This window comes from Astyanax mexicanus, chromosome 10, assembly GCF_023375975.1.
Source record: "Astyanax mexicanus isolate ESR-SI-001 chromosome 10, AstMex3_surface, whole genome shotgun sequence".
NCBI classification, from domain to species: domain Eukaryota; kingdom Metazoa; phylum Chordata; class Actinopteri; order Characiformes; family Acestrorhamphidae; genus Astyanax; species Astyanax mexicanus.
In genome coordinates, this window is record NC_064417.1 from 42,385,170 (window position 1) to 42,457,258 (window position 72,089).

The following is a 72,089-nucleotide window of genomic DNA, read 5'->3' on the forward strand; positions in this document are numbered from 1 at the left end:
CTACCTGCAAAAAATGTCTTAACACTTTCAGACCTAAATTCTGTTCCAGTGATGTAAAAAAAAAAATGAAGAAAAGAATGCTCTTTTCTGTCTGTAATTCCCCTAAAAACTAGATTGAGTAAATAATTTAAAAATACATTTTTTAGCTTGTAGGTGTTTAGCTTAGCTTTGTCTCCTTTATACACTAATATACCTCCTATTTCCTTTGAAAAGTTGATATCATATTAAAGAGTAATATTATTAACTGTAGCACAGGAAATATGCTACACTGTTTTTCCTCATTTTTTATTTTCTTATGCATTTGTTTAAAATTGGAGATTATCTGCACATTTTTACTCCTCAAAGACTCTCCACTCCCTTTGTGTATATGCTTTCATGCTTTTCAATCATGATTTGAATCACCTTTTAACATCATGTGTCTGAAATCATTATTATTAGTTATTTTGTACTTGATTACTAGCCCTAAATTTTCCTTGGTCCCTAATTTTTTGGATATGGGACTGGAAGTGAACACTGTGCTTTTCATTTGTTGATACTTTTCACACTGTAAGTTTTTTTTTTCTTTTTAGTTTGAATTGTACGAAAGTCATTTAAATCAACTGTATCATGTCTGTCAATGTGTCATATTGGGTCCTTGATGTCACAAAGAAATGGCATGTTTTGTTAGAACTTATACAATTGTCACCGGGGAAAGGACGCACACCAAATGACACTCTCTTTTTCCGGGTATTTTATTCCGATAGATCCCACATGGGATTTTTATGAATATAAAAATGTATATTAATTATAAAACAAATATGAAATAAAAGCAAAATAAAGACAATCAGAACTTTCACTGGCTGAGCAGGAATATTATTATCAGTGCAGAACAACACTGCACCACCTATCTTTGACTTACTGCAACTGCAGTGTACAGATTTATAGACTTTTATCAGAGCTGATTAAATTGTTCTCAAAACAATAAAAATAAAAATGAATACACTGTAAAAACCCTAACTAAGAACACAGCACAGTATTTGGTAGTGGCACTAATTACAGAAAATAGATAAATAACATTAATACCACCTTAATACCATTAACAGAGCTCTTTTTATATTTGTTTTTAAGCTCACCTTGATTTACTCAGCTTTACTCAACAAGACTTGAGTAACTGAACCTTATATTGTTCAGTATTTCCTGATTTTTACCTCTTATTTCATTAGGATGGCTGTGGATGGATCCTAAAATGGAGCACCACCATTCACTGCAGCTTGAGCCTCCTTCTCTACCATGCTCTTAGCTCCTCCCTTTCCTCTCTCAGGGTGACAACACTTCTGATTGTGTTTCTTAAAGTTACAGACACACATTTTAAAGGTGTATTCTCAATTCACCACCTGGCTACACAATAATTGAATTCAATAGGGTTTTGGTGTTTATGCTATTTTTTATTAAACTCTTGGCCATCTAGTCCTCATCTAAATGATCTGTCAGAATAAAAACAAATAAATAAAAACATAATATTTAAAAGGAAAAGAGATAAGCTGGATCAACAGCACTTCAATGCCACTCGCCATTACGCATTCGCAACAGCTCGCCGGGCGCTGCCTCACAGTGCTTTGACTGACTCAATCAAAGCTGATCTTAACCACCTGGAGCGAGGCCACCAGAGCATCTAGTTTGCAATCAAAGCAAAAGGTGACGTCAAGAGGAGCGTCCCAGAGGCTGATGGGAGATAGCGACTCGGCTAACTACGCGCTCTTTGTTTATTCGCCCCCCAGTCATTATTCGGCCGGGCTGATGAGCAAATCAGGCCTAATTGTTGCAGGAAAAGCCGCAGTCATCTGCCGGGATGATCTGAGGAAAATGAGGTTCCGTTAAAGATGACCACACTGCGGTTGGGACTGCCCGTCCTCACCCTCGGGCATGTATGCTGCTTCTTCTTTGGCCAAGTCCCGCACATGTTTCCATATGAGACGGGGACACACAGGCACCTGGAGCCTGACATTTGAAAAACAGAGGTCTGTCTTTCATCCTGAGATATGAGAACCACTTTAGGTCTGTCTTTTAATTTTCCTCAATGAGTCAAGGTGAACTCCATCCATGACTGGAATCTATTTTTTGTCTTAAGCTCACAGACCCACGCCTTTCTTCCTATTAACCTCTTTTTTTTTCTGCCTAGAATCACACAACTAAATCTCCAGGTCTTCCACTCATAAACTAGATTCGTATTTCACATCACAATTTTCACAATCATTTTCTTACCACATCACAGTTACACAGGTGCACAGGTGCATGAAATCTTATAAGCCAGGTCTCTCATAGTAGTAAAAACACAAACAATACAAATAGAAATACTGAAAATATACAATTTTACACATAACTTACACTATATACATTATTGTACATTATTGATAACAGTCTTGGTTAGTGCAGTGGGCCTGTAAGTAAATGAGTTAAAGTAAAGTAAAGTGCAAGGTGCATAATGAGCTTGTAAGAGATTGAGATGAATATCTCTGCAGTGTGATGAATGAGAAGAGTGTAAGGATTGAACACTACTACAAGCTGTTTAAAAGCCTGATGGCCTGGGGGAAGAAGCTGTCTCTGAACTAGACGATTCTTCAGTATTGTACTGATTGAAGGTTATGCAAGATGGAGTACATAGTGAACAGGTAGCCTCTCCAAATGTGCTTCTGTGGTCTCCAAAGATCACCAATCTCTCCAAAATAACTCATTTTACTGCAGTAAAGGATCATGTATTATCTACACTGCTTTCACACTGAATGAGGATCATTTGCCGCTGCGCTTTCAAACACAGAGTTTTCAATAGAATGTATGGCACAGATGCCAAATTTCTCTGTGTAAAGCAGAGTAAACGGAGGTGGGTGCAGCAGATGCATAGGGTCATATAAATGCATAGAGAGTTTAATGAGATTTTTTTTTTTTTTGCAGCGTGATTTAGAGTCTTAAAAAAGCCAGATCAGCTACCATCTACAAATAGCCAATACAGACACACACAGACTCAATCGGCAAGTGGAAGTAAGTGGTGAACTCAGTACATACCAGATTCACTAGGAAAATAAAAAAAGGCATGTTAACAGGTTTAAGTCCAGAATTAGAGCATCATGCAAGCTTTGCGGTAATACAACTTTAATACATTAAAACATTCAGGACAAATTTAATGATATCATTACCATGACCACAAACATCTCTGCAACATCTAATATATTCATTCAGAGTGGTCTGGTATGTTTGATGGATACAATTCGTCTATATATTAAAAAAAAAAAAAATCATTAACCTGTGTTAAAGATACTCTTACACATTCTCCATGCAATTACATATTCTCACCAGAGAGGGCACTAATTCACCAAATACCAAGAAATAGTGACTGCCACAAAAAAAGAAAAAAAAAACTGATGTTACCAATTGGCGCACAAAACAAATATTATTACTCAATATCGAATGTCCCCTCGGGGATCAATAAAGTATCTATCTATCAATCATACAGTTGTTCAAGTGTTCTGCAATGTTGAAAAGCATTCATATCACAACTGGTAGTTCCTGCTGCACTGAAAATTTTAGTAAACCTGATTTCACCTCATTTTCCCAACCTCAGAGTGTGCTCATGTGGTGCATCCTGGTGGGAAATCCATTGTTCCAATAAACCGATGCCACTTAAACACAACATCTGACCCAAACAGAGCAGAATCTAAGGTCAGGGTGCACAGTTCTACAATTGTGTTTTACCCGTCTACTTATCAGGCCACAATGTTCTTGACCTAAATGATGGTAAGAGTAATTGCCTCTGCTCTGCTGATTGCTGGCTGAAGCTGCTGCAGGTTCATAAAAGCAGCCTGTATTGTACAGTGCTGCACTCTCTCAGGCTATAGTCCTTTAATCTCCATAGAACTTTGATCCACCCTCTGATCAGGACCTGCAGGAAAATTAAAGGCCTTCCACTCACACACAAATCTTCCGCTGGCGGGCGCATTCGCCAAGGTTTGCACTGTCCGGTCACCATGTTAGCATGCAGAGCAAGTCAGCATTACACAGGAAAAACTCCAGCTGAACCAGAGGAGCTGAATGACCTGAAGAAGCCTTCAAAGAAGAGCCACTTCAACAATCAAATTATCAGGGTCTCTAACCAAACAAAAAACTGTCAGGGACCAACCAGGTATTTTAGTGTTAATTCGGTTGAATCGCCAACAGATTATGTTTCCTTTTCATTCTACATTCTACACTGTTAAAGACTGTGGTTCTTCAAGAGATTAGAAATGACAGAAGTTCTACTTACAAAATTAGATTCAAAGATTCAAAGAGTTTATTGTCATGTGCACAGTAATAAACAAGTTTCCTCGTACAATGAAATTCTTTCTTTGCCCCTCGCCAAGTATGCCGCATAAGGATAAAACTAGAAAATATACAATAAAGAAAGAATAAACTAACAAAATATAAATATTAAATTGGTGTTAAATTTACATCCATGATGGAAATATATACATGAAAACAGTAATGGGGTATGGATATTATTTACAAGTAAGTACATGTTATCTACAGCAGTGGAATATGAAAAAAGTGCAAAAGGTTCAGTAGTGCAATTATAAAATTTTGCAAAGTAAAGTGAGCATGTGCCTCCGAGAAATGTCCTTGACATGTAAACGTGTAGAGAGTAATACTCAAAACTACAATTTTAACTTAAGTCAACCTATAACCAAGACAATATGAGACACATATAAAATGAGTTTGTGCAACACTAGTTGTGTGGAATACAACACAAGATGTGTGCCATACACTGACATCAACTGGCACCTTAACAGTACTCAACAGAATATGTGAGGGTCCCAAAAATGGTCTTGTGGATCAAGTTGCCCCACATTAGTGGTGAATTGATCTGGCTGACAGGGTAAGTTCCATTAATAAGTTTATATTAAGCAGATGTGAAAGGTGGGGTAAAATCATGATCTGGACCAAAGCACCAAATAAGGAGTTCTGACCAAAAACAGGGTGGTCTTGGTCAGGTTCAATTAGTTCTTCCGCAATCTTAAATCTTTCCAATTTTCTCCTAATTTAGCTAAGCCAATGGGTTCCAACCATTCAGCTGCTACTCAGCTGTATATTACTAGTGATGCCTCAACACAAGGAGGACAAAGACTAGCACATGTGAAGTCAGCCACCATCTCTTTTCGAACTGCTGCTGATGCAGTATTGCCAAGTCGGAGGAAAGCGCAGCGACTCGGTTCAGATACATCAGCTCACAGGGGCCTTGTGCTGATCGACATCACCCTAGAAGTGATGACGGGAAAGAGAAAGTACTCTAAAGAAAAAGGCCAATTGTGCTCTCACGGGGCTCCGGCAGCTGATGGCAAGCTGCATGACCGGGATTCTAACCAGTGATCTCTCGATCATAGTGGCAGCCACACATTTTTTTAATGATTTGGATTTTCTGACCAATTACAGGAAGTAGAGGCCATGATTAAACAATTAAAGAAGAAAAAGCACCGTGTTGTGATTTCTGTATTTACTGTAATGTAAATAAATGGAACCTGAGGGTATTCTGTTGCATTCATTCTGCTGTGTGATGGAAGTGCATGTAAAGGAAGCCAGATTTTAGCAGGAAGAAAACAAAAAGCTAGAACAACAATGTCAAACATTGTGGCTGATGACAGAATATAGCAAAGTTATCTTGTGCACTGAGTTGCTAAACTGCACTATGAAAACAAAAATAAACTGTACCATATATACTGTACACAATGTAACAAACATGTGAATCTTATTTCTAGGTACTTCTAGGTAAACCAAAACCAAAAACACACATACCAAAAACAACCAGTAGCAGATTTTACAGCAACTGACTCTTTTTGGCTTGAGATTCCACCTTCTCATTCTTGCCCACAAGAAAACACAAGGTGAAACCAAACACTTGACCACTGCTGGAGGTCTGGGAGTCAGTGCTGAGATGAAGCACATGTGTGTGGCTGGTTGTTAATGGTGGCGTTTGGGGTGAGAGAAGGATACACTCAGAGTTGCTCAACTTCCACTTTTTCTCCTGCCCGTTTCGACATAGAGTAAACAACCTGATCTCCTAGAGTCTGCTACTAATCTTACCCTTTACTCCCCTGTAGGGGAGACCCCCGCAGTCTAGGGGGGCAGACACACAAACAACACTTATGCCCACGGCTAATAAGATAAGTCCCATGAGTTCCATATCTCACAAATCAACCTCTGGAACTCGTACCTGGCTAAAGTAAACAATGGTGCAGGTCAGTGGTAATGGATGGTGCCCTTTTCTTTCATACAGTAGATGCCTGTCAAACAGAGTTGACCAGGCAGGGCAGATTACCGAAGATTTGCAACACAGAAGGATTACCCAAGAATGCTCGACTTTGATCTCTCTGCACTTAGCCTTTGATTCATAGTAATTATTCAAAGGAGTGAGTTTTTTCTTACCAACACAATGATGAATGACTCTAACGATTTCTTAATTTTGAGCTAGTGAGACAGTCTTATCTGTGTGTGTGTGAGCGTCTACAGCTTTGTGTGTTTCAGTGTGCGTTTCATCTGTAGCGAGGTGAAGATATATGCTTGTAACTGTCTTTTTTATATATATTTTTTCTCGGCACAGACATAATTTCTGAAACCAATTTGTTTCCTCCCTTATTGCAGCAATATCACCTGCACCCTCCTTCATGAACACTAGAAGAGAAGGTTCATTGGTTTCTCTATAAATAACACAGTTGTGCACTATGAGCTCACCTTAAGTGGTGTTTGTATGCAAAACCACATATGAATCCCCACCATTTAAAAACATTTGCTGATCAGGGACTAGTTTCCCAAAAGCATCTTAGCATTAAAACCCTTTAAGAACCTTTTGGAAAACCCAGCCCAGTTCAGCATCACAGTCTATCAATTTCAAACTTAGTGTAAAAAAAAAAAAAAAATATATATATATATATATATATATATATATATATATATATATATATATATATATATATATATATATATATATATATATATTCATATACACATGTTCCTTTTCAAAACTTGTTTGATGTGCATTGTTTTGTCAGTAAAAAACATTGACTTGGCATAAAAAGGCCTTAATTGTGGATTCAAGCACTTGCTAAGTTTATTTACAGTAATTACATTTGTGCAATTTTCAGGGACAACAAAACTGCCAGTAGAAATGTAGTTTACATCTAGTTCTTCTCACTGAATGTCTTTCTGACAAAATAACTGATACTAAAAAAAAAGTAACTCAGAGAAAAAAAATAAGAATAAGAATATGCCTACAGACCAATGGCCAAGATGAGTCAAAACAGGAAAACTAAACATATGAAGCAAAAATAAGACACAGCAAAATAATCATGATTAGACTTAAATAACAGCAGGAGAGGAGGAATATGACAGAATTAAAAGCTACAGTATGTTGAGTTTGGAAACATTCAAATGAAGCAAATAGTTTATGGCACAAATACAGTCACCTAATGAAAGGAGTGGCATGGCAGTAATGTAAAAAAAAAAAAGTGAAAAAAAAATGTGAAGTGAAAATGGTAAACATGAACAATAGCACTAGTCACATGCAAACATTTGAAGTACATTTTCCAGCACTAAGAATATAATAAAATATGAACACAGAAAAATAATTACAGTATGTGCATACAATCACACTAATAAATAGTGTTTAATAAATGTGTATTTTAATGTTTTCCGAACTTAAGAACTGAAACATTTATTTAAACACAGAATAGGATTTTTTTTCTTTTTTTTTACATTTTTCTGAAATGTTTAGAATGATCACGTAATATTGTTCTTCTACTTACCAAAGATTACTAGCTAGGTACCCAAGCAAAGTAAATATATTTGTAGATGGTTCACAATAGGCAAACTGCATTGTTTGTTGGATGTTTAAGCAATGAAAATGAGAAGGAAATAGAAAATCGTGTTTGGAATTGGGCTGTGGCCTTTTATTAAACCATTTACTTTTACTTTTGTGAGCCTACAAATAATATTGTAAATGTTTATTGTTTGTTAAAAATGTAGGCTCTATATCGCTGATACTTCATCTGATAATAAAGTCAAGAATGTCAATAAACTCAATTACAAATTAATTTAATGCATTTTCAGCTACATATCTGTTCTTTGAGAGCCTTTAATTGACAGGCTGATTGAGCCCTACATAGAAGATGGTCTGAGTGCGTGACACTAATGTCATATCTTGATTTGAGCTTAACGTGCCATCGAGGTTTCTGTTGCATCTGAGGAAGTGTAATCCACTGCGCTGATAAAGTAAAGAACCTGAAAAGGAAGGAAATAAATTGCAAAACATATAGGAAATCTCTCTCTGTCTCGTTCCCGCTCTCGTTGTCCAAGTCGACATAATCCTGAGGTTGCACGCTACCAACAGGGAGATAGAAGAAGAGATGAAAGCACGCCTGCATGTAGGTCGAGGGAGACCAGACAAGAGAATACAATCTCCAAAACAATCCCATCCTTAACACAGCACGGGCTATAAGGGTTCCCCTTCTCTTTTTTTAAGCCCCATCAAAGCTCCACACAAGAGGTGAAAGGAAACGACACAATGCTAACGTAGCTGCAGCATCAAAGACGACCACTATCTGCCACTTGCAACATTCTTGAGGAAGCGTCTCTTGGGCGGTTGAGGCTTTTTGATAACTGTTTATCGGGCGCTGTCGTCATCTACTCTGGAGCTGGGTCAGCTGCCCTGCTTGGGTGAATGGAACCTGCTGGGGATGGATTTACAGGTTGGACTACAGTGGGTTTGGGGTCATGTTGTAGTTAAGCCCATATGCTTCCAAATAGCCGTGACAAGATAATACAGGCATAGGGTACATCCGTAACAGAGCAGATCCAGCTGATGAGAAACTACAGAGGAAGCTGCACTTCTGTAACATTTTGGGTTTCATGCTAAAGGTCTGAAAGAAGCATGAGATGAATTTAGAACATAGTAGAGTTTAGCCTATGAATTTCAATCCCTTTAATGACAAAATCATTGGGTTTTTCAAAAGTTGGGTGCCTCACTCAAGATTAATTTAGCTTCAATGACTGCAGAAAAAGATGGAACCCGTGCTTTCATTCCATTTTGATCCCATTTTCTCCTGAAATTGCAAGGCCAAGTACCCAATTCACTCATTAGGACTCCCCCTATCACTAGTGATGCCCCAACACCAGGAAGGTGAGGGGGTAACACTTTATTTGAATGTAGACTCTATAAACATACTCATAACAAATTATAATGCATTCATTAAGCCATTATAAACATGGCTATACATATTTATAAAACTCTATATTTCATCATAGAAATGTTTATTATGCATCATGAACTGTGATTATAATTCATTAATAGCTGTGTTTATAACATGTTATACATCAATACCAAGAAACTCAGTCCCTGCTTGCAGACTGTATAATGACTGAAAAAGCTTCCAACTTATAAACACACCCTCAATAATCCTATAAATATATTTTTAACCACTCATAAAGTATTCTTGTCTTGAATGTAATATTAATTATAGTCAATTATAAGAGCTTATAATGTATTATAATCACAGGTCATAATGCTTAACAAATATGGCTATAATGGGTTATGCATTTTTATGAACATTTATAGCCATGCTTATTATGCCTTATGAATGCATTATAATATGTTATGAATGTGGTTATAGTGTCTATTAAAGATGACATTCATAGAAAAGTGTTACCAGTGAGGGCATGTACATGCTAGCACATGCCTCCTCTGATACATAAGAAGTAGCATCACAGCGAGCTCGGAGGAAAGCGCAGCGACTCGGTTCTGATACATCAGCTCACAGACGCCTTGTGCTGAACGACATCACCCTTTGGAGTGATGAGTGGACAGAGCGCCATCTACTAACCCAGCGAGAGCAAGGCCAGTTGTGCTCTCTCAGGGCTCTGGTAACTGATGGCATGCGGATTCAAGGAGACTTTTTTGTCATTCACATCACATTTGGTACATGAGGTGGAAAGAAATTGTAATCTAACCAACCAGTTTCACCCAAAAGAGCAACTGTTCCTTGTTGTTCTTTAAAAATGATACCACAACTGTCCACCATGTCCTCAGCTTTGCAACCAGTGTATGTGCACTAGAGGTCAAAGGTGGAGAAAGGATTGTCTTCTCATTTAGTGGGCCAGTGTACTCATTTAGTTCTTCCAGACCAAGCATCTCAGATCACCTTTATTGAATTTTTACAATTTACAATGCAGCCTAAAAGATGAGAACAAAGGGGATTTTTCAACTGATAACCCAGTTTGTCTAGAAAGTGTAATTTTTTTATCAGTAAAGCTTCAGTTTGAGATTACATTTTAATGCATTTTAATGCATTGATGATGAATAAAAGAAGAAAAAAATAATAAAATGGTGTTCAGTCTTGACCCATGCCTGAATATCATTTTTAAGTTCAAATACAGACTCCAGCACGTCTAACTACGCTAGCTTCTGACACACTGAACCAGCAACTTTCCAGTGTCAATAGGCTGCTTTCCAATTAATAAACCACTAGCTAATTACTGTGGTTTATTAGCTGGACCCATGTCTACAACATCTACCAGACAAGCAGGACCCATCATTATATTAAGTGCCTATTATTATTGCCTAAATCTTAGTTTGTTGATTGCTCTGGTTTGAATCTGTTAGCAAGTAAAAAAAAAAAAAAAAAAAAAAAACTTGAAGTTTTTTTTTCTCTTGCTTTTGTTTGCTTTTAAGCAGTCACACATTAAAGTGTACCAAAACTATGTGAGCATTCTCTCCTAAGGTAAATACTGGAGAACAGTCCTGTGTTCTGGACTGATGCATATTTCTATGTAACATGAAAATATTTCAGAGATGACTGGTCAGATCACATTCTCACCACAAACAAACCTGAGATCATTTTTGGACTTCACTAATGTCGTGGTCCACATCTGAGTTCAATTACTGTGTTCACACCTGCTAAACGAAGCGCAGACATCATGAAAAAATTAACCAATCCAATAAAAGAGTTCAATTTAACCAGACTAAAAAGCGCTAATGTGAAAGTCTTTTTTAACAGATCACACACTTTATGTGATAGACAGCATTCATCATCTAATTTAGTCAGAAAATGTCTTTATGTCTGTAAATAGCTTAGCTTTAGTTAGTCAAATAACTGTGCTCATAACAAGTCATATTTGCTCCTTCGAAACTCTTTTTTTTACGTGCTTTTCACCAGTCACAAAAACAATACACGCTGAACTGAATGACCTCCAGGTGTTTCACAAGTTCGCATCAGTGAAGTGTTTATGTTTCGGCGGTTCCTCTCGGGGCAGCTACGCTACCACCGCACTGGCCGCCGCGCCGCCCTTAATACCTGTTTAAGGTGCTTGCTGTTAAAGTATACTTTATATTGGGCCTGGTCCAACATGAGCCAGTGCTGCAGGAATGCAGAGGGGGATGCCAAGCGAGCACCTCCGCTGCTCCTCTAAGTAAATAGGAGTTTAGGGTCTGAATGCCGTGCCAGTTCAACTGAGACTGAAATCTCCATTCCTCAAAGACAAGGATGCAGATCTTGTCTTTTATTTAAGGCGGTGACTTGTGGAGAACTGTGCGTTTTAAATCATAACTTATAATAGTTTCTTTATCTTATGACAGTGCCTTAAAACTACATTTTGAGTATATGTGTTGCAATACTTTGTTTACGTTAATATTAGTACAAAAAAAAGGAAACACTAAAAAGAAGTTGTTGGAAAGGAACTTTTTGTGTGTAAATATTAAAATGATATTTGTAAGTAATTACATGTGGAGCCCCTAAGGTGGCATGGCCACCACTTATTAAGGCGTATGAAAACGGGAAAATTAAGGCATTTGAATGAGATAATTAAGTTAGTGGATTTATTAAGACTTGGAAATGAGATCATTAAGACATGTGAACGAGATCATTAAGACATGTGAACGAGATCATTAAGACATGTGAATGAGATAATTAAGGTGTGTGAATTAGACAGTTAAGTTGTGGCCACAAATTATTGAGGCGTGGGAACGAGATCCTAATGCATGTGAATGAGATAATTAAGGCATATGAATGAGATAATTAAGTTGTGGCCATGATTTTGTAAGGCATGGGAATGACAGCCTAAGGCGCATTCACCACTTAAGGCATAGGAATGAGAGCCTAATCCGTGGCCACGATTTATTAAGGCATGTGAACCAGAGCCTAATGCATGGGAACGAGATAATTAAGGTGTGTGAATGAGATAATTAAGTTGTGGCCACGAATAATTGAGGCTTGGGATTGAGATCCTAATGCATGTGAACGAGTAAATTAAGGCATGTGAAAGAGATAACTAAGCATATGTTTATTGGGGAAAACTGTAGCTACAATACACGGTTGGGCATGGAGGCATATAGGTTCCGTATGGCATCCTGTGGCACATTTGCCCACATATGTTGCAGCTGGGCCTATAGATGCTACACACTCCTAGGTTGCCAAAGTGTTGCAATCTGGTGGAGAACTTTCTGGAAAGCCTTGTTGTGTGTAGGCGAGTATTATCCTGCTGAAAAAGGCCAAGGCCTCCATACTCAAACTTAAATAGTCACTAAGGACAACAACTGTTTTAATCTGTAGCAGTCCAGGTATCTTACTCACAACAGCACTGCAAATAAAAGCAACAGTGATTGGCAGATGAAAGGCCTAGATGGCAGTAAATTTGTCGAACGGCCTTCCTGCTACACTTATTCCAATAATCTTATGAAGGGCTTGTCTAGCAGTCAATGATTTCTCACCATGAGGTACACTACCAAAGGTTTGAAATCTACTGTTTTAACATAGGACAATTGGAAATACAATACTAAGACCACCCACACCCCCTTCAGCAGTACTATCCTATGGAATCCCACACATATATGCACACACATACACACAGCACACACAGTTTTGAAACAATGCCTGAAAGATACCCACCTTCCTTTACAAAACTATATCCACCCCCACCCCACCCTGTTGAGCTGGGTCCAGCCTGTCTTGACAGATCCCTCCACTTTCCCACCTGATGGGACCACCTGAGTGTGTTTCCCTCAGGCTGAAATCAAAGAGGGCTATTGGGCCCTTTGGGATGATTGCACAGGGCTTTAAGATTTTGCTCAGGCAACACACACACACACATTTACACACGCATCTGTCAGTCCTGATGGGCTAAGAGAACTTCATTTCACTTCAAAAATGCCTATAGATATGCATATAAATTATAGCCACACTTATGCATTATGAGAAGTTGCACTTTATTATTTGGTATATATATTAATATTATAAGGTATTATAATATTCAAGATAAGTATAATTCATTTTGCGTAATAGCATTTTAGCACTGTGTGTTTAAAAGTAGGCAGCTTTGTTAGTCATAATGCAATCTGCGAGCTACGGCACTTGGAAGTTTCTTGACATTAATGTATAAAATATAAACAACAATGATCATAACTCATAATGCACGGTATTCTAGTATTATGGCTTTTATGCGGAAAATGTATTTATGAATATAAAAATGTACAACCATGTTCATAAAGCCTTTTAAATTGTAATTATATTGCATCATAAGCTGTGCTTGTATGCTACACATTAATGTGTTATAAGTGCATTGTGACTTACAAAGCTGCCTGCTTACACAGATATGTAATAAAACTTATTATAAACACAGTAATAATGCATCATAAACATTGATAGAAAGTGTTGAGTGTACTTAAAATATGTATAGCCACGGTAATGACTCATAAAGGCATTATAATGTGTTACAGATGGGTTTAAGCGGTCTTTAAGACATAACATACATAAAAGAATTGTTACATTGCAATCATTATTATTACATTATTACTCTAAATGCCAGTTTATTAATATTATACCTAATATATGATGTATACACCACTTAAAAATGATGAGTTTCTTTGATTTTACCAAATTAAAAAAATAATCTGAAATAAAACTAAGAGGAAGACGGATGAACACAAGCCGTCAAACCAAACTGAACTGCTTGAAGCTATCCAAAAGCAGTGTGTAAGACTGATGGAGGAGAACATGCCAAGATGCATGCAAACTGTGATAAAAAAAACAGGGTTATTCTACAAGGTTTTGATTTCTGAACTCTTAAAACTTTATAAATATTAACTTGTTTTCTTTGCATTGTTTGAGGTCTGAAAATCTGCATCTTTTTTTGTTATTTCAGCCATTTCTCATTTTCTGCAAATAAATGCTCTAAATGACAATATTTTAATTTGGAATTTGGGAGAAATGTTGTTCGAAGTTTATAGAATAAAACAACAGTGTTCATTTTAATCAAACATAAACCTATAAATAGCAAAATTGATAGCAAAACTGATTCAGAAAATAAAGTGGTCTCTTATTTTTTGTTTTCAGAGCTGTATATCACATACCTTACATTTATTATTATTATACCTCACATTTCTCTCTCACATTGTATCTCACTCACTGACTCAGGGTAAGTGGGCCTGAGACACACCCAAATTACTGTAAAGGGCTGACATAGAGCAGAGAGACAGAACAGCAAGACCAAAGACATCTGCCATTGGCAATTGGCAAAAAAAAAAAAAAAAAGCAGAGTAATATCCCTTGCTTTCTTATAGCACCACCTGCTGGACAGAACTGGGGCATTACACTTGTCACTGATTACAGCATACCTTATTACACAAGCTTAATCAGTTTTGGGCATTGCCAATTAATGGCTGATGTCAGTAACCAATAAAATAATTTAGATTTCATGAAGGTCAAAAGGATGTTCTGTATCACACAGAAACCAAACAGGGTTCTATCAGGATCATTCTGTTCCGAGGGCCTCGCTGCACATGTGCTCAGTTATCCAGGTCACAGCAGAGTAAACACTCATCCCAACACGTACCATTCACAACAGCCGGCCTGTGTGCCCATTACCATAGTGGGTTATTGGAGCTGATGGGCTCTGAAGGCCTCTGTTTACTGAACTTTGTGTTAATGGTAAGACAGTAACGGGTGATGTAATATCGGCACACTTGTTTTTTCAAGTGAAAACCGCCCCTGGGTATTTATCCTAAAGACTTTAGCTGGCCTCAATAATTCCACCGCTTATGAAAAAAAATCAAAAAGTCAATTCTAAAAAAGGTTGTGAAGCTGTGTTAAATATAAATACAACAGAATGCAACCATTAGCTAATCTTATAGACCCATAATTTCATTTAACATACAGTTTATAAGATGTTGAAAATTAGAAATTTTACCATTTTATATATATAAAAAAAAACATTAACTTATTTAGAACTTGATGGAAGCAACAACATTAACTCAGCAAAATAAAGTTGGGACAGAGGCAACAAAAGGCCGAAAAAATAAGTGGCACTAATAATTATATTGGATGTTGATGATCTTCAGGCCCTCGGGTGGCTCCTAATTGTTCTGTACTGAAAATTCACAATCTCTGAAATCTCTGAATCTGAATCTCTGTGCAATCCACAAATATAAGTTTGCAAATCACTACATTCTGTTTTATTCACATTTATTTACATTTTACATAGTGTCCCAACTGTTTTGGAATTGGAGTTGTAAAACATTATCTATAGCTACAAGGATTGGACAATGAAACTGAAACACCTGGTTTAAGACCACAATAATTTATTGTCCCGACGGACAGTTCTGGTGGAAACAGGAGAGTTGAGGTGCACATTGAATTCTGCCGTGATTTAAGCAGCCGTGGTTTTATGTTTTTGGATACAATGAATTTGCATCCACAGTTAATCCTGTTGGATGTGGGTTGTCCTTCTTGGTGGTATGCTGACATTGCCCTGGATACTGTGGCTCTTGATACATCACAAAAACGTGCTGTCTTGGTCACAGATGCACCAGCAAGACGTGCACCAACAATTTGTCCTCTTTTGAACTCTGGTATGTCACCCATAATGTTGTGTGCATTGCTGCAATATTTTGAGCAAAACTGTGCTCTTACACTGATAATTGAACCTTCACACTCTGCTCTTACTGGTGCAATGTGCAATTAATGAAAATTGGCCACCAGGCTGCTCCGATTTAGCCATGAAACCTCCCACACTAAAATGACAGGTGTTTCAATTTCATTGTCCAACCACTGTACATCTTAACCACTTATCTCTACACCTGCAGAATGCAACAATCAGTATTTAAATTGTAGAACAAATTAGTAAGACAATCTCTTCCATTCTTCTCTTTTTTTACATCTTCTTTTTTTAAAGCATCAAAAAACAATCCAAATCCTTTAACACAGACAATTCCTGTAACACAGAGGCTCCTTCCTGTAAGAGACTCACGGCCTGGCCCCGCTATCTCCGTCCTGCTCGGCAGGCAGGACCCTGAATGGGGCACAGGGCTCAGAGGAGGCTCTCTTCATTAGCTTGCCACTTGGCAGCTAATTGCTGGAGGGGCGAAAACAAAAAGTGCGGTGTCTGTCCCTGCATGCTCTGATTGCTCCGGGACAGGGGGAGGCAAAAGTCTGTGTGCCCAGAATGCAGGGCCTCCCCCTGGCATGGCTCTATGTAAGAGGCCCCCCAACCCCCCCCCCCCCCCCCCCCCCACCCACCCACATACACCCAGCCTGTTGGTTTGTTTGGTTGTTTTTTTGGAGCGCTGGAACAAATATGGCTTTCTTTTTTTATTGTCTATTTACCTTTTATTATTATTAGGATGTTCCTTAATAGATAATAGATATAAGCAAGAACTAAAACAGTACCACAGCACATTTGACCAAAGACGTTTGGGCTTCTGGGCCTGTAGATCCTGCACACTCATAGTTTGCCAAAGTTCACATCCCAGCTGGTCTAATAAATGCTTGATTGTACAAAAATCTGGCACCCTAGCAGACCAAGGATGGGTTGCAATGTGATGGAGACATTCTTGCAAACAATGGTGATAGTGGTTGGGTGACAGACAGCCTAGATAGCTAGAAAATTGTTGACAATCATCCAGCTTCTGTCAATCCAGTCTGTCAACTGGGTAGTGCAAAATGCATAGTAGAGGCATGTCTAGCAACCAATGGTCTCACACCATGAGGTACACTACCCAGAAGTAGCCTCTGAAAGACATTGTAAAGGGCAGTGTTACACCCTCTGGTGGCAAGACCCAGTATCTAATCATATCACACCATGAATTATTTAACATAGACAGCTCTGGAAAAAAAATAAGAGACCACATTAGTTTCTGAATCAGTTTCTCTGATTTTGCTATTTATAGGTATATGTTTAAGTAAAATTAACTTTGTTGTTTTATTCTATAAACTACAGACAATATTTCTCCCAAATTCCAAATAAAAATATTGTCATTTAGAGCATTTATTTGCCAAAAATAAGACATTTCTGAAATAACAAAAAAGATGCAGAGCTTTTAGACCTCAAATAATGCAAAGAAAACAAGAAAATCAATATTTGGTGGAATAACCCTGGTTTTTAATCTTTTAAGATTAAAGATCAAGATAAAAAAGTTTTTATCTTGGCATGTTCTTCTCCACCAGTCTTACACACTGCTTTTGGATAACTTTATGCCACTCCTGGTGCAAACATTCAAGCAGTTTAGCTTGGTTTGATCATCCATCTTCCTCTTAATTATATTTCAGAGGTTTTCAGTTTGGTGGCCTCTTATTTTTTTCCAGAGCTGTACATCTAAGATTTAGCTGTAAGTTGAGTTTCAATCCAGGGTGCATTATTTATTAAATACATGCACACACTCAGCTGTTTAATGGCTCAGTGACTAATGACAATATTACTAGTCAACTGCAGTCTACTTCAGTATCTGTATAGGTTTGTCACATCTTTGAAATGTTCTAATTCACATTCACATGAATGAATCTCAATAAAAACATACTGTATTCCCCAACTCAGCTCTTAATGACATATTTTCATCTCTAATCCCTTTGCTGAATTCTCTATTTATCAGATGTTCCTTTAACTTGTCTCTCCCATACTTTAAAACCCTTTAGCTGGAAGGCAGTGCGATCAGAAAGCTACATCACTTCAATTCAAGGAGAGAGACGTCAAAACATATTAAACGTCTGTCCAAAAAACTGGAAACAAGAAGGCCTCATTGTGTGTCTGATCTGTGAGATCATGAGAACTGTTTAAAGCTGTCGTAGGCTTGATCTCTCTCTCTCTCTCTGTCTCTCTCTCTCTCTCTGACATGTTTTGCGTACGTCAGTGCTGCAGTGCGTCCTGGCTGTAGGGCTTGTTTTGTATAGAGTGTGGATTCAAAGCCTCATCAGTCAGATGTGCACTGACCTTCTACAGGTCTCAGTGTTAGGATGTGATATTTGCTTATAGTACAGGATATATGCTGCCTTTGTAGAGGATATTGCAGCTGTTATAACAACTGCAATACACAACTTACATAACTTTTTTCCCGTTTTTTTTGTTTATGTTATTGCAGAACGTAGAATTCTTTTAAAATGATGTGCATTTCATAGTCTTGTACACGGGTCAGGAAAACAACAAGCTACGTTTGTCAATTATGACACCGGTAGAATGCAAAAGTTATCAAAGACACGTCCTTCAGCTACCCCATCTTCATCTTACCACATGCACTAGCTTTAAGAATGCAAACACACTAAGAGTGAGCAATATATCATAAATAATAGTATAATAAATATTGAATTGTCTTGGAATATATTGAGTAGGGGTGGGCAATATGCTCCTAAAATAATATCACGATATTTCATTACATTTTCGCGATAACGATACTATTGGCGATATGACAAAACACTGAATTAAAAAAACTATTTTAAGTATGCATTACTGCAACAAAATGAAAATTACATTTTATTTTTGCATAGGATATGATATAGCACACCCCTAACAAATACTAAAAAATAAAAAAAAAATGTATCAGATTTGTAACAGAAATCAGAGATCCAGAATGTCATGATACTAATAATGCACTCCAGATATCTCCATATATACAGCTTTAAAGTAAAATAAATGATTCTGGACATATATAATCTGTCTCTAGTAGATATATAATGAAAAAAAGATTTTCTTTTGCAAAAAAGTAGTAACCTGATGTGATAATTAGGGGTGGGTGATATGGCCGATATTTCAGGGTAAAATATTGTTCACGATATTTAAAAATGTTGGCAATATTATCACATACGATACGATATGGCACACCCCTAATATTGAGCATCGCAGAATTACAGTATCATGATATAATTATTATCATGAGAAACCCTGTTTCCCATCTCTACATCTGAGTGCAATATATTTCCAAAAAAGAATGTGTGGTATGGGTGGTATGTGTGGAAATGGTTTGTTTTTACACCATTTCACATTATATACAGATGAATAGTAATGCTTTAACATTATACTTGGTTTAGATTTTCAGCATGCCATGTAATATTGCATAACTTAAAATCTTAGTTGGTATCAACTACGCTGCCATCCCAAAAGTCATGGGATAATACTGTGTAAACAAATGAAATATAAAACAAGTGTTGCCTCAGGGGGCAGCTTGTGAATGCTCTAACCTGTATCAGTTACCATGGCAATAAGATTTGAATGTTCTATGTAGAAGCCAGGTCTGATAGTTGGAGCAGGGTGGATGGGACATCCCAAAGAGTACTATTTACAGCGCACGAGGCTTGCAGTGCCACAGTGCTGACGTTGGTAAGTACGCTATATGGAATGCACTTGAGGCCATCTAGTGGCCAAAGAGTAAAACTAGCTATAAGAATATAAATATTAAAGATCCCCAACCCCTCCTGTCCTGAGTGTAGCGGAGCACAGAAATGTAACTTGTAGGCAGTGATGTCAGTAGTAACGCGTTACTCTAATCTGACCCTTTTTTCAGTAACGAGTAATCTAACGCGTTACGATTTCCAATCCAGTAATCAGATTAAAGTTACTCATTTAAGTCACTGTGCGTTACTCTCTCTCTCTCTCTCTCCACCTCATCTCCTCCACACACACACACACACCGCTCCCTTACCCATTCCCCCTCCGCTCTTCCCCAATCACACGCGTCTCGCTTTCTCCCCTGTCTCTCTCTCTCGCACGCTCGGCGTGTCTTTAGTTTCCGCCCGTTTTCGTTTTTCGCCAGTTCTCTTTATAAAGGCGTTTTTTTTTGCGGCCGCGTCCCAATTCACTAGCCAGGGCAGCGGTCTGCCACAAATTTGATTGGCAGAGGAGAGCATTTAAAGATTTTACACCACACGTGATTGGAAGTTCACTGTGGCGCAGAGCGCACATACCGTAAAGACAAGAAAAGTTCCGGTGCTTTAAATGAACACTGTCAGAATTAAGTCCTTCTCAGTAGTTTACTGGTTTGGGTCCGCACTGGACAACGTCTGGGTCCGGACCCGGACCGCAGTCTGCAAATATGTGATCCCTGGTCTAGACCATATACACGGTTCTGTTTTATAAAACCACTCCTTGCTGCCCTGCAGAGAACAACAGGTTCAATGTTCAGTTTTACAGTGTTAAATATGTCGGGTCGAGAAAGACTTTCTTTATTTTATATATTTTTTATAAAAACAAGTTTTTATGTTTAGTAAAATCAAGAAAGACTATATTTTATTTTTTTATTAAAAAAATATTTATGTTAAGTTAATTTTTTTATTTTTATAAAAAAAAAACTTATTTTTTTAGGAAATAGTTCAACTTAATATAGATAAATTGTTGCTGTTAAAAATGCATTTTCCAATAAAGGGAGTATTGGCAAAACTTGTTATAATGTTTATGTTAAGGCGGCGGGAGGTGGTGTCTGCTGCTGCTGAAAGTAACTAATAAAGTAACTTGTAAAGTAACTTAGTTACTTTTAAAATCAAGTAATCCATAAAGTAACTAAGTTACTTTTTAAAGGAGTAATCAGTAATCAGTAATCGGATTACTTTTTCAAAGTAACTATACCATCACTGCTTGTAGGCATTTTTTTTGTCTCATTAGGAATATTTATAATCTTAAATTATAAAATAAACTATACCCAGAGAGCAAAAGTACATTGAGTCAATATTTATTTCAACATTAACAATACCTATTAGGGAACATTAAAAAAAATGTTGTTCAAGGTTGTTTTTTCTATTATCAACCTTAAAAGAGGTAATGCAGCCAAACCAACATTTATTCAATGTTTTTTGCTATAAGGATATTAAAATGATACACTAAAACCACCATGCACACATGTATTACACTACCATGCCATGGTTTGGGGGGATGACATAAATGAAGTAAATGCATCATACCTTAAATCCAGGGGCTTCCAATCCACAAGGCAAGCTGCATTATCCTCCTTTCAATGAAAAAGAAATAAGAAATAAGAAAAGAGCAAGATACTTGGTGAATGGAGCAGCTAACAAGAAAAATCAAGAGAACCTAGGATAGTGAATCCTCCATTGGCTGCAATAAATTATCAATAGCTTCTTAACACTATATATGCTCTTTATTTGAAAAAAAGGTTCTGTGGAATCAAATATGGCCTCTGTTTGTAAATGTCTAAAAATTACACTGCCATTAGAATTAACATACAAACGTACATCATTTTAACGTTGCAGAGACTCAGCTACATTGGAAAGTGTTTATGGCAGTATTGGTCAGTTTGTACTGCTTAATAAATTGATTACATTAAATTACATGACATTACACTACTGTATGTATGTTCAGTTCTGCTGGATGTGACATGATGAATGTTAACTAAGTTATGAAATTTAGATGCAAAGAAATGTGTTTTCTAAATTACTGTTGTACTGGTGCAGAATAAAGAGATTTATGTGTTTTCTGTGAACTTTTATTGTGTCTTTAGTGTAGACTTGGTGTTTTTTTTTCATTATTTAAAAAAAAATCTGCATTGAATATTAATGCTAAAGTCATCCAAACTATGAAGCATGGAACAAAATTTGGCATTGGCAAAGAGGATTTGGCACATCTTTCATGGGCACAATCCACATACTCAGCTGTGCTCGTCATCCCACAAAGACATGTTCATTACAACTGTGATACCATTAAAAAGAGCTTTCCAATGGTATAAGATTTATACTCAGAAAGCATTATTACATCAAAGAACAAATCTACCAAGCACAAATTTCCATTTTTATGCTATGTTTAGTTCTTAAAGCATAGGCTTTCTTAAGTATGCTAGCCCATGGGGTGGACTTACAAAAGAAAAAAAAAAATCTCAGAAGAGCTGGAAAGGGTTCTGGAAACCTCTCAGTTAAAGGCATAACGAGGCTACTCTGCACGTCCTCACTGACATACTCAAGGACAACTTGTTTCCTCTACATGGCTTCCAGCCCACAGCCCCAACATCCACTTATACTCACTTTGTTGGCAGCAGAATTATGTAGTAGTAGAACTACAGCTCTGAAAAAAATATGAGAGACTACTTAAAAATGATGAGTTTCTCTGATTTTACCTAATTGAAAACCACTGGAATACAATCAAGAGGAAGATGGATGATCACAAGCCATCAAACCAAGCTGAACTGATTGAATTTTTGCACCAGTAGTGGCATAAAGTTATACAAAAGCAGCGTGTAAGACTCGTGGAGGAGAACATGCCAAGATGCTTGAGAAACTGTGATCAGGGTTTTTAGACCAAATATTATTTTTTAAACTCTTAAAACTTTATAAATATGAACTTGTTTTCTTTGCATTATGAGGTCTGAAAGCTCTGAATTTTTTTTTGTTATTTGTGGATACTTTTCACACCTTTGCCTTTATTGGGGGAAAGCAGTGCGCTGGTGGGATATGTACTGAGCTGAGCAGAGTTGTGGAGCTGTTCTCCGGTCGCCGCGCGCAGCCCCGCGCCTCCCCTCTACCCGAACATGCCCACTACCGTTACCCGGAAGTATGCAGAATTCCCAAAGATGGCGGAGCAAGGTCCAATGGCGATAGCTATGCGGCTAAGAAATCAACTGCAGAACGTTTATAAACTCGACCCTTTAAGAAACGAGGTGGGTAACGGGCCGCCGCCGCGGATTACCCGCGGAATTCCGCCGAGCCCGCGCGCGCTGCGTTATAAAGGGGGGTCTGCGCGCGCGCTGCTGCCCGGACGGCGGGGAAGCGATGGAGTGCGCGAGCATGCAGCCGGTTTGCGCAGGCGTGAGTGAGGGGGAGCCGAGCGTGCTGTTGTTCGCCCTCGCCAGGATTTTACCATTGTGCTTTTTTCTTTCTTTTATTTTACTCTGCTGAGGGGCTGCGCTGCTGATCTGTTTAGCTGTAATATGTAGATTTATTTACTAGTTTATATGGAGTGAATGTTCCCTGTCGTTATTCTCAGTTTGACCTGAAAGGCTGAAAATGTGTCCGTTCCTCGCGACGGTAGCGCTGTTAGCCCGTGTTGTGACGAGTTGTGTGACCTTGCCAAATCGTGCTACCTTAGCGTATCTGATGCTGCATTAATTTGCTGTCTGTTTAATCGGGAAAAAAGTTCTTATCCCACTAGCAAGCTTTCCAACTTTACTGAACAACTGTAAAATATCAAACAATAATATGTATTTTTATATTTAATTTCTAATAGCAAAAGTAACACTTTTTTAGACATCTACACACATTTGTATGTTATTTAGCATGAGATAAAAAAATGGCATTTTTTTAAGCTACCATAAGTCGAGTGAACTTTTATGTCGGACCGCCAGGCAAGCACATAAATGCAGCATAAATATATTTAAAGAGACAAAAGGAACTGTGTATGAGAACAGGGAACCAGGGAAGTCTTTAAAAATTTAAAATCACTAAATATCTGTATCATGCTAAAGTTAATGTAAGCGGGGATTAAAAACAGTTTTTGGATAGCTTATAATTAAATTATATAATATTATTTTTTATTAATATATCATTTACATTTTTGTAACATTCAAGCAAATAATGACCGTAAGCTTATTTTGTATTCCCCGAAAAAAAATACAACAGAATTATCATTAAACAAGAAAACATTGAAACGTGGGTCTGCGCATGTGCAGTGCAAGTACAAGGCACATTGCGCCGCGTAGCACAATTCGGCAGAACACCAGTTAGCGTAACGAGTGAACAAGTGCATTTAGTGGCACTAGAGGCTCCGCTGCCTCCTCCTCCTCCTCATGCTGGGTCGGTGTAGATTAGGAACGCGCTCGGGCTGAGAGCGGAGAGCTGTGGAGTTTGAGAGAATAATGTCTGGTTTAACAGAAGCTCGTGTTGTTTAAAGTCATAGTGTCCTGGTTTTAATTCTCCCCCGCCGCTCGCTGCCCTCGCTCCCCGCTCTCGGCGGCGCTGAGGCGGACAGGCGCAGCTGAAAGTTTGGGTGGCTGTGAGCCTCTCGGCTGAAGCCGTGGCTATTGTTTGGGTCAACAATGAGCCGTCACTGAACCCAGCCAGCGTTTTATTCCAATGCACAGCACGGCGCCAGCTAACAGCGGGTTATATAGGCTGTATGAGTCGCTGTTCGGCTCACGGTCCTCTTGTCCGAGTGTTAGGAATACCTGTACCTGCAAACTGAGCCTTCAATTCAATCAACGGTAGTCTTCAGAGGGGGCGGGACCACTTGGATTTTTTTGTTTAATTTATCACGAAATATAGTCCGCGTTTTTTTTTGTTATTGCAGACTTTACTAATATCTAGCCCTATCCGGACGATATTAGTTTTTCAGGGGGTAGTTTTCTCTTTTTATAGGGGGTCCTCTGTGATTTGACTTCTGTCCAGAACGGATGCATGTGTTTTTCACACACATCTTCTGAGAAAATTACAGGCTGAATTACCTACTGTTTTTCACTGAACTCCGTGATCCTCTGGTCATTTTAGTCTCGTCTGGACTGACATCTCTGAGTTTCGTCACCTCGCGTTTAATAAAATAGCTATTTGTTCACTGCCACGCACCATAATTACACTTTTACAATTACACTGGTCGTGCATTTCCGCAGAGATCCACGTAAACACAACAGCCAGTGGAAATGAGGGAGCTAGGAACGCAATGTCACGTGACCTATAAAGCCTAAAAACTCACTGGTCCTCCTGTTTTTTCAATTGCAGTCCAGATGCAAGACTTTCATCACTGAGCAGAAATGTGAAATAGTTTTCACACACGTCCCCCTGACAAACTAGATTACTTTTTATTTATCCCAAAAAGAAATTCACATATTGCAGTAGCCTAAGGTAGGTTTACATAAATGGTAAGCACAGTAGCAGATACAACCTAATAATACACTGTGTGGCTGAAAAAAAAAAGGTGTAGCACACGCTAATATTTAGTTGAACTGCCTTAAGCTTTGGTTGGGACACGCATTCACTGTGGCATTGTTTCGATAAGCTTCTGCAATGTTGCAAGATATATTTCAATCCGTTGTTGCATTAATTTCGCACAATCCATGCGTGAAAATGATGTTGGCATTGTTATCTTGGAATATGCCTGTGTCATCAGAGAGGAAAAAAATCCATTGATGGAATAACCTATATTCAGGTAGTCAGCTGACCTCATTCTTTCAGCACATACTGTTACTGAACCTAGACCTGACCAGCTGCAGCATCAACCTCACATCATTTACTTAGTTAATTATTGTTTTTGGCCAGGCAATGTATTGTGCAGTGTGTAAATAAGTAAAGTTATATTGCAGTACCAGATAATAGGAGCTGCATAAAAAGCCATATCGTTATTGCAAAAGTACCCTAAAATATTGACATTATTTTTGGGTACACCTATTTTGCTGTTTGTAGCAAAAGGAAATATGTATTATATATTTCCATTAAATATCTATTATAGAAAGATAATATCTGTCCAGTATAATTAGTTTTACTTCAGTCCTGGATATATGTATTGCATTATTAGTGTTACGTTGGATCATTTACTTCTACTGTTACAATCTGATGACAATCTCAGTTAGGGCTGTGCCATATCATATCGTATGCAATAATTTTACCATGTACACTTCAATATTTATTTTGTTGCAGTAGTGTATTCTTGAAATTTGTCACATCACCATATCTCCAACCACAATTGGAAGTGGAAAATGCTGGGCATCTTATGATACAATATTACAATATGTTGCTTACAATAACGATGATGTCACAAAAATGTGAATCTGTGATACTCAATATATTGCAAGAAAATAAAGGCTCAGTCTTTCAGGACTGGGATTAAGTCTTGTCTTGGATTACAGAGCATTATGAATGGAAGTTCTCCATTAAAAACAGAAACTTAAATGGATAAGATTAGATCTAAAATGTGTTTGGGGAAACAGGTCAATACAGTGTCTGTGCATTGTAATCATTCAGTGAGAAAAATGTGTAATATGTATGAAAAAAATGAGTGCTGTAGACAATGATAAATTGAACAATTAAAACGGTTAAATTCAGCATTGTATAAGCACTGACCATATCCAGTACATATTTTTGAAAGACAACTGTGACATAAATTATATAAATAACAGTACAGTTGTATTAGTTATAATATATTCTTGTTTGTGCAACACGGTGACAGGAAAAAAAATCCCATTCAGCATTAGTGTTACTGATGTTACTGAGAGTGGTTATTTTTTTTTTATCCTCTTTGTCTTCACAGGAAGAAGTCAAGATAAAAATCAAGGACTTAAATGAACACATCGTATGCTACTTATGTGCGGGATACTTCATTGACGCAACAACAATAACAGAGTGTCTTCATACCTGTAAGTCATCTGTGCTCAAACTGCTCATATATTTGTGGTCATAGCGTCCGTTTTTCATGTATGTGACGTTTAATATGTTTAATATGAAGTTATGTCTGTTTTTAGTCTTATATTTATTCTGTATTAAACAGATTTAAGCAATTTAACAGATTTTTTAAAACTGTAGCTTTAAAATATATGTACAGTTGTTATTGGATGTTTACATACTTGGTACACACTTGACACTGTGGACCAAGGAATGTTAATACCTGCACAACTTCAGAAATGAATTTTCCCAGCCATCTGGCCCCCATTGTCAATCCTTGCTTGCATCCAGATGATTAATGTTTTTGTCCTGAGCGTGCTGTATAGTGTTCAAACTCAAGTACAAGATAATATCTCACAACTTATACAGGTCAGGGTGTTCCCAATCCCAAGCCATCGACTATTGTAACACTTGATGATCAATTTACATACTGATGTGCCGTGACCTTTTACATGTTCAGTATGGAATTGAAAGTAAATATTATGTCAATATCATATCAAAAGCTTTTATTTAAAAAAGGAGAATGTGTGCATCTTTCTTCGATTTGTTTATTTAGTACTAATGGTTTGTTGTTTTTTTTTTTGTTTTTTTTTTTCTAGTTTGCAAGAGTTGCATTGTGAAATACCTCCAGACCAGCAAATATTGTCCAATGTGTAACATCAAAATTCACGAAACACAACCCCTTCTGAATCTTAAACTCGACAGAGTAATGCAAGATATTGTTTACAAACTAGTCCCAGGACTACAGGAGAGTAAGTACCCTTACACTGCATGTTACCATTTCCTGACATGAAGGATGGTGTTGGTTATGTAATATTTCATATAAAATGTCAATTATTGTGTTTCAGGTGAAGACAAGAGAATCAGGGAATTTTACCAGTCAAGAGGCCTCGAGCGGATCATACAGCCGTCAGGGGATGGTAACCAAATTTATGTTCAAGCGTAGTATAAATTATATAAAGAAATATTGTATAATATAAAGGATTGTGTGTGGTTTTTTTTTAAATTATAGTCATTTACTGATCATTATGTTTTTGGTGTGCATACCTCACAGAATCATTACCAGACAACACAGGATTACCGTACACCAGCTTCGATCACTCTAAAGCCCACTTCTACAGATACGACGAGCAAGTCTCGCTCTGTTTGGAGCGACAAAGGTGAGATTACGTGCATTAATTTGTTTATATATTGTTGCTTTAAATCTGAACTGCATGTGTGGCTGAATCTGAAAATATTATTTTTACAACTAAGTGAAAAAAATAATTAGGACATCTGCTCTTTGATGGCTTCTTCTGAAATCAAGGCTATTAAAAAGAGATTATCTTGTGTTTGTTAGAGTAACCGTCTCTACTGTCCAAGATTTTAGATCATTTAGAGTGTAAGTGAGGCCATGAGGTAGAAGGAGTTCCACTCTGTCATCTCTAAATCCACTTTTATCCCAAAAGTATGGGAAGGATCTCTGTAACTCCAGTGAATACAGTTCCACTGCTTAAAAGCTCAATACTTGTGCACTTATACCCTTCTATGCTATGTTTGGCATTTAGCATAGTGCCATCAGGTTCATGTTTATCTGCTTTAAAGAGTTCTATTTTATTTGCAGTAATTCTCTACAGGGACTAGACAAGCTGTGTGTGCATTTGCACATCTGTGTCAGCAGTGGGTGTCACTTAAAGTAGTTACTGGCGCTTATAATAAGTTATTTCCTAATAAAAGTCTGGTCATGCGTATGAAATAACTGTGACTCAGGATCCAGGCTAATCCAGGTATTTTTTATTAAAGGATTGTGTATCAGCTAAACAACAACGGATACTAGTCCAGTGTGTGTACCACACACACAGACAACACACGCACACAGACACACACACACAGACACACATTCATAGCTAAAATTCCATTAATAGCAAAAATGTGTTCCTTTTGAAATATTAAAACATTCCAGTCAGTACAATATGCAGATCAGTTAAGCAGTAATACTGCCCCACTGCTGACATCCAGCCCTCTGCATCACACTGTTATCAGAGGCATGCTGCTGCTGCAGCTCAGCCAATCAGCTCTCCCTCCTGCTCCCCCTCTAAACCCATACCCAATCACCCAATGCCCAAACTACAGTATTTCCCTCATTTTTAAGCCTTTTTCAAATTTAAGCTGAGGGTAGAGTCAGCTAAAACCAGAGGGTTTAGTTCCCCTTTAAAGGAACCAAATGTTAAGGTAGAAGGGCCACACTGTCTTATAAGACATAAATAAATCAGCTCATAATGCCTTGTTATATAAACTGTTAGATTTAAGTGACTTTACTTCAGTATCAACCAGCAGCACATCTTCTCTAAACTGTGTGGCTGAATTATTAAAGATACCTGATTAGGACATCCTTACATTTGAAGTAAAAAACAAAACAACACCTCAATCTATCCTATTTAATGAAAAGGCAGACCATTAAAATATTAAAATCATTTTGGAGCATTCTAGCATTGCACAATGGCTAATATAAATTATTGTTAAATACCTTTTCCAAGTCTTTCGAGACCCAAAACTTAAAAACTGGACAAATAAAAACTGCAGATAACAGCTGGTGTACAGATTGTAGGTATCTTACTGCAGCATGAAGTTTCAGGACTTTGAGGAGACATGTACAGATGCGAAACTTTGCAAGATGCAAACCTCCTTCAAGTGCCAAGAGCTAAAATGTCAGACTGGAATTCTTTTTTAAAAGAAAAAGTGAAGGTAAACTTTTATCAAAGTAATAGAAAGGAACACATGAAATATATGGGTGCAAATGACAAACGAGTCAGCTTCATATTGTGCGCATGCACAGCTGCTTCTGGTTCTGGCTTGTCTCTATTTATTGATGTTTTTAATGGTACTGTAGCAGCGTGATAAATTCTGAAGTGTACTGAGACTTTTATGTTCAAATATGTCCCCAAACTTTAAGTTTATAACGGAGCAAGATGCAATCCAAAGCACATGGTACGCAGGACCAAGGTGTTCCTTAGACGGAAATGGAACTGAAACGCTTTGCACTGGCGAGTCAGTGTCCTGATCTAAACCCAGCTAATCAATTTTGTCACAATGAAGAGGAAACTTGTGTCAGACGCCCCTAAAACAAGTAACAACTAAAAAAGCTGGCCATTAAATTGTAGGGCACCCAAGAGTAAAGTTATTAAAGTTGCCTTAATGAAATTGAGATGCTAAACACAATGATGACATGTAGTTAAAATAAGATCTGACATTGATCTTTTAATTTGAATGTACAAATGTCATGAATATGAGATCAGTCAGTCTCATTTCACTGCCAAATCCTTAAGCCTATTATTCTGAGATTGATGGCAGCTTAAAATGAAATATAACTGTGTTCTCCCCTCAGGCTATATGTAAATGTTTATTGTTGGTGTGCTTAGCATAGTCACTATTGTTGGGGAGTGCACGACTATATAAATCAGTACCAGTTAAATTACATGCACCAAGGAAGTTCTGACAACACACATATTTTATTGAACGAAAGACACAAAGAACAAATAAATAATAAATACAAGGGCTGTCGACATTACTTTAACACAGTCTTTTCACGCATGTTATTCATGTGACAAAATTAGGAGAGCCTGGAGAAGCATTAGCTGTTTTATTTCGCAAAATGCCTCAGCAATATTGAGTGCAGAAGGTAGATTACCTTTTATTTATGCTAAAGATAATGCTCTCTCACTTTCTCTTTCTCACTATCTCTCTCTCCGTCTCCCTCACACTCTCTCACTTCTTGTCCTGTATAGACACACAGCTAATAGCAGCTTGAAAAGAGGAAACGTGTTAAGTGTGGAATATGGAGCGACACTAGCATTTCTTTCTCCATTAGAGCTCACAGTTAAACTCAGTAACTAAGCACATTACAAAATTCTAGTTAAAAAATCATCAAATCTACCCTGTGATATATAAGAAACAGGGACACATCAAAAGAGCACTTTCTTGAACACAGTGTTGAGGTTTTGAGACTGTATGAACTACCACATAGGCAACTATAGCTTTTCTATTAAATACAGCTTTCAATATATGTTTATTTTAGTGGTGTATACACAATTATGTGATTAATCACAATCAATCACCCTTTTTTTCCTTAAGACTAAAGCTTTTGATAACAGGTATTTAAATGCAAATAAAATCAGTGTTAGAAACACCTAGATTTGTATTATTGGTAAATAATCATTATTACTTATCACGTAAAAAAAAAATATTAATCAATAAACAATATTCTGTGACTAAATCATGGATGAAATCATAATTACATTTTTTGTATAAATAAATAATACAGTACAATAAAAAAGATCTAGTCTGCCAGGTGTAAATCACACTAAACCATTATTACTATCACCTTCCCAAAAAATGCTGTTAAGTACCAGCATTTACAAAAAAATTAACTATGATTTCATCCATGATTTTTATTGATTAATATTTTTTTTTTATTAATATTTTTTTTTAGCTATTAGGCTTCGTGGTTATGACACATGTGAAGGTCACATGAGCTGTGACGTGTGTTTTTTTTTTTTTTCTTTTTTGTCAGGAATCACTTATTAATTAAAGTTTTAAAACATTTTAAAACTCCGGAGCACCAGAGTCTTTGTTTCTTTTCATTTTCATACAGTTGTCATGGTGCTGTCCCCCCCCCCCCTTGCATTACACTTGGGGAAACTGAGGGCTGTCAAGGTCCTTCAAATTACTCAGCATTTCTGCTGTATACAACAAGTCCTTCACTCTGAAACAGCCTTCAAAATCCCAAGAAATGCAGCCCACCTTGGACCCAGGCTACACTTTACACTTACTTTGCTTTGCCGTCTCCCAACACATACGAATTAACAAACCAGATAATTAGCAAGTACTTTTAGGGTGCGTAAAAGCTGGTAAAAACACTAAAGTGTGCAGGGCAGGTTGTCTGAATTAAGAAATACTGCGTTATCTGAAATGCTGGTTGTCCTTCACACTGGATTTTCCAACATGGCACTTTGGGACCAGTCTCTAAACCATGTAAAACTCGTCGTAGTCTCTTTATTGTCAGTCAGTTATGTTTTCTTTCAGAACTTTTCATATCTTTTAACATGTCTTCAAACAATCTCTCTCTGTCTCTTTTTCTTTCTTGCTTTCTATTAATATAGATATTTTTCAAGTAGTTGAATGTCATTCCTTGTTTTTATGACTGATTGTTTTAGATTAAAGTCATTTTTGATGTGAGAATGATGTTTAATGTTGAATCTTATTGTTTTGTCTTTTTCAGCTCAACGTTGTCCGGAAAAGATAAAAATAAATTAACATTACAGGTAAGCCATAAGTGGGAGAAAAATTTTTTTAACGTTCTTACAACACAAAAGTTTTATTTTTATAGATTGGGATTAAAACGTTTATCATGGCTGCAAGTTTGTTTGTTTGTTTTTTTTAGTAGCAAACACACTCTGTATCTGATCAAACATAAAACACAATAAATATATATATAAATATTGTGTATTGTGTTTTATGTTTAATCAGATACAGTGTGCCATGTGCCACGGTGGAAAAAGAAATAATAATGATAAATCTTATTTGCACTCTGAAAGGGTATATCATCCACTTAACTTCCATGCAGGTATTGGCCAGTACTGTATGTAGACTGTTTGGTTCTTACCAGCATATGAGCTGTTCTCTCAGACAGTTTTCTTGGTCTTCCAGATTTCACCTTAATCGTTCACAGTTTCTTGGGACTGCAATTTTTGAACAGAGCATACTTTAAAATACCTCAGGTTGAAAAATGGAGTCTCTATCTTTACATTAGACTGTAATTGTTGGGATCATTTTGGGTAATCACTGTGGGAAGTGCCAAACTTGAAGTCTTCTCTCTGGTTTCTGCAGCAGAAATTTGTGCGTTGTTCAGTCAGAGCTGAGGTCAGGCACCTGAGGAAAGTGCTGTGCCACCGACTCAACGTAGACAGGAACCAGGTTTGCCCTCTTTAATACATTTATTTTCCTTATTTATATTTACAGTTGGAACAAGGATGTATTGGGATATTTGTATTTGTAGTAAAATATTCAGTTAATCTAATATTGCCTTTTTTCCATAAAAATAACATCACAATATTTGCACATGTTCACTGATTTATACTCACCTTTCATAAAATATTTTAGAATCTTGAAGAAATATTGTTTGTATAGTCATCTCCCCTATAATACAGTTTATTTTCTTTTAGTTAGTGTATATATTTCTGTGCCATAACAGCATTTTATATGTAAGTCTACACAGTAGATTCAAAGGCAAAATAATTGGAAATAATCAGTCAATTATGATTTTAAACTACAGCCAGTATTGCTAGAGGAGGTTCATTGAGGCCAACCTTGAAAACTTTCAAGCATATTTTTTTCCACACTGACAAGATATTTAACATGTAATCTTTAAAATTCTGAAATAGTGTTGGTTAGGGGGTAAGATAATATGAAAGCTTTATTTTCTTCCGTGTCATAAAGCAAAAAAACTCATAAAGATCATGTAATAACTGCCCTGCCATCCTCATCCCCTTGTTTCCCTCTGGCACACTCCTTCTCCTCTTTTTTACGCTTCTTTTCTCTTCTCCCCTCTTGTTCCACTCTTTTTTCCACTCTTCTCTGTGTGGACTTTTTGTGCTAGGTCCAGATGTTGTTCAATAACGAATCCCTACCAGATCACATGACAATGAAGCGGCTGTGGTTGTCCCACTGGTTTGGAAAGGTACCATCTCCTTCATTTCCAAAAACATTTTTTACATAACAGCTCTTGTTTAAATGTTTTAAATGTGTTTTGTTTTTTTTTTCTCCAGCATTTTACAATACTCAACAGTCCCCGCTCATGAATAGCAGAGATGCTTGATTTATAAAATAGTAGTGAGAGCGGATGTTTGGTTTAGCTTTGCGGCCTGGTGCTGACATGCTTCATTTATTTTACGATGAGAACAATTGTTTTGCTCACTTTTCTTGTTTAAGGTTGCTATAATCAGTTTTGGCATCATCTGATGACTTAATTTTTATTTTGCCTGTAAATCATGTTGTCTTTTATATTACACTAAGTTTCTTATTATCTCCCCTTCCACCTCTTTAGGCCCAGCCGCTGGTTCTCCACTATGCCATCAAAGACAAGAGAACAAGATAGGATTGTGTAATTGTATGAAGTGATGTAAATATTTTGTATTTCACATATTCTATTTTAATAGGTTTTTTCTGTGCATATATACTTATTTTTTTTGTTTTGTATTTTTGAAAAATAAATTTAAATGTAAAAATGTCTATTTCTGTCCATTATTGTGTTTAACATTGCCTATAATCCAAGGGTTTAAAGATCATTGCTGTCCACTGAATATATATATATATATATATATATATATATATATATATATATATATATATATATATATATATATATATATATATATACAGTTGTGGTCAAAAGTTTACATACACTTGTAAAAAAACATAATGTTATGGCTGTCTTGAGTTTTCAATAAGTTCTACAACTCTTATTTTTCTGTGATAGAGTGATCGGAACACATACATGTTTGTCACAAAAAACAGTCATAAAATTTGGTTCTTTCATAAATTTATTATGGGTCTGCTGAAAATGTCACCAAATCTGCTGGGTCAAAAATATACATACAGCAACAAAATTTGTCAATTTTGGTGATGTAGCGAGTTGTGTCAATCAAATTAGCTTCATGTCATGGCCTCTTCACTTCTTGTAAGTGATTCTGATTGACTACAGCTGTTGACTTCTCATGAGCCCATTTAAATAGGGCTCATTTGACCCAGTGATTAGACTCAGCTACAAAAGCTACAATGGGAAAGTCAAAGGAACTCAGTGTGGATCTGAAAAAGCGAATTATTGACTTGAACAAGTCAGGGAAGTCACTTGGAGCCATTTCAAAGCAGCTACAGGTCCCAAGAGCAACTGTGCAGACAATTATACGCAAGTATAAAGTGCATGGAACAGTTGTGTCACTGCCACGATCAGGAAGAAAACGCAAGCTATCACATGCTGCCGAGAGGAGATTGGTCAGGATGGTCAAGAGTCAACCAAGAATCACCAAGAAGCAGGTCTGCAAGGATTTGGAAGCTGATGGAACACAGGTGTCAGTCTCCACAGTCAAGCGTGTTTTACATCGCCATGGACTGAGAGGCTGCCGTGCAAGAAAGAAGCCCTTGCTCCAGAAAAGGCACCTTTAGACTCGGCTGAAGTTTGCTGCTGATCACATGGACAAAGATAAAACCTTCTGGAGGAAAGTTCTCTGGTCAGACGAAACAAAAATTGAGCTGTTTGGCCACAACACCCAGCAATATGTTTGGAGGAGAAAAGGTGAGGCCTTTAATCCCAGGAACACCATGCCTACTGTCAAGCATGGTGGTGGTAGTATTATGCTCTGGGGATGTTTTGCTGCCAGTGGAACTGGTTCTTTGCAGAAAGTAAATGGGATAATGAAGAAGGAGGATTACCTCCAAATTCTGCAGGAAAACTTAAAACCATCAGCCCGAAGGTTGGGTCTTGGGCGCAGTTGGGTGTTCCAATAAGACAATGACCCAAAACACACATCAAAAGTGGTAAAGGAATGGCTAAACCAGGCTAGAATTAAGGTTTTAGAATGGCCTTCCCAAAGTCCTGACTTAAACCCCATTGAGAACATGTGGACAGTGCTAAAGAAACGGGTTCATGCAAGAAAACCATCACATTTAGCTGAACTGCACCAATTCTGTCAAGAAGAGTGGTCAAACATTCGACCTGAAGCTTGCCAGGAGCTTGTGGATGGCTACCAAAAGCGCCTAGTTGCCGTGAAAATGGCCAAGGGACATGTAACCAAATACTAATGTTGCTGTATGTATATTTTTGACCCAGCAGATTTGGTGACATTTTCAGCAGACCCATAATAAATTTATGAAAGAACCAAATTTTATGACAGTTTTTTGTGACAAACATGTATGTGTTCCGATCACTCTATCACAGAAAAATAAGAGTTGTAGAACTTATTGAAAACTCAAGACAGCCATAACATTATGTTTTTTTACAAGTGTATGTAAACTTTTGACCACAACTGTATATATATATATATATATATATATATATATATATATATATATATATATATATTTTATCGATTTTTAGTTTAATACATAAAACACACAGTACATTACACTGTCAAAATAGAAATTCTTTAATTAATTACCTGAATTTTATCTGTGTCTTGTAAAGTTCCTGTTTTTCGACTCTTGTTTTTTTTTTGTTGTTGTTTTTAGCGGCAGAGAGAAATAGGGCATTGTAGTTATCAAAATAAACGCAAGGGGGCAGTATTGGCGTTGTAACGTGTACCAGCAGTGGTTCGTCGCTCGTACCTGGAGTAAAGGTTTATGATAAACTTATTAACAAGTCGGCTGTTCCAAATAAAGGGGGGCGGTATTATTTGACGCAAAAAAATGAAGGCAGTATTTAAATGATAAATAATAATTAAATTGCATGATACATTGTCTGTTTTTGTATTGATGACGGTCAAAGACAGTATAGCAAATGAGCTGCAAATCTACTGTTTTTATGTATATTTTTTTATATTCTGTCCTACAAACAATATGTATTAAATTAATCTGTATGTATAAATTTAAAATATATCTATATACAAGTACGTGTTTGAGATTAGGTATTTAAACGTGTGAGCACCACAGGTGAAATTAAGTTAATTTTCTAAATGAAAAAAATCACGTTATTGGTACGCTTCTACATATTCTGTAAAAAAAAAAAAAAAAGTATTGTTACATTAATTTAGTCACATTTAATACAGATTTTTTTGCTTAATACAGAAATTAAATAGAATTAATCATTTTAAATGCAGAAAACGCAATGTGTTTCCTGTAGCGTATTTGTTTATTATACACTTCAGAAAATCAATAAAACGTGTTTTCACCAGGAGTGCCCAATTTTCCATAATTTATTTAATACAGCCATAGATCGCTTATTAGTTTATGCATTTATTAAACGTTAGTGTTCCCAGATATAGTTCCCTTTTGGGAAATGTGCGTTTAAAACTAATTTACCTATACTTTTGGTCCTTACAAAGTACCTCAGAACTGGTTAAACATCAATATACCTTCACGTTCCTTTCCCGTTATGTGACAGTCTATATTGACTCCTTTAAAACACCTTTAATAAAATCTCCGTTTTAACACACCATAATTCACATCAAAACGTATACGTTGGATTAAAGGATGCTTTTACATTATATCGCATGTATTCCTTTAAATAGCATTAAAGATGTAATACAGGCACTATAAAATATTTGGAAATAGCAACTGCCCGGATATTAACTTAAATCGTGCACGTTTAGATTCCTTTACCCGTAATGTTAAAAATTACATAATGTTTTAAACTGTATTCAAATCAAGTAAGATATTTGGCATTTTTATTCTGGCTACTTCTGTGCTTATACGTGTGGACAAATAGAGTATGAATATGAATTTGCTCATGTGTACGTATGAATTACTATACTAGTTATTATTATTATTATTATTATTATTATTATTATTATTATTATTATTATTTTGCACCCTTCGAGTTTAAACAATATATATTATATATACATTAAATGTACCTATGCTTTTTCAATTTAAACCCATAAATTGATACCGATTTATTCTAAATGTCAAATTGTTAGATATTTAAATGGATTGAGACATCTCTATAAAACGCATTCTATAAAAAGAGAATTGTGTTTACGTTACAGTAGAACCACTATCCCTCCAAAGCGGAAATATTTAGATTTTGTATGGTATCTTTGTTTGTTTATTTATTTATCTGTGTATTTATTTAAATATATTTGAAAGTAGTGCCACTCGGTTGAAAATTACTAAATCAACATTTTATGTCTCATAATAAATATTTAATTACAGATTTCTAAAATTCAGGGGATGAGCTTGGAGATACTACCCGCACTAAAAGACGCATTTGTGGTGCAGTGCCCATAAAAAGTCTTACTTGACTTTTCACCCTCTACTATTCCAAGCGATTAAACCAATTGTGCCATTCGAGAACTTCGTCTCTTTCCACACCCCAAACTTCTGCCATGATATGTTAACAACTGCTACAAACAGGGCGAAAGCTGTGGAGCAGACGGCTGTGTGGGACAGAAAGAGGCAGTAGTCCTCCCATTTCTTTGGTTACCTATTGAGATTTATTCATTAGGAGCCCCATGCTAATCAATTGCTATTCATGGCCGCGGTCGCGTTTAAAGGGGCGCAGATGCGACTGGGCCTGTTTCTATACGGCAAAGGCGGGTTAACCTAATCAATCATGCTGACTGGTTTGGGCTGTAGAAAATTCATAAACCATATGTCGCCAATGCGAAAGCAAGCTTTTTGTTGCCAGCCTCGAGCTCTAAAGTCCTTGTGACAATTGTGTTTCTTTTTTCCCTTTTTTGTAAGTGGTGTTGGGGTGGGAGGGGGGTTGTTCAATTGCCCCTAATTGAGCTCGAGCCACTTAACACATACAATGAGTAACCATGAGAAGAGAACACGATTTGTTAAGATGTAAGCCTCTAGTGTTTGGCTGTAGTGTCAGGATACTAAAAAAAACTGTGATGTGTTAACACTGATGTTAAGCCCTTGTGTTAAGTGGACACGCACACTGTGTTTGCCCCAGCACAAACTGTAAATACATGCAGAATTATTGCAGAATTTCTACATGCATATTAAATATTAATAATGGATAATAATACCCAGATTAAAAAATATGAGCTACGAGGCTCAGATTATTATCACTTCACGGCAGACATAATTTGAAATATCATATTCCCTTTATTTACATGGTGATTAAATAGAATGTTACAATAACTTTATCGCGTAAAATGCATCGTAAGATGATTTATACACACAATCGCCTCCCTCCCATTTATCTGTCTTATTTGGCCGTTCATTTTGAAGTGGCTTTTTATGCATCGTTAAAGGTCAGCCAGTTTTACAAAGCCACTAACCGTGTAATAATAATACGGAAGAAATAGGGGTTTCTGAGCCCTGGGAATAATTTGTTTTTTTGTGTTTGAGAAAATTCTGGTCAAACAATAAGCTTATGACTCCAATGACATTTTTATCATTCCATTGACACTGTATAAATATAAATATGTCTATATATTTCAGAAATTTGTTGGGAAAAAAATCACATTTGGCAGATATGTATCATTAGCAGCTAGAACATCCATGTAAAATGGCGATGACGATGGTGACCTGCGTAACAAAATGACTGCACAAGTTTCCGTAAGGTTTTCTGTGTGGATGTGTGTGTGTTTGTGTTAAAATAAAACTTAAAAATGTACATACACATGTTGCAGTGGTGATCCTGTACCACAATCACTAATCATTTCTTACATCATCATCCTACTGAATGAAACATGTACTCCTTAAGCACGTCTTCAGTCTCAAACGTGGACACTTCGAAGGCTTTTTTTACAATCCTTGCAATAAATTAAAACATGAAAGAGAGTTAAAGAGAAAGAGAGAGAGGAAAAATACAACATCCTTCCTGTTTCAAGTTCTTCCGCAGAGTCAACGTCCGTGCAAAAGTGAAAAATAAAGAAAAATGCCCATTTCTGAAACTCGTGGGCCTGTTTGTTTTTTGTTTTGTTTTTCAATCGTCCACTTCGATTTCTTCTTCCTCATCCTCCTCCTCCGAGAACTCGTCTGTGGTTTGGCCTCTGGAGGAGGACGGGGACTGGGGGAAGGCTCTGTGCCCGTGCGACGAGGGGGATAGACTGGGGGAGATTGGGCCTGAGCCGCCCTGGGTGTCGTCTATGTCTTCCATAGACACCAGTTTTTGCAGAGTATGCGCTGGGATTTTCTTGAGAGATTCCACGTCCGCCTTCATCTCCTCCAGGTCCCGCTTGAGTTTGGCGCGCCGATTCTGGAACCAGGTGATGACCTGCGCGTTGGTCAGGCCCAGCTGCTGGGCTATCTGGTCCCTGTCTGCCGGGGACAGGTATTTCTGATACAAGAAGCGCTTCTCCAGTTCATAGATCTGGTGGTTGGTAAAGGCCGTGCGGGACTTCCGTCGCTTCTTCGAGGCCTGCCGCTGTCCGAAAGCGTTCATGTGTTCTCGACCTAAAGGTGGAAAAAGGGAGAGAAAGAGAGAAGTTGTAACTGCTGTTTGGATGGAAGGACATGGGAATTGGGACTGACATACTTCTCGTGCCTATGTACGGGTGTGCTATACGCAGCTAATGTGAGCCTGATAGGCCGCGGCTGTACGGCCCAGCTGCAAAACATCTGTGCTTTGGGGGCAAGAAAAAGGTGGAAAACTTTGCAAAACAACTCAATTAATTTCAAAGCTTGTTCGAAAGTTTTCACCAGTCAACCAAAACTCTAGCGAGGGGTCATTTTAGGTCAGCCGGCGATGGCCACCAACCCTACACTCATTCGTGCTCTATGACATGCAGGCTGTCAGGCTATCTTACTGAGAGTTTATGAAGGGCAATACGTAGTGGGCGCACTAAAGGTAGTTTGTAGAATAATTTCGTACACAGATTAATCGGCATTACGAATGTAATCGTAACGCTAATTCGCTTAGTACATGGATAAATAAATACAGAAATAAAAACGTTTGGCATGACATCTAAAACTTGACAGGAACATTTACTTAAAAAAAAAACAATAATAATAATAATAATAATAATAATAATAATATGCAATAAGTCACGTAATATTGGCCTAGATTAAAGTTTTCTGATATTTAATTTTAGTCGCATTTCAGAGATGCCTTAAAATCACATTGGCAATTATTGCTGTAATAATAAACAACTCGAAGAAATACAGACACATAACACATAAAGATCGTTTAAATAACAAACTCGATGGTTTGGCATTTGAAAAAAAAAAAATATATATGCGCACACATATACGAACGTGCACACACACACATGAAACATTATCAGTTATATCTTAATCAGTAGGGTAAATGTAAACTGAACAAACAATTAAATTGGAGCACCAAACCGAGTCCAAACAGACTAAACTACTTTACCTTCTGCCGCCTGGATGACGCTCACTTCTAGCCCCTTGAACGTTTTGCTCGCGAGCTCCTCCAGCGCGCACAGGGGCGAGGAGGGAGTGGTGATCCCGTTCCGCAGCGCGCTCGAGCCGCTGACTTTTTCCAGCACGCGCGGCGGACACAGGCTCGCCACGGACTTCTTGACCGAGGGCTTGTTGAGAATATCCTCGATACTGAAGGGGGTCAGGGGCTTGTTGGAGTTGGCGGGGGGCGGTAGCTGGTCTAACGGAGCCCGTCTCCGGTCCTCGCCGCTGGACTGCAAAACAGAGCCTGCCTTCATGTCTTTACTGGAGGTCATCGCAGTCCTCACAACACACGATTTCCAACACCGAATAAAGTGGTCTATCTCGAGCAAACCGACGCGTGAGCTTCCTTCTTCATAAATATATATATGTATATATAAAAAGTAGTAGCGTATCAGTAGTGCTCTCGTTTAGTCGCGATCGTCGGACTTCAGGCTGAAGGGATTTTCCAGCTCCACCATGCTGCTTCAGGCGTGCTGCGCCGCGCTCTCATAGTCCCCGTGTGCGAGTCCAACTTTTTCTGAAGAGTCCCATGAAGATGTTTAGGAAGGAGGAAGGGCACTGTCCGGAGGGGTGGGTGGGTTGGTAGCGGGATGGGGAGGGAGGGGGGTTTCACCACACGAAAATAAAGGCGTCTCGGCAAAAACGAGCGAAAAAGATCAAGCGAACGCTAACGAGTTATTGTTGATTGGGCGAAGTTCAATTAGAGAAACTCTACACTAGTTGCTGACCCGCTGCTCCGTCTTAAAGGACCAGGCCACAATAATTAATTGGACGCGAGGATAGGAGGAGTTTCCCCTGCGGTGTTACCCGAGTTTAAAGAGAAGGCACACGGCTCGGGATGTTTATGCATGGGCCACCCCACTCCCACTTAGGGGCGACCACGTGCTCTGTGAAAAGCGAGAGTTAGGGCTCATTACTGGAACACCGGCAGCCTCGTTCGGCCTCAATTAGTAAAGACGGTGCAGGGGCTCTTGCGACGCGTCCTGCATATCAGAGAGGAGAGAGTGGGAGCCTAATAGCTGAACGATTGAAGAATGATTATCACAGCTGTGACAAAAAAAAAAAAAAAACACACGCATTAGTTATATCAGTTTTGTGCACCGAATAACTGTAACTGTTTTAAAATTCTGTATTAAAATGTGACTGTATTTATTTGTTTATTTATTTTTTACTATAACTTTAAAATATGTCCTTTGTAATTTCTTTAAATATTCTGGCTTTATAAAAGCGAGTGAATAAATACAATGTACGCCATTTACATTTCATATTTAAAATGAAAAAATATATATATATATATATATATATATATATATATATATATATATATATATATATATATATATATATATATTTTATTAGAATATAAACGTGGAAAAATAGGGTAATGTTAATCTTAATGTCATTATTTTACATCTTAATCGTTCAGTAGTTGTACGTGTCCACACTCCTTTTTAATAGTCCATCAGAGGCAGTGTGGAGATGATTATGTGTGAACATTTCAGGGCAACGGTGAAGAAAGCCCCTGCAGAGCAGCGCTGTAATGTTTTAATAAGGCAGTGTAGTGCAGCGGCGGCGCGCGTGCAGGTAAAGAGGAGCTCCGAGCTTCGCTTCGCTCTTAACGCTGGAAAAGAAAAGACGGAAAGACAAATGATGATCTCCACTTCGTCTCCTCCATATGAACACGCACTTGTTGGAGCGGTAAGTTTTAATCCTGGTTTAACAGAGGATAATTTTACTTACATTTAAACGAACAACATTTTGTATGTAGAAATGAGACTAATGTATGTATATGTTCAGTTGTTTTTTTGTTGTGTTTATTATTATTATTATTGTTATTATTATTATTATTATTATTATTATTATTATTATTATTATTATTATTATTATTATTATTATTATTATTATTATTATTAAATCCAGCTACGTGTAAATTATTTACTTTGTGTTGATGTCATTATATTGCTGACTACTTTTTTGCACTTTATATTCTGTGGTACAAATGATAATAATAATAATAATAATAATAATAATAATAATAATAATAATAATAATAATAATAATAATAATAATAATAATAATAATAATGTTATTATATTATTATAAATTAGCATTGTTTTGTGTATTTTTTTTTTTGCATGAAATTTTTGTATTGTCTTTTGCGGATACATATATTCACTCTTTAACGTGATAAAAATAAATTTATACATTTTATATCTACGGTTTCTGTTTTTCTCAGACGAGCTGGATTTTCCCTTCAACTCCCGATTCTGCTGGGAGGAATAAAGATGATAAGAGATATGATTTCGTCGGGATTTTTATAATCGATTACAGTGATAGATATGTCTCTCATATGAGCCGCTGGCGCTGAATGACGAGCTCGCAGAAAGCTTGCCGAGTCCGTGCCAAAAGCTCCATATGGGGACATTCACAGGGGGGAGCAGAGTAGAGCAGAACAGAGTAGAGAAGAACGGGCCAGGAGGAACCAGCACGACATGCTGTTACACACATCTACACCAACGCACGTGGGTGCCACCGAGTCCTGCTCAATAGTGTGTTTTGTGGCAAACGAAGAACAATGCAGCGCACGCGTGCACACACTGAGGGGTGGGAGGTGTGGAGTGGAGAGATGTGATTCACTGGCTGGAAAGATCTAAGACTGGAACATCTTACCTTTTTACCTGCTTGTCAGAGTAACCAGTAGAATGGATTGTCTTTCAGTGCAGTGGCCAAACAATAACATAGGCCTACATTATCTGCTTTTCTTAACGCATTACAATCATAATAATATTTGAAACGTTAGCTGTGTATGTATGGGCATTCTATGTGCTCTTTGAGCACAAATATATGAAAGAACCGCAAGGAGATTTTTTTTTTTTTTCACTTTTTTTATCTGTAAAACAAATTATTTGGTCACGCAAAATATTTTAAAATTGTATGAAAATGAAACTATGGAAATCAAAAAAAATAAGGAAAATGAAACAAGTGTTCGATTTCTATCGAAGGTGTAAATATGATCTGCAAATCTTCACCACTTTACAGCCAGCTCTTTAGTACGTTCCTCTTGCAATAACTATTTGGAAACCAAAGGGTTAAGAATAATTGACTTGTCTCTCAGGTCAATTTTACAAAACCTCTCGCGCAGATAACATGGCTAACATCTGTCGTCTTAAAATAGCCTCGATCTTACAGTCTGACAATCTGTAAATATATCCAGGCTAATTATATAACTGTACAATTTACAGCCAGTGAAAGCAACAAAAAATCGCATTATATGTTAGTTTCTGTTTTAGCCTTATTCCTGCTAGATTCATCAGTTGGAGAGGGAAAAAGAGGAAAAAAGTGAAGAGTGGCCAGAGGAAGCTGCTAAAGCAGGGCCTGCTGAGCGATATACGGGTATTATATGGCAATGTGGACGGATAGAATTTCGGCTACGGGGAATGGTGGCATTTAAGCGCCAACAATAGCACTTCACAGCGCCCCGCTGGGGCTGGACAGCGCAGCCGAGGCTACGGACACGGTGTTACATTTCCCTCGATGGCAGGCATTATTGGTTCCTAAAGATAAGTCCAATAAAATATCTGCAAACAGACGAGCTGGGAAAGGTCTTTACGTATGCGACGCGGCGGTGCTAATTCGAAGGCTTTTCTTTGGCCTAATTTAGGCGTTAATTAGAAACAGAGCACCTGACGTGATCAATCATCAGGCCCAAAGGGAACCGAACGTTGTGTGCGCGAGCGCTTCTGCATGGGTGCGGTGGTCATGCAGGGTCTGGTCCAACTGTAAGGAAAACAAGTTAAAGGCACGCTCGTTTATAACGGGGAAATAATTTGCCTGTACTCTGTATTGTATACATAGTTCTTATATCAAGGTCATTTGTGTGTGTGTTTGTGTGTAGTTTTACTCCTTTTTAGTCATAGATTTATTCAAATGTTTAGCTAAAAGTAAAAATGACATCCTGCAGCAGATTAGTATTAAATACATATTTTTGATATAATATGTATGTTTAAATTGGGCATGTGTACTGCATATGTTTTTTTTTTATATATGGTATATATTCTACCTAGGGCTCATGTTTATATATCGTATACATTCTAGTGCATATTTATATGTGACATTATGTTATAGGTTTAATTATATATAGTTTATTTAGGGGGGAAAAGCGTAAATTTAGGGTATTCTACTTTGTTATTCAGGGTATATACATATATATATATATATATATATATATATATATATATATATATATATATATATATATATATATATATATATATATATATATATATATATATATATATATATATACTGTCAGATATCTCTCAGGACCGGAACGTAAAGGTCCACGCACACCTTTACCTGTTCAAACAGGTGCATCGGTGTCTTCAGGGTTATAGGGAGTAAACGTTTCTAGAAGAAAACACAGATGCAGAAAAACAAGAGACGTGTTCACGGCTATGATATGGCCTCTTCACGGAATCTAGCAGCGCTGGGTGCTCAAGGCAGATCTGTTTCTGATAGCATTTGCCCCCCTGCCAGTTGCTAGCAACTCAAACAGCTGTGCTAACGACAGTAGGCTATACACACGATACGGGGACATGCGCATTAACGTGGGGCCGCGAGGTGACATTTAACCGCGGCGGTGAATAAAAGCCATGCAGTAGCTCGAGCTGGAGCCGGAGCTGGAGTGGCTCCGGTGATTTCCACAGCGGGTTTCAGGAGAAGAAAACCGAGCCGGTATGCAGGCCTGGATCCGGGCTAATAAAGACCAGAGATAAGATAACCGATTGCTGTGTAGTGAATGCTAATCATCCGAACAACCGACGTATCCGTTTGCCCTGCATACGTGCTTGGTTATGTGCCCATTTAGTGATGCAATCATCAAGATCAGCAATTAACTCCGTCACGTGAGGGCTAACTTGTGTCGGTGACAGCAAATGAGATGAAAGGATATTTCTCTTCTGAGAGAAACTGAGAGAAACTCCGCTGGAGAGAAAGAGGAAAATTAGTTAATATGAAAGATGAAGATGATGACAATGGTCAAGTTTGAAAATTATGATTTCATTTAGTCTGACTAAAATATAAAATTATATTTTTGTCATTTAACGATGACACAATTAAAAACAAAATAATTCATGTTAAGACAGTAATGCATTATTATCAATGCAGTTATTTAGAGGGCAAGTGGGATTTTTTTTTTGTAAGAAAAACAAGTAGTGGGACGGTTCTAAGTTCTCATTCTCTTTTATTATTAAAAATGACATTCAAAAAAGATAGAACAAAAATAAGAAATTTAAAAGAGGCTCAAAAACATTGACTTTGTCAATACAACATCAACAACAACAACAACAACAATAATAACAAGAATAATAATAATAATAATAATAATAATAATAATAATAATAATAATAATAATAATAATAATAATAATAATAATAATAATAATAATAATAATAAACAGCTATTTACAAATAGAAAAACACGTATGTTTACCCGTTAGTTGTTATTAGTTAACATTTCAATTTCTTTACCACATATTGATTGCAGGGGTCAAAATGTGACGCACTCTTAAATGTTATAATTACAGCTCAGCAACGCTAAAACCAATACACTGCTCTGTCTCTTATAATGACTCTTAATAGACTTTATGTCGTATTGATTTGCGTTTCGTTCACCCTGACAGGCTCAAGTCAATTAAACAGCAGTGAAATCGGACACGGTGATGCTGAAGGCTATTGAGATGTGGACACCGAGGTTAATTGTTCGCGCGCGATCTCCATCATTGTGAATGTCTTCGTTCCGCGCGCTGAGAGCCTTCTTCGTCCTGCAGGTAGTTTGGGGAAATGACTGAAGCGCTCCAGCGCTGCTCTATACCCGCTGCTTTACATCCCTCTCCTCTTTTGATGGTGTCGTGTTCCGCGCTGTTACCTGCTGGTGTTTTCTCTTTCAGTGGATGACAAATGCTCGGACCCCCGACAGGGCGCCCTCCTCGAGGCCACAAACTGCGGACAAACGGACGCGCTGCTCTCCCCCCGCCGGACCAAGGCCTGGGCTGGACCCCCGCTGGAGCGGCGTGGCTGCGCTCCTGAGCTGCACGGCTGGTTGGAGATCATAAAAAGAGGCGGAGGAGAAACCGCAGGAGCTTTTTAGTTCTGATCTCAGGTGTGAAAAGGAAGAAACGGGTTTAGTTTCACTGATAACCGAACGCATTATCATAAACCTACATTTCCGTGAGAATGTAACCCGCTGCTCGTGCCTTAATGATGTTTTATTTTGAATTTAACGACTAACACATAAACATCAGTTCGTACCTAAAGAACAAAATAATGTCGAATCAACGTTCATATTTTCTTCTCTAAAGCATTGAAACAATGTTGTTCTTCGACGCTAGAATTTATTTATTTATTTGTGCGCATCGACTTTACCTTAGATCGAAATTGATTCAACGTCATGACTTTATGTGTATTGTTTGTATTTAAATGACTTACAATAAATGTATATCTTGTATGTATTATATTCTTAGAGCTTGTATTGAGTTCTTTGGGCGGAGAAAGTAAAACTTAATTATTATTATTATTATCAAATAATTTATATAGTTTTTTTTTTTCCGCAGAATTTTTGTCTAAAAGCATTGTGAGTGTTAAATAGTCCTAGCCATTCAAAGTATTTAAATGAACGTTAATTCAATGTGATAATTTTAACAGTAGCCGAAATATTTTAGGCAATGTTAAATAAATGTTATTTAAAGGTTTTTTTTTTGTTTTCATTAAAAGTGCAATGAAATAAACACCTTTTCAAGGTATTTGATGTCAAATTGAATGTAACTGAATGTTATTATTTATGACGACATTTTTTACACATTTACATGATTGAAATTGTTACTTGGTTAGGTATTTACTCATTAAACACCCATTACATCAGTGAAATAAAATTTTATAGACTATAAATTAAATATATTATAGAACAAAATAAAAGAAAGAATAAAATAGTCCTTTGCATCATCTGACACAATGAAATCATGTATAAAAAGATTAAACCAGCCCGAGAAGCAGGATTCAGCTTTCAAACCTCTACAAAACACACACAATAACATCCGCCCGAAATCATCTTAGTCCTAAAATTGAGTCCATATGCATAGTTTTCATGCACACACACACCTGCAGCCAGAGCAGATGTTTCAGCTAGTGTGTGTTTAGCCCTCGGGGTCAATGCACCAGTTTTATTATTAATGATAATTATGATCTGTTAACATAAAGTGGATTATTTGAGTGGTTCAGTTGGATTATTTTGAGCATTTAATCTATATATAACGTTGTAAAACATTAATGACATAATATTTGACACATAAAATAAATTTATCTCTATATATGTATTAATGAATCGAGTAATCTAGATATGAACATTATTGAATTTTAACTCAATTTTATAAGCAATTTTAATAAATATGGGCCTATTAAATATTTTATAGGATTTATTAGGCCATTACAATAACTACTACTACTACTACTACTACTACTACTACTAATAATAATAATAATAAAAAAAAAAATAATAATAAATAATAATAATAATAATAATAATAATAATAATAATAATAATAATAATAATAATAATAATAATAATAATAATAAGCGGAATTATTATTATTATTATTATTATTATTATTATTATTATTATTATTATTATTATTATTATTATTATTATTATTATTATTATTATTATTATGTATCTGTCTAGCTACATTTAGTTGAACGTCTGCAAAAGTGAATTTAAAGATCGACCCCTAAACACACACGCGCGCGCGCTTATGTGTTCTGTGTGAGGATGCGTGGTGAATGCTGGCCTTTGGACGCAGTGACATTTGAGCTGATGAGAACAAAGCAGAAAGATCAAAGCAATGATAATAATGCTGATGATGATGATTATGATGAACTACACAACAGTCATACATAAATCTATCTCTATCTATCTTTATTTTGTCTGCTTGTTCTTTCAGTATGATTCGGCTACTTATAGAAACATAATTATATAATTGTTTATGCAACTGTTTATGCTCTGATATTATTTTATTATGGAAACCTGATATCTGTTTTAGTACTGACTATCTGTTTCCCAAAAATTGGGCTGCGATTATTATTATTATTATTATTATTATTATTATTATTATTATTATTATTATTATTACAGCTTTATAAATAACAGTCTTGCCCGTGTGTAATAATTATTTGGATTATTATAAAGCTGCACGAGCACATCCAGCAGGCCTGGTACAGGCTTATTATGAGACAAAAAAAACCCAGAAAGCACAGAGAGCCTCACCTCCATCATCACACAGCCTGTAACCCCCTATGAGGAAATAAGTGCTCGCGCGCTGATTATGTAAGTAGCTGCTAGAACTGCATCACTCACGATTAATGAAATTCCCCGCGAAGCTGCTGCCTGCCTTAACACAGAGCGGATTTAATTTGGAGCTTGGAGTGCACTCCGGGCTCGTATCAGAGCCTTATGAAGATAAATACTGCAGGAGGAATCGCAGCTCTGTGGGAACCACGGCGGAATCAATCAGGCCAGATCGGGCCACATCAGGGCAGTGTTAGCCGCGGCCACTTGAGCGCCTAATGGGGAGCCAGAGGATGAAATCATCCTATCAGAAACTCCCACAGGAGCCCGAGGAGAGGAGAGGGGAGGGGGTCAAACAGCATCAGCGGGATATATTATAAGGATATTATAAGGAGACTGGAATAAGTTACAAAAATACATTAATATATAAATGCTTAGAGAACCAGCCAGACACATATATTTATTTATACTAATTGTGTATTTAACAATGTAAAAATAAGGACATGCTTTTATAGATAGATAGATAGATAGATAGATAGATAGATAGATAGATAGATAGATAGATAGATAGATAGATAGACAGATAGATAGAAAACTATGAACATACATTTATGAATTAATACATAAAACTGATGCATAAAATAGTCTGATTTTTGTTCTTTTTGGGGTGGAGTCCTCTTCGGGTCCTCCCCTCACCACAAATCGCAGGAGGTTTTTATTAAAGTAGTCCCGTGCGCTCCGCCCCTCCAGCGCAGATCCGCCGCGAGAGCGCACAGAGCGCGAGAGGAAATGGCTCGTCTGGCCCGCTGACAGAGGCCCGGTTTGGGCGCAAAGATAAACGACCCAGCGTATTTAACGCTAACACGTTGACAAAACCCACCTGATGGGGAGGATTAATACAGTAAAAATCCATCTGCGCGCGCCTCCACGGAGAGCAACGGCCAGGGCAGCGCAGGGCAGCAGAGCACGTGAGAGAGAGAGAGAGAGAGAGAGAGAGAGAGAGAGAGAGAGAGAGAGAGAGAGAGAGAGAGAGAGAGAGAGAGAGAGAGAAATGTGTACATACAACCACTTCCAATGCTCAGCTGGGCTTTCCCAAGGCGTGTGCCCAAATGCTGGAACATATTTTACTTGCAGTCTTGCTTTATAATACAGTGACTTCATTAATATACATACTGTATAGACAAAATTACAAAATAAACCTACGTGAGCAGTTTATATTTATGGTATCTCATTGCTCATAAATACAATTGCTTATTAATATGAAGATGCTCTTCCTTTCTTTACATACGTGGTTTAACACGTTGGCACATGGCAGGGTTACCGTGCGGCAAAAGTCGCACACTATTACAGTACCATGCTAAAATACAGCTCGCTTATGTGTACCGCATGAATTAATGCCTAAATATTTTGCTTTTTAAATGCTCCCTTTAATGGCTTCATAAATATTTTCTTTGTCAGAAATGTTCTTATTAAATAACATGACAAGTACGCAACATTCTGGTCAACTGTAGTGGACAATAAACCCCGGATTACCACCAGTCACTAATTGCATCAAGATTTTACAAATGTTTAATTGTGGATATACTCCACATTTACGCCATTTGACAGAAACAGGGATTATTTTATTTTTCTGAGTAACAGGACTGATTGGGTTGTGACAGGACTTTTGTAGAGTTTATGTTTTGAATGTGTTTAAACATTCCTATTAAATTTCTTTTTAGATGTAAATGTTAATATAATATTTGACATTTTTTGAATTTTTTTTCTTTGTTTTCTGAAATATTTTAATGCAGGAGGGCTTGTTTAATGCATACTGTAGGCCCTTTGTAGGTAATGTTTAATGTAAGTGAAACAAGAATTTGACAAAACATGGGGGCATTTGTCACATATATTGTTTTATTTGTACAATTCATGTAGAATTTAATGTTTTATCAATAATTACAGCGTTAATAATATCAACTTATAAACAGTTATAAAAGGTATTTCCCCCCCTTTCTGTAATATAGAAGTTTTATTATTTATAGGATGAAATAAATAGAACATTACAGAGAATGAGCTGCAACAGATACTTTGTTAATTGGAAGCATAAGTAATTTGCATAATTTGCTTTTCTTATTTTTAATAACATCCACTTCCAGCCTATCTCAGGCCTGATTACGCACAAGGGGAAAAAACAGAGCCGCATGTGCCAGACGTGTCTCATAAATAGCATCCAATTGGAGCTGACAGATAAACAGCACTGTCAGAAAGGACAAAAAGATAAATTCTCCAAACATCCAGGAGAAACAGACCCAGCCAAGGCTTCATTACCTTCTGGTTTTGGACTCAGAGTCTGAAACAGAAACTATTCACTCCCTGGAAGTAAGTCATCTTGTGTAGGGAAAAAAAGGCCCCGTCCCCGGTGCAACATTATTCATGGCGCACAAGAGGGATTGCCTGGGTGTCAGCCTGTAACACAGAGGGTGAGGGCTGCTTTAACCCTGGAATACTGTAACGTATGAGTGTGTGAGGCGAATAGATCACACAGATTAGCACATTAACTAAAACGAAACTCAAGCTGTCCATAAACTGTGCAGCAGTCAGAGAGAGGTAAAATGATCAGTGGTTCATTTGGGAAATCACGGCAGCAATTTGTAAGGAGTGCAAGATCCATAAAGCAAACCTTATAAGGTGTAACAACAGAAGTGTATAGCTTTCATAAGGAGCTTTTCTTTAGGAGGTGTGAATTAGGTGTGAAATTATGGTAGCAAAGCACATAAATGGGATGTTATAAGATTGAGTTTGTGTAATTGTAGCATAGAAGCCATCACTTATTCAGCTGAAAACTCGGAGCTGGAGTTCAGCATTGGCCGTCTAATACAAGAGGCCATGATGGATGTTATGTTTATTTGGCTGTTTTTTATATAGTGTATCAATTATTTACCTTTTCATTTTCTGATGAACCTAACAGTGGACACTAGTGGATAATTATTGTAAAACAGGATTCCACATTGAATCTAACTTTTTTCTATGGTATTGCCACCCTGGAACACTTTAGAAGCATATTTTGTTATGCTATTTATTTTTCATTTTCATTTTGGAAAGCTAACTAGCTTGGTCTAAAAAGAAAAATGGAAAGGGAAAAATAAACTAGAAAAACGGAGTAGAAGTTAAATTGGGGGGAAAAAATGTCAGGAAAAGGGAGTGAAAATATGGAGGAAGGTCTCAGCCCTGGCTCCACCATAACTTACAGTGTCCCCATAGCCCATAAATATCAGAAATAGGCTCACACTCAAACCAATCCACAAGCAACAGTCCCTGAGCGAGTTCATGCGTGTGTATGTGTGTGTGCTGTGTTTGTATGTGAATGTGTGTGTCCCTAGAGGCTGAGGCCATACAGTTGGCCAGAATCCGGCTGCAGGTCTAGCTGGTCCTCCTTGCAGGTAATGGCAGGAGTTGTAGTGTGTGGGTGTGCACAAAAACTCACCATTCACTCACTGGGTTTTGCTGATGGTTGTTACTGACTGGACTGACTTATTTATAGCTTTTATGGAGGCGAGGGAGAGGGCTTGCATGGTTTTCTATGCACACTTTATACTTTTAAGCATTTCAGATTTGTTTTGGTGGAGAAAAGGATAAATAATCAGGCGTGACAGAGCGTAAGGGCTTTCTTAGTCTCTACTGTAAATTTATCAGACAACAAGGCTTTCAACTCATCGTTCTGAGATCCAAGTGGTTTAAGATGTGTAAGAGTGTGTGTGGTGAATATTGCGTTTTTTAGAATTCACAATTATTGGGAGTTTTTATTGGAGGTCTAATTTCTCGTTACTAAATGTGTTGAGAGTAGATTTTACACCCAGTACTCAAATAATATTTTGCTGTTATTAGACAAAGATAATATATTTTGTGTAATCACATGGTTCAAAATGGAACATTTGCAAACTTAGCACAGCAAGGTAACCTTACTTAGGGCCACACTGATTGGCTCTGGGTTCCACAATATCAAGTGTTTTCATGGTCATTGTTCCATGCAGTGTGGATCCATTATATGTGCTTATATAATCTTTTTCAATTTGATGTTGCTAAATTAGAACCAGAAATGAATTATGCACAGTTAATGTTATAGAATGTGTCCAGTCTTACATTCCTGTCTTGATTTTCCAGAGTTAGCAAGTTAGCTACGGCTACCATCCTTTTCGAACACTGATACTGCAGTCAGTAGCAAGCTGGCTACTGGCCTCATTCAACATTGCTACCAAAGCGTTAGCATGCTGGCTGCTAGTCTTGTCCTTAAAATTACAGTAACTCAAATTCTCAATTTCAAGAATACAGGTGAGCAAATCTCAGTCAGTTGAATTTGATTGGGAATATGAAGTTACACCTATAAAGAGCTTTTCAAGACACTCAAAAATGCAGAGAGAAACAGCAGCCAATCACACACAGCAAACTCTCAACCGGAAACGACAGCCCACCTGCATAAGGACAGAATGAGTGTTAATTCATAGGTGGGCAAACAATCATACACACAATCACAAACATACATACTTACACTCACACACACACCAGGACAATTAAGAGCATCTAATTTATACCTGATCTTCATGTTTTTGTAATGTGGGAGGAAACCCACACAGATACATGATGCAAAGAACATGGATTTACCCAGATATGGACTTGAACCCAAGAACCCAGTGCTGGGAAGCATTATGCAACTAAGCAATATGTCATACAGGCTATTTTTAAAAGCTTTTTACACTATGCTTTTTAAAACTCAGTGTCATCACTTAGAACATGTGTTGTTTCTATGTCATTTCCTCAGTTTCATTTTCCCACCAGTGAGCTTCAGATTCCCCTTCTCAGATATCATTGGTTTGACTCATACAAATGTTATTCATTGAGATAACTGATGACAAGAATCATATTAACTGTGGGAAATTGTATCACTGTATCATTCTACATGCTACAATTTGCTTCAGCATTACTTTTTTATTTTGTCCAAACAGTAATCACCACTATCTCTGCAATATTTAGCATTAGTTTGACTTGGAACAATCTACAAAAGCTATTTTTTTTTGATAAGTTCTTCAGAGTTACAGAGGAGTGTGTGCATCCATTAATCAAAACCACACATGAAGAACCAGAGAAGGCTGAAAAACCAAAGGTCGATAAAGACATTTGTATAATAAAGACAAAAAATGACTTTTTTTAACAGTTTTTTTTTGTAACAATAACAAATAAATCCTTTCCGATACACTGCACTGTGTGGTGGTCACTGAGTGAGAAATCTGGACCCCTGACAGTCTGAGGTCATTTCTGCCATGCAGTTATTCGCATCATCAGTCTACACTCTGAAGCTATCACCAAACGTCTCGTAGTCTCTTATCTCCTCTTAAAGCTCCAGTGCGGAAACGCTGTGTTTGTTAATAAACCCGCCGGCCATCCAACAAGACAGGCAGGCCCAGCACTTAAAGCAGACATGCCGAATCTGCCCATCACCGGCCACACACACAATACGGTGGCCGAGATTAAACGGTATGGAAACGAGGGGGACAAAAGTCTATCAGCGTGTCATGGAGGCAGGCAGTATTGTATCCATATGTATTGAACAGCGGAGCCGTCAGGGCTCCTGGCAGGCCCATTCATCACAGACAACTCCCAGCCTGTCACACACACAATACCGAATACGATCCATCCCCATCCCGTACACTGCTCCGTGACAATAGTGAAATGAGCAGCAGCAGGCCCGTGGAAGGGGGGTATGGGAGGGGGATTCTTGCTTTCTGCTACTCTATTGGACTTTCTATTGTGGAGGGAATATTGCATTCTGCTTTAAAGTGCTGCCTTTAAATACATTAACTTCCACACATAATAGTAGAGCTAATTTAAAGAGCCTACACTCTTTTTTTTCTTTTACACTTTCTTGCATTTGTTCCTCACATAGCATTCAGTCTCAACCACTCTTTATAACTCTTGGCCTGTTGGCTGAAAGCTTAGAACATGATTTTATTTTTGACATCATACGAACAAACAATTTATAGTAGATTTTGAGTAGGGCTGTGTATAGTCAAGTACTTGACAATACAATATACATATTAAAATACAATATATTTATATATATATACCTATAATATTATATATTATAGGTATATGTTTGAGCAAAATAAACATTGTTGTTTTATTCTATAAACTATGAACAACATTTCTGCAAATTAAAATATTTTCATTTAAAGCATTTATTTGCATAAAATGAGAAATCATTGAAATAAAAAAAAAGACGCAGAGCTTTCAGACCTCAAATAATGCAAAGAAAACGTTCACATTTATAAAGTTTAAAGAGTTCTGAAATCAATATTTGGTGGAATAACCCTGGTTTTTAATCACAGTTGTCATGCATCTTGGCACGTTCTCCTCCACCAGTCTTACACACTGCTTTTGGATAACTTCATGCTACTCCTGGTGCACAAATTCAAGCAGTTAAACTTGGTTTGATGGCTTGTGATCATACGTCTTGATCTTGATTATATTCCAGAGGTTTTCATTTTGGTAAAATCAAAGAAACTCATCATTTTTAAGTGGTCTCTTATTTTATTACAGCTGTGTTTATGTTATAAGTCAATTCCAAGAACTATTATTACTTTAAATTATTAATATTACACTTATGTTAAATATTATAATAGATTATAATAATTTATAATAAATTATAATCATTGCACACACTAAGTGACAGATGTCCAACATGGGAATATATTAATTATGACAGATATATGATGTTTTAATGCAGATATGTAACATATTAGAAGCATAGGTTATGAATCCTTGTAATCACAATTCATAATGCACAGTAGACATCGCTATAATCGTGTATGGAATCATTATAATGGCATTATAATGTGTTATGAATATGAAAGTGTTACCCTATAACTTAATCTTCTTTATTCATTACAATTGGATTCTATTAATTCTGTCATAGTCATCTACAGTATCTGTGACCTATTTCATAAGACTTTGTTCATGAACTATTGAAAGCAACATAACAGACCTGGGCTCCACCGTATACTTGGCATATGCCAACAAAGCAATGTCATCCATCAGGTGCAGTATTCTATATTTGTGACACTATGCCATATTTAGAACAGCCAATTTATAAGCCTGTACGTTTATAGCAGGTGACAGCGTTTGGCCTAACACCAGGCTGCAACCCTGCAATAAATCATCAGAGTCATTCTGTGTGGCAGCGTGCGGTTAGATACCGCTGCGGGTTTAGAGCTGTTCAGGATTAATTGCAGAGATGCCACTTACAGCAGTACGTAACTGTGTGTTGTGGCTCATCATCCTCCAAGGTTGCCTTACTAAAGGCACATTCTGTTCTAAACACCAATCACTCATCAACTACTTTATAAATCTGTTGAGCTCACATGTTTTACATGTATTTAATAAACATCCCTTCCACAGTTGCATTCTCTGTTATCTGGTCTATTTTAAGACACACACACAGGATATATCAGAAGTGGAACATCACCACATCGTCTCATCTTTTATTTTATTATTCTGTTACATAATTGTATGATACACATTCAGACAGTACTAGTCTAGCACCTCACCTTTAATAAAAACACACAAATTGAACAACAGCACCACAGCAAACATCTCTAACTCCAGTTTAATCTGTTTTAACAGTGGCTGATTATCAACCTGCAGCATTAACCCTTTCAGACCCTGCATCCTTTACAATGGACATTGTGAATATTCATTTTTTTTATAGTTTGTTGCACAAAACAGTGATTGAGGTCTGTTGTTCATCAGAATAGACCAGAAACCACCCAATGAAAAAGCTCACCAGCCGATGAAACAGTAGCTTAGCCCACTGCACTGGAAAACACAGCAACGCAGACATTAGGACATGGCAGCATTAGAGCAAAGTAAGAGCTAATTTTATTAAGTTTTTTTTTACTGTTTAGGGATGGTCTATAAAATAAAAAGGTCAATATAAAATGAACATGCTAAATAAAACAATTGACATTAGAAAGCAATTAAATATTTTAGTTATTTGGATTTTATTTTTATTTATTTGTATCCAATGTGCACAGAAAGTGAATCATGCAAATGGATACGGCTTTATTTTCATTCTTAAAGAGCCACTAAAGCCTAAACCATATTTTCTTCATCAATAGCTGAAATGTATTCCTTTAAAGTAATAAAACATACTAGTCCTGCTCAAAATGTTTATGAACATTTCCTAACCTTTAAAAATGCTTTTATTGTGGAAATTTTGGCCTCTGCAGCCCTTCTCAGGTTCAACTGTGCTATAGGCATGTATGATGCGTCTGTGCAATTTGTGAGGCAGAGAAATCCCAATATACAGATCAGTCAATCAATAATATCGCCCCCCTTCTGACATCCAACTGTTTCTGTCTCACCGCTATCAGAGGCACACTGTTGCTGCTGCAGCTCAGCCAATCAGCTCTCCCTCCTGCTCTGCCTCTAAACCCATACATCACCCAGTGCCCCTCTCAAACTACCCTTCTCATTTTTTTTAGCCCTTTTTTATTTGAGCTGAGGGTTCAACAAAAATCAGGGGGTTTAGTGCCCATATTATCTCATCTCATCTCATTGTCAACCGCTTTATCCCTGAAGGGTCGCGGGGGGGGCTGGAGCCTATCCCAGCAGGCATCGGGCGGAAGGCAGGATACACCCTGGACAGGCCGCCAATCCATCGCAGGGCAGACAGACACAGACAGACACACAGACACATTCACTCACACAGTCACACCTAAGGGGCAATTTCAACCAAGTTCCAATTAGCCTGAACGTGCCGTCTTTGGACTGTGGGAGGAAACCCACGCAGACACGGGGAGAACGTGCAAACTCCACACAGAAAGACCAGGGTCGCCCCAGCTGGGAATCGAACCCAGGCCGTCTTGCCAGCCGGGAATCGAACCCAGGCCGTCTTGCTGTGAGGCGGAAGTGCTACCCACTGCGCCACCGTGCCGCCCCGTACCCATATTAAATTCTGTTTAAAGATATACCTTCTAAGATTTAAACATTTTTAGATTATCATTTTCTTTAAAAAGGAAACAACAAAAACACAACTTTCTGCTTTCAATTTTAGTGGTTTTGGGACACGTTTTAGGGGCCCATAAAAAGGGCCAACAACACCCCTGGCAGCGATGCTCACATGGTGGTGATTAATTTATTAGTGTGTGTTGTGCTGGTACAAGTGGATCAGAGTTTTTAAGCACTTTAGAGTCACAAAGAAGTCCTCTTATATTTCCTGACAAATTAAACTATATTTCCTGACAAACTAAAAAATTTAAATATATTAATTTTCTTTACATATTTACTAAAGGCACTTTGGCAGCCCAACATTACATTATGAGGTAATTAACCAGTGGTCCTACCTTTTCTGTAGGCTCTGGTGCAAAAGGACAATGCTGATCCACATTCTGCTGCTGTCTTAAGAACTTGTCTTGGAGTAATAGACCAGCCTCATTGCCAGACCCTGATTGCCTGATGCCTGATTGAAAATGTGTAAAATGCTACTGGACGCGCTATTAAAAATCCATCCACCTGTGTACTACACAATCTGTAGGAACTGCATGCATATTTAAGATGCATTGGATGGATTATCATAGGGTACCATTAGGAACCTCTACAACTCTGTGTTACACTTGTGTTCCACATGCAATACACAGGTGTTCCACACTGCCTCTGCATGTTTAGGTTAATACATATAAAAAAAAACAAAAAAACAAAAACAAAACAAAATTGAAATATTTTATTGTTCTTGATCTTCCAGGCACAGATCTTGGCCTTTACCTCCTTACTGGTGAGACACTGCATTCCTTTTTATGGAACTCCTCAAAGCCTCCTTCTGTTGCTCGGTTGCTTCAAGATGTTTTCTAGTTTCTTAAAGTAGAAAAGATGTCATGTACCTCCGCCTCATTTGGATCTGTTTTCTTTCCTGTGTTGATTCACTTTCAACATAGCCAAACAACTATACTAATAATACTAATGAACTATAATAATTTGGATTCATTCGTATATATATATTGTTTGTTTTGTTAGTTTTTTTTTGTTTTGTGTATTTTTATTTTGTTTTTCTTGTATTAATTTAATTAATTATGTCATTCAATTTTGCTCTATTGTGGGTTTGTACGATTGGGGTGGACAAAAATATTTGGAGGAGAAAAAAGGAAAAAATGTGGAGCATAGAAAGTTTCTTGTAATTAATGCTGCGATATGTGCTTTCGATCTTGCTCTAAATATATTCAATTTATATATATATATATATATATATATATATATATATATATATATATATATATATATATATATATATATATATATAACTTTTATCTTCTCTCTGAATAGAATTGTAATCGAACACTTCCTTCTGGGTGTAGGTATTTTTGCACATATTATTTTGACAATGAATCCAATTTGTACAAAATATATGTCACTCTACAAATATGTTTGTGCCTTATTTATATCATGCATATCCTACACTTCTTTCCAGGCCCTTTCCGACCACAGTGCAGCCTTATTCTGGTCTCGGCATGGTGCACACACTGGTGTGTTGGGCTCTTCTCCCTCGGCGAGGCTGTCGTGCTGACTCAGCGACACAGCTTTAATTACTGATCTGCTCTGGGAGAGAGAACAGCTCCGAAACACACCTCACAGACCAGACACTCAGCCCCATCCACCCAACCTGGGACTGACACACCAGAGAGCCGAAGCAATAAACGGACTCAATAGAAGGCAATAAAGTCAAGCAGTGTCTCCTTCCTGACCGCGCTGCAGTAGCATAACCAGTTTATCCCACTGAAAACAGAGATGAGCTCCCAGCAAATGACTGTCGAGCATTTCAGTAATCGTATCTCGGCCGGAGCTGCAAAATGTGCAATTGTGGGGCCAGTTATTAAAGCTTAGGATATTAAAATGGCTTTATTTCCAGGCTTTATCAGTCTTTTCAATAATACGACCATTAAAAATGTATAGTAATGCTGCTTTTGAGCAGTGCGAACGCAATGGATGGGTCAGGGGAAAATTCGATTGTCTTTATTTTGCGAGGAAAAAGCTGCTGTACTGTTGACGTTTCATCAGAATGATACCTACTAAATCAAATCACAGAAAGCTGGAGTCTCTTATTACAATCAATTACAGAAGAAAATGGCACATAACATGCAGCGCCTGACTTCAACAAATGTAAATATTACTTCGCCATAATTCAAGTAGGCCTTGTGCTCATATAACTTGGATTAGAACGTGTGATTAGGCAAATGAATTCTCAGAGCAGCAATAAAAAACGAATCAAAACTGTCTAAGCTGTCTAAGTATTGATTTTCATTCTTCTTATTATCTTTGATAAATGCAGCAGTTTTTTTTTTTTGCTAAGGCATCTAATGGGCTGGCCTAGAAGAGACAATTTTGATTTCTGATTGACTGAATATGTGACTGATCAACTTTTTTTCTATGGAGCTTATGTGAAAAGAGGTAAAATTATCATTAGTTTGGCTATATTGTGTTTTTAAAGTGCAAAGATACAGTATAATTGTTACTGTGGTGTGAATGCTTTTGTAAAAACACTCCTTTCTTGCTAACAGAATTAAGCCATTCCACCTTAAATGATCCTATAGTTATGGCACACCATTTACCTTAACTTGTTCTGCTATATATATATATATATATATATATATATATATATATTGCATGACTTCAAGCAACATTGATACTGAATTGTTAACAAACTATCCACCAGCTTTGTTTAGTTATAATAACTACCATACGATTAGCATTGCTAACACATTGCTGCTGCGGTAGCAAGCAACATCTTAATTTACCATGCACACCACTGATACTGCAGCATTAGCAGTGGGTTGCCAGACTCCTCCAGCATAACTACAATGCCATCCCCATTAGCATCACTACAGCAGTCTCTGCCTCACTACTGAAATGTCAGCATTGCTACAATGTCAAATGCTGTCCACTGGCCTTTCTCAGCATCTTTACTATGGTGCTAGCATTAGCCTGGCTTAGCATGTTGCCTTTTGGACTCACCAGCATCACTACCCCAGTGTTAGCCACATGCTATGACCATCAAAGCCCTTCAAATGTAAAAACAAGTAAATACTGTATATCATCTACATCTTAAGGCTCAAAGAGCAATGCTTGTGATTTTTTTTTACCTGATAGAGGGATAAATAAAATTCTACATGAAATGTTGTAGATTTTACAAAATTTTCTAATCTAATCAAATAAAGGAGCATCCCTATTGTTGAAATGCCGACTAACAATTATGTGCAGCCAATTACAGTCAAGCAAAACTAGCTTTGTATGTTTGTCTTGTTTTCATTCTAATAAAAATAGAAAACAAAGTAAAAAAATGAAAAGTCCTTGTAAAAAAAAAAAACAACAGAGATATTAACCCCTTTCTCCAACAGGAAGTCATTAATAACATTAACGAAACAAGTCCTACAGAGAAACAAAGGGTCACAATAATGAGCCGGTGACCTAAGTCTGCATACATCCATTCATACTGTCCCTTTCTGGGGAGTGTGTGTGTGTGTGTGTGTGTGTGTGTGTTTGAGTGTATGCGCATGCATGTCCAATGCGCACAGACCTTCACACACAGAACATTACTATGTTCTCTCTTTGTGTTGTCATTTGAAAGCTGTCCCACGAGAGCGGCCCCGTCTCGAACCCCTTCCCTGCGTTTAGTTTTAATTAACCTCACAGAGATACTGGGCTCCAGCTTTAGCGTGTTCATGTCAGAGAGGTTAATGATTTTTACAGGCTCAGGGACACGCTGGAGAGGACAGATCAATGAGCCTCAATTCCCCATGCAGCACACTCTCCGTCTCACACACACACATATACACACAATCACACACATACACACACACACTGCGAGCGTTCACTCCTTTCACTACTTTCTGCACCACCTTAGTCGGGCAGGTCTAATCTCTGGGCCACACTGTTAAAAATAAGGGTACTTTGAAGAATCTTCACATAGAAGAACTACAGGGGTTGGACAATGAAACTGAAACACCTGGTTTTAGACCACAATAATGTATTGTGGTGACTGACAGTTCTGGTGGAAACGGGAGAGTTGAGGTGCACATAGAATTCTGCCGTGATTTAAGCAGCCGTGGTTTTATGTTTTTTGGATACAATCCGTGTTAGCACCCGAACATCCCTTTCAGACAGCTTCCTCTTACAGCGTCCACAGTTAATCCTGTTGGATGTGGTTGGTCCTTCTTGGTGGTATGCTGACATTACCCTGGACACCGTGGCTCTTGACGCATCACAAAGACTTGCTGTCTTGGTCACAGATGCTCCAGCAAGACGTGCACCAACGATTTGTCCTCTTTTGAACTTGGTATGTCACCCATAATGTTGTGTGCATTGCAATATTTTGAGAAAAACTGTGCTCTTACTCTGCTAATTGAACCTTCACACTCTGCTCTTACTGGTGCAATGTGCAATTAATGAAGATTGGCCACCAGGCTGGTCCAATTTAGCCATGAAACCTCCCACACTAAAATGACAGGTGTTTCAGTTTTATTGTCCAACTCCTGCACATTTAGTTAGTTATGTTTAGTTTAGTTAAAAAGAACCAAGTTTATAATATTTCAAGCATATTATGTGGGTGATTGTGAAGATAATTTAAATTTATTATTAACATTTACATCAAAACGAAGCTAATGTTTTTATTTATTTGCATTTTTTTTATTTGGTGTTATGTTTTTAGCCTCCAAACCATCACAGCTTGGACTGTGAGTCTCTGCACTCTTTCTCCAGACCCCAAATTTACTGATGATCAGTGATGGTTTGGAGAGCCATGTCATCTGCTGGAGTTGGTCCACTGTGTTATATCAAGCCTAAAGTCAGTCCAGTGTTTTCCCAGAAAATCTTACAGCACTTCATGCTTCCCTCTGCTGACAACTTTTATAGAGATGAAGATTTCATTTTCCAGCGGGATTTGGCACCCTGCCCACACTGCTGAAAGTACCAATTGGTCTTACAGTATATGATATTCTAATTTTCTGAGACACTGATTTTTGGGTTTTTATTGGCAATAAAATAAGTAAATGTTTAAAATCATGCTTAAGATCACTCTGTGTGTAATACATCTACAGCTCTTGAGAAAAAAAAAATAATTAAGAGACCACTTAAATTTCTGAACCATTTTTTTCTGATTTAGCTATTTTTTTGGATATATATTTGACTAAAATTAACATTGTCAAATATATGAGGAATTGCTGAAAAAACAAACACAGATGCAGAGCTTTAAGACCTCAAATAATGCAAAGAAAACAAGTTTATATTCATACAGTTTCTTAAAGAGCTCAGAAATCAATATTTGGTGGAATAACCCTGTTTTTTTAATCACAGTTTTCATGCACCTTGGATCTATCCTCCACCAGTCTTACACACTGCTTTTGGATGATTTTATGCCACTCTTGGTGCAAAAATTCAAGCAGTTCAGCTTGGTTTGATTTTTACATTTTTACTGTAAGTGGTTTCTTATTTTTTTCTCTAGAGCTGTGTATAACATATGAATTTCACATTTTGAACTGAAATACTGAACTGAACTGTTCAATGATATTTTACTTTAAAAAAAAAACAATTTTAGACTAGTAGTTATTATCAGTGACCATTTTTAAATATTGTGTTGGCCTTCCCTCTTATTAAATTGGCCTGTTTACTGCAAATTACATCCCATTAAGAGAGAAGCCCCCAACAGTTTTATATTATACACACCAGTCTCAGCTCTGTTCAATAGATCTGTTGACTGCTGTATTGGAACTCACATTAATTTTGTAGCAGCCAGACAGAATATTGATGCTGACTTGCTGAGCCTCAGAAAGCTTGTTACTTTATACACTTTTTTTTTCTCTGGTCCCAGTCCTGCAACAAGCATTCCCACTGACGAGGGAGACATTTCTTCAATAAACACTATTGATCACACAGAGGAGATTTCAAGGCTGTTATGCATGATAGGGACTGTAGGTTATGAAACACGTTTAGAATGGTGTTATTGCTGTGCTTTCACCATCACCATCATTGTTCAGATATATACATCCATGCAAACACACACATTCACACACTTAAACACACATTCATCCAGTATACACACTAAACTGTGTCTTCTTATGTCAGCATTTGTGTTCATGTACTTCAATGATGAACATTTAACAGCTGCCACTTGCCTTGGAGGCTCAGCCTATCCCATTCTCTACCAATATCTTCATTTATCTTCATCATCATATCTTCATTTCACTGAACAGGATCAGTTTACAGTTAAGATACTGTAAAATAAAATCAACAGTAACAACAAGGAAGTTTTATTCAATAGATAAAGCTAGAATAATACAATAGGATGACCAGATGTCTTCTTTTCTTTTTATTGAATAAAATGTCCAGGATTTTCTCAGTAATTTGACTCTAGAATTGGCTTTAATTATACAGTGTGTGAACAGATTTGGACGGTTTAACTTTAAATGTGTTTTAACAGAGAAATACAGAGAAAAAAGAGAGATAGAGACAACTTCAATTTCTGATTTAGTTATTTATTGGTATATATATATGAGTAAAATGAACATTGTTGTTTTATTCTATAAACTACGGACAACATTTATCCCAAATTCCAAATAAAAATACTGTCATTTAGAGCATTTATTTTTATTTCTTTTTCTCAAAAGAGAAAAAGGCTGAAATAACTAAAAAAAATGTAGAGCTTTCAGATGACCAGGATGACCAGATGTCTTCTTTTTTCATGGAATAAAATGTCCATCATTTCTCAGCAACTTGACTCTAGAATTTGCTTCGATTACACATTGTGTGAACAGATTTGGACAACTTTAAATATGTTTCTATATTGAAATACAGAAAGAAAAAGAGAGATGGAGATTTAAACTTAAACTAGAAAGTGCAGAAAAAAATGTGCATGTGACTGCAGCTCAACAGAGTTGCTGCAACATGTGTGTTGATTGCTAAGTTATTGCTAGGTGGTTGATAAGGTATTGCAATTGTATAGGAGTCTAAGTTGCTAAGGTGCTCTAGGTGCTAGCTAAGGTGCTTCTCTTGATGTAGGAGTCAGTTGCTAATGTGTTGCTAGGTGGCAGCTAAGGTGCTGCTTTTGATATTGAAGTGTTGCTAATCCCAGCTGCTGCTGTCCTCATTGTGCGATGCTTAATTACATATATGGGGCGGTGCTCATCCAGTAATGACGTAGGGTATACAGTGAGTGATTTGGGATGAGCTGGAGCTTAGTAGCGTGAAGGAAAAGTAGCAACTATTGTTCACCTATTGTTCAACTATTGTTCAGCACCTCTAGGAACTCCTTCAAGACATTGAGAAAACTGTTCCAGATGAGCCTACCTCATGAAGATACTGAGAAAAGACCAAGAGCATGTAGATTTGTCCTCAAAGCTAAATGTTCTACTTAGAAGAATCTAAAGTATAAAACCTATTCTGGTTTGTTCATGGATAGCTTTAATGTCTTCAATATTAAATTTACAATGTAAAAAAAAACATAAAAAGAAAAAAAAAAAACACATTGAATGAGAAGAAGTGGGTCCAAACTTTTGACTAGTATTGTATACAGGAAGTTGTTACTGTTTATAATGTTGTGCCTCAATGCAGTAATGTGCAATAAGCACGCATTTTTTAGATGTTTGTATTAGAGGCTTGTTTGAGATTATGAGTAATTGAGCTTGCAATTGGTGTGGTATGTTATGAGCTTGGTTTGGTATCTCAACATAATTGCGTTGACTAGCTTTGCAAAACATTCACACAAAGCAATCCAGACTGTTCTCATACAGAATTCTCCAATGGTGAAACAAACTTCCTTACACTACCAGATCAGGAGCGTCCCTCACTATCTTTAATAAACTCCTGAAGACAGAGCTCTTCAAAGAGCACTTACTCTCCTAACACCTCTAACACCTCTAACACCTTCTAACCTCATTTTCTTTCTGCCCCTCTTTTCCTTCTTTATCCCACTATTTCCCCTTGACCTCCTTTAGGCCCTGTCTAAACTGTTTTTACCTTGAACTTCTATGACCTCTATTGCTTATGTATATAATTATTGGTAAGTCGCTTTGGACAAAAGCGGCCACTAAATGCTATGTATATACTGTAATGTAATTTACTAAAAATTCCTAGAATGCAGCATTAGAATGTGACCAGTCCCTTATCCAAAAACACATAAAAAAAAAAAACATACACATACTCAGTTTAGAGCTGCAGCCAGAAAAGATCAATCTCAGTCGGCGCAGCCGGATGACATCATCACTGAGACTTGGCAGTGATGTCTGTATAAAGACCGGGCTGTAACGTTAGCATGGGGAGAAGAATTCCGCCTCTTTAAAATCCACGCTCCTCCGTGAGAGACGCTGCTTTATCATTGTGCTCAGGACAGCCGGCGCACCGAGTCGGGGTCAGGACAGCCTGCTGCGGCCTCTTTCTTCTGGATCTTTCTTTCCATTCGTTCTCTCCATGACACGTATCGTTTTCTGATTGTACGTGAGACGCAGTCGGGGACTGACAGATAACTGGCAGGCTGGAGTCATTTTTGAAGATTTGGGTTCATGCTGTGCACGTAAATGCACACAAATGTGGATGAAATTTGGTGGCATTTCTGGAAACAAGCTAGAAAACAGTTTCTAAATATAACACAGGATGCAAGTCATTACAAAATATGTGTTACATTACTTGTAAAACCTAAATAGCCACTAAACCTTAAACCATATTTTTTCCATGAATGGTTGAAATTTCTTCCTTTGAAGTAATGAAACATACCAGTCCTGCTTAAAAATGTTAAAAATAATTTTATAACATTTAAAAAAGGCTTTTATTGTGGTAATTTCTTCATCTGCACACCCTCTTAGGTTCAACTGTGCTATAGGTGTACACAGACACATCACTATATGCAAATCAGTCAATCAATAATTCCGCCCCCCTGCTGACGTCCAACCATCTGCATCTCATTGCTGGCACACTGTTGCTGCTGCAGCTCAGCCAATCAGCTCTCCCTCCTGCTGCCCCACCAATAAACCCATACATCACCCAGTGCCCCTTCCAAACTACCCCTCCCTTTTGTTACCCTTCTCAAATTTAAGTTGAGGGTAGAGTCATCAGAAACCAGAGGGTATAGTGCCCCTTTAAGGTGCTAAATGGGTTCTTTGTATGAACTTTCCTTAATGCAGTGTTGTCTAATGAACTGGAGATAGAGGATGTTCAGCGTGGAAATCTTCCTGATTCCTTGAATCATTTAATGATTCCAGTACAACTCTGAGATGTGTCATCTATAGAAATTCTGGGATGACACAGTCAACACATTGTTGGGTGTTTCAAAGGTGAACAGGAAGATGAGTACAGAAGACAAAGGAGGACCTCAACTGAACCAATAAATCTAAGACCAAGGTAACAGTGATGGTGGTGGACTTCTGCAGGTTTGGACTCCCTGGTCTGCTGTTGGATGACAAGATAGACTGGTCAGTGAACCCAGACAGCAGGAAGCTTCTGCAGATGTTCTACCATTCTATAGCATGCTGTTGTGTCTGTACACCATCATCACAAAGAGTGTGTTCAGTGGTAGACTGTTGTCCTAGAACTGCTCAACCCACAGATTGAGGAGCTCTTTTATCCCTGTAGCCATCAGGCTTTTTAACCACTCTCACTTAGGACATTATGTTACTACTGCCTGATTTGAATTCCATTACATTACATGGATATTTAATCATTCTCAAGTATGGTAGGTATGCAAGTATGTACATGTACTGTATATACACTCTAAAAAGTGATTCTGTGTTTTAGTCAGTGGAAACTAATATTATTAAGTGGAGTGAACTTATCAGCCAGTATAACTCAATAAAATGAGTTCAGAGAACTTCAACCTGAAAACTTAAAAATGTTGGTTGAACCAATGAAAAAATGTGATTTGAACCAACTTTTAGTCACTACCTGTGTCAATGCTCTTTCTAGAGTGTTGGTTCATGCAGCTTTCCTATAGGCTCCTGGCACTATATATCTGCATATTGGGTGTGGCCTCTTCCTTACTTACCATCTTTGTGTTGTCTGTTGCCCAAAGCTACCTTATCCTAGGCATGCATTATTATAATATAATTTGATTGCCAGGCCTCAGTGTTTGTGGGCTGTAAGAGCACATTAACTTTATTCTGTGTTTCTAGTGATCACAGTATGCTGGCTTTGAGCTACAGAGTTCACTCTTTGCTGAGTTTACTCCAGTATTATACTGTCAGTATTTGCAGTTAAATAATAATATACCAAATATGTTGAGAATACCACATTGAGTTAACTCAGCCTTTTAAGGCAGCAGGAGAACTTATATTGCTGAGTTTAAACAACTTGAAATGTTTTCCATTGTACTTTAAAATTATGAAGCACGTAATTAAGTTGGATAAACTGGATAATTTAAGTTGATTTGCCTTAAATTTAAGTTGAGATAATGAAAACTGTCAACTTGAAAGTAATCAAATAATTATGTTGAGCTAACTTAAAGGAATTGTGTTGATCTAACTTGTTTACTTAATTTGTAAAAACTTAATTTATTTATGTGTTACCAATTGAAGTATTTTTTTTAAGTTGGTCCAACAATTCTCTTTTTTCAGTGTAGGCATGCCAGTTCACTTTATTTTATGATCAATGTCATTTAGAGTTTGCACTTTTGCGCTGTGAATTATTTATTGGCCATTAGCACCATTATCTAAAACACTGCAATACCAAAGTTTTTATACTATTTGTATATCTATCTATTCTCCTGTGTTTTCTTTGGGTATATTTATCATAATGAGTTGTTACCACTGGTTGTCAAATTTACCTTCTGGATCACTAAAGTATTTATCTCAATCTAATCTTAAAACATTGCACAATTCTCTCCATTGTAATTGACCACAGGCTGCAGAATACACTTCTACAGAAAACTTATTCCTTTAGAGAACAATCCATTGAAATGTTCATCTGGGAACACAAGGTTCTTTCATGGCATCACTCCTAAAACCCTTTTGGCCCCATTATTTATAAGTGTATCTTTTTATAGAGAACAGGCAGCCATTTTTTTTTTCAAAAGACTGAACAGCTGAAACCTCTCCACAATGTATCACCACTCTAATTCCAAATCTAGCAGATTATTCAGCCTGTTGAATGACTAGCATCTAAAGCATTTCAGGAGCGAATGCGTATCAGGCTAGTTGGAGAGAGTTCCTCCATTGTTCCTCTCTGAGGAAAACACATCTGTTTTATCTGCACCCTCCCCACAGCTCCTCCTCTGCCAATCACATTTCTCCGCCGCGGCAGAGTGACAGCGCCAGTCTGCTTTTGAACTTCACATGTCCGAGGGACGTCTCTCGCACATACCAGGAGACCAATGTAATTCTCGCCATCATCCCCACTCCCCATCGCATTGTTGCCATTCACGTCCACCAGTCCAAAAGAGGCATGTGATAATGGTTATCGTTCTTCCTTTTCAACCGAGTCCCGTCCTGTTGTTAACAGAGGAAGCACATGAGCGGCCGTAGGAATCCATATTTAACATTCCATAGCAATATCACGGCAATCGTGACCCCTGGTCACCCGGGAGAATTGTGCTTTTTTGGCTCAGCATGCCTGCTCACTGGAGCATCTGTTAGCTGTTCAGTGATGTAAACTCCATTAAGGAGATCATTCAACAACCCGCTGAAGGATAATTTATCAAGTAACCAGAGGGCAAAAGGCAAATTTCAGATGCATCCAAGCACAGAGCTAGTGATTGGACAGAAAAGCATTACAGCCTAATAATAAAGTCATTTACTAAACGAAATGCAGAAATTGGCCAGAAATATGCAGGTTTACTTAATAATTGTGGGCTGTAGTTACCTTAAATCAAAAGTTTTTTAGATTTTAAATTTTAAAATTTAGATTTTTAAAAATGAAATGTTTTAGCCATTGAAGGTGAAAAAATAAATATATATTTTTTTTATCAAAGTAGGTTAAAGTTAATACAAATATTCAACTTCTGTTATATCTTTATAGCTAAAAATAAATTAATAATTATATCTCAATATCATAAGACATATTTAAGTAACCTGGGGTATAATTGAAAAATAACACCCGGTCTTCTTTATTTAAGCATTATTTAGCATTACAGCCTAATAATAAAGTCATTTACTAACCGAAATGCAGAAAGTGGCCAGAAATATGAAGGTTTACTTAGTAATTGTGGGCTGTAGTGAACTTAAATGAAAAGTTTTTTTTTTAGATTTTAAATTCTCAACAATATTTCTAAGACGTGAAATGTTTTAGCCATTGCAAGCGAGCAAAAAAAAATGTTTTTGATCAAAGTATGGTGAAGTTAATACAAATATTCAACTTCTGTTATATCTTTACAGCTAAAATTTAATTAATAATTATGTCTCACGTTAAGACATATTTAAGTAACCTGGGGTATAATTGAAAAATAACATCCGGTCTTCTTTATTTAAGCATTATTAAGCATTACAGCCTAATAACGAAGCCTAATTGCTAAACGAAATGCAGAAAGTGGCCAGAAATTTGCAGGTTTACTTAAATCATAGTTACTGTACCTTAAATCATCACTGTCAGAACAAAACCATGCCCATGACCTAAAAATTCAACTGCGTGCTGCATTTTGAGTACAATTTTAAACAAAAAAATATTGGTGCATCTTAAAACAATAGAAAAGTTACTTGAATCATTAAAAAGTAATTCAGTTCAAAATGGGAAGCTCACATATTATATAGATGTATTACACACAGAGTGATCTATTTTAAGTGTTTATTTCTTTTATTGATGATAATTATTATGGCTTACAGCCAAAGAAAACCCAAAAATCAGTATCTCAGAAAATTAGAACATTATATAAGAGACCTATTGGTACTTTTAGCAGTGTGGGCAGTGTGCCAAGTCCTGCTGGAAAATGAAATCCGCATCTCCATAAAAGTTGTCAGCAGAGGAAAGCAATTTTTTTAAATGCACTAGTATCTCAGTATTCATCTTCTACAGAGAAAACATTGTCTGTACATTTGAATGTAATTAATTTAATACCTAAGCAAAATCTATTTAGATTTTGAATTCTCAACGATATTTCTAAGACATGAAATGTTTTAGCCATAGCAGAACAAAACAAAACAAAAATATTTTTTTGATCAAAGTATGGTTCATGCAAATATTTAACTAATGTTAATAATTGTTTTCAAAAGGTTTGAAAACAATTTAAAAATAATTTTCTCCACCATTTGTTAATTATTGATGTATTAGTTAATGGGATATTATTACTCAGAAACCTAATAAGTGTTTATTGATTAGCAATTGAGTTTACTGTGACACATACATGAATAATCAATAACATATTAACAATATCTATCTATCTATCTATCTATCTATCTATCTATCTATCTATCTATCTATCTGTCTATCTGTCTATCTATCTATCTATCTATCTATCTATCTATCTATCTATCTATCTATCTATCTATCTATCTATCTATCTATCTATCTATCTATCTATCTATCTATCTATCTATTTCACATTGAGATTTACTTCTGTCAAGGACAGAAAGCTAAGGCTGCAGTGGATGCAGCTTCCAAAACTGGATCTATGGATCTGTTGGATCTATGTGCCCAACCTGTCTTGTACCAACATTGTTCAGGCTAGTGGAGGTGATATACATTATTTCATGGTTACACTGAATTGTGTAGAACATCTTTTGAATATGGTAGAATAGGAGTTTCACAGGATGGAGTGTTCCTAAAACAATCTGTAGGAATTGCTTAATGCAGTCATTTCTAGCTTCATGAGAATCTCTGTGAAAATAATACTTCCCAATTTTGGTGGAATTCAAGCCATGATTAATTGTCATTAGTAAGCTTAGCCTAACAGCAGATAATAAGGTGATTATAAAGTGCTAAGTGTGCTTAGATATAACTAACAATTTTGAATGAAAAGAGATTTAAATAGCTTAAAAAATGTGTGCAAAAGGTCTCTAAGAAAGGCTTCCAAATATTGGTGGAATCCAATCCATTATGAAATGCTGTTAGGAAGCTTTGCCTTATAGCAGATAATAA

At 37.2% G+C, this 72,089-nt stretch overlaps 2 protein-coding genes across 3 annotated transcripts; one reads left to right on the plus strand and one right to left on the minus strand.

Moving 5' to 3' along the window:
• Window positions 1-22,784: 22,784 nt before the first annotated feature.
• Window positions 22,785-33,878, plus strand: pcgf1 (polycomb group ring finger 1). 2 transcript variants are annotated; one of them, XM_007247456.4, is made up of 9 exons: window positions 22,785-22,906; window positions 26,482-26,587; window positions 27,212-27,364; window positions 27,461-27,532; window positions 27,667-27,772; window positions 31,870-31,912; window positions 32,478-32,564; window positions 33,247-33,327; window positions 33,694-33,878. In XM_007247456.4, exons 1-9 carry the CDS (start codon window positions 22,820-22,822, stop codon window positions 33,742-33,744), a joined length of 786 nt encoding a protein of 261 aa, XP_007247518.1. In that variant the 5' UTR covers window positions 22,785-22,819; the 3' UTR covers window positions 33,745-33,878. The 2 variants fall into 2 exon arrangements, with proteins under 2 accessions (XP_007247518.1, XP_007247519.1); XM_007247457.4 differs by lacking the exon at window positions 22,785-22,906 and adding an exon at window positions 22,919-23,054.
• A 4,519-nt stretch (window positions 33,879-38,397) lies between these two features.
• lbx2 (ladybird homeobox 2) lies at window positions 38,398-41,490 on the minus strand. Its single transcript, XM_007247458.4, has 2 exons — window positions 40,633-41,490; window positions 38,398-39,713 (listed from the first exon to the last, which is right to left on the minus strand). The coding sequence occupies exons 1-2, from the start codon at window positions 40,955-40,957 to the stop codon at window positions 39,244-39,246; spliced, it is 795 nt and encodes a 264-aa protein (XP_007247520.1). The 5' UTR covers window positions 40,958-41,490; the 3' UTR covers window positions 38,398-39,243.
• Between the last annotated feature and the right edge of the window lie 30,599 nt (window positions 41,491-72,089).

Excerpts from the sequence above, each read along its gene's own strand:
- pcgf1 (XM_007247456.4), top strand. The coding sequence starts at position 22,820 with ATGGCGGAGCAAGGTCCAATGGCGATAGCTATGCGGCTAAGAAATCAA. Across the intron at positions 26,588-27,211 it reads AACAGAGTGTCTTCATACCT|TTTGCAAGAGTTGCATTGTG; the intron begins GTAAGTCATCTG and ends TTTTTTTTCTAG. Across the intron at positions 27,773-31,869 it reads CTCTGTTTGGAGCGACAAAG|CTCAACGTTGTCCGGAAAAG; the intron begins GTGAGATTACGT and ends TGTCTTTTTCAG.
- lbx2 (XM_007247458.4), bottom strand. The coding sequence starts at position 40,957 with ATGACCTCCAGTAAAGACATGAAGGCAGGCTCTGTTTTGCAGTCCAGC. Across the intron at positions 39,714-40,632 it reads CGTCATCCAGGCGGCAGAAG|GTCGAGAACACATGAACGCT; the intron begins GTAAAGTAGTTT and ends TTCCACCTTTAG.